Genomic DNA, 72089 nt, shown 5'->3' on the forward strand with positions numbered 1-72089 from the left:
TAAACCCGGTAGTCCACCGAGTGTCATGAAGGACCTCGGTAAATCAACATCACAACCAAGATCACATGATTAAGCAAATACACATCACATACGCAGAGTTGCAGCATAAATAATATTACAAATAGGTTCACAAATAATAGTACAAGTTTCGGTTTCAAAACCAATTAGTGAAAACTACATAGCTTTCAAATGATTACATTAATATAAGTTCCAAATACATTGATAGCATAAGTGACATCCTCTGATAAAAGCATATAGATGAGAAATAAATATAGAGTCACCGAGCCCACCAGCGGTTAGTGAAAGCTCTAGTTTGGTTTTGGTTAATTGATGAAACCCTAAGTGCTAACCTAGTTTATCAAGATGATTATGAGATAGGTAGCACTACTCCAAGTGATGAAGCAATGGCAAAGATCATGACAATGGTGATGGCATGGTGATGGTCAAATGTTTAAACTTGGAAAAGAAGAAAGAGAAAAACAAAAGGCTTAAGGCAAAGGTATAAAATGTAGGAGCCATTTTGTTTTAGTGATCAAGACACTTAGTGAGTGTGATCACATTTAAGATAGATAGCCGTACTATTAAGAGGAGTAAAACTCGTATCGAAATGCGGTTATCAAAGTGCCACTAGATGCTCTAATTCATTGCACATGCATTTAGGATCTAGTGGAGTGCTAACACCCTTGAAAACATTTGTGAAAATATGCTAACACATGTGCACAAGGTGATACCCTTGGTGGTTAGCACATTTGAGCAAGGGTCAAGAAGACAGAGGAGATGTCAGCGTCGATCAAGTGACTGGACGCTGGATCTGAATGCACCAGATGCTGACTGCCTGCGTCCGGTCACGTTGACTTGGCGGTATAGTAGCTAGGGTATACCACCGGACGCTAGGGTGTGTTCGGTTGATGTGGACCGGACGTGTCCGGTCGAGGAAAAATGATTTTGGACCCTTACTGTACTCGACCGGACGCTGAGGCTCCAGCGTCCGGTCAATTTAGCCGGAGAGTCCAGTTAGCACTTAGCCGCTGTGATCTAACGGTTCAGTTTTAACTCAGAATGACGCGTGGCATAAATCAGTGGACCGGACGCTGAGTCCAGGGTCCGGTCAGTATGACCGGAGCATCCGGTCAGAGCGCGTTTTGCCCAGTGAAGGGGTATAACGGCTCTATTCCATGGGGGCTTCTATTTAAGCCCCATGGCCGGTTGTAGCTCCAACTCTTGCACATTTTCATTGACATAGCAACCTTGTGAGCTTAGCCAAAGCACTCCCACTCATCTCCATCATTGATCCTTCATCTTTGTGAGATTGGGAGAGAATCCAAGTGCATTGCTTGAGTGATTGCATCTAGAGGCACTTGGTATTCGTGTTGCGCTGCGGATTTTTCTTGTTACTCTTGGTGGTTGCCACCACCTAGACGGCTCAGGGCAGTGGTGGAGGATCAGCACGAGTTGGTGATTGTTCGTGGCCGCCTTCGGTGATTGTGAGGGGAGTTGTACCTTCCCCGGTGGATTGCCGAAAGGTAACTCTAGTAAATTGCTTGTGTCATTGAGTTACCTCACTTGTGGGTCGGTTCTTGCGATGTCCTATCGTGTGGACGAGGTTTGTGAAACACCTCTTAGCTGCCGAACCACAAAGTGTTGGTCGACACAACGGGGACTAGCGTGTTGGCAAGCACGTGAACCTCAGGAGAAAAATCGGTTGTCTCTTGTCATTTTCATTCTCCCGGTGATTGGCTTAATCTTCATCTTGTGATTGGTTCATCCCCTACATGGCGGTATAATCACCCTACTCACCTATTTACATTCTTGCAAACTAGTTGATACAAGCTCTTTAGTGTAATTAGAATTGAGAGCTTGCTTTATTATTTACATTCATCTAGTTGAGCTCTTTAGAGTAGCGAGTTTAAGAGCTCTTAGTGAGTAGCTACATAGCAAGTTTGGGTGCCTAAGTAATCATTGCAACTAGAATTGTTGGATAGGTGGCTTGCAACCCTTGTAGAGCTAGAGCAAGTTTGCATTACGCTATTTGTCATACTAATCAAATTGCTCTAGTTGATTTGTAGTTTTTTAAATAGGCTATTCACCCCCCCTCTAGCCATATTAGGACCTTTCAAGTGGTATCGGAGCCATGGTCACCATTTGATTGAAGGCTTAACAACCTTGGTGTCAAATTATGGCTCAAGTTGTGTTCAACCATGTGGGGGGCAAACCACCATTCTTTGATGGCACATGCTATGATTATTGGAAGAGAAAGATGAGGATGTATCTTGGTTCAATCAATGATCAAGTATGAGAAGTGACCGAGAATGACTATGCTATCATTGATCTCGATGATCCAACCAACCAAGATAAGATCAACAAGCAATGCAATACAATGGCTCTCAACACCATATACAATGCCATTGATTCCAAGGTGTTTGAGCAAATCAAGGATTGTGAAAGAGCAAATGAGGTGTGGAAGAGATTGGAGGAAACATATGAGGGCACACCGGCGGTGAAGAGTGCCAAGTTGTACATCCTCAAGGACAAGTTGACAAGTTTTAAGATGAAGGATGATGAGAGCATTCCAGAGATGTTCCATTGGCTACAAGTAATTGTCAATGACTTGAAGGCTTTAGGAGAAAAGATCAAGGATGGTGATGTCTCCCATCGATTCTTGATGTGCTTACCTCCAAGATTTGAGATGTTGAGATTGCTCATCATAAGAGGAGGATTGAAGGATATTACCCCTAACCAAGTACTAGGTGATGTCATGACACAAGAGACATACCGTGTGGAAAGGGAGAGGGATGACAAGGATGACAAAAAGGAAGAAGACAAGAAGAAGAAAAGCATAGCATTCAAAGCTAGCTCATCATCATCAAAGAACAAGGGCAAGTCTAAGAAAGAATCAAGTGATGATGATGATCTTAGTGATATTGATGATGAAGCTAAGGCTCTCTTTGTGCGCAAAATGGGAAAATTCATGAAGAAGAAGGGCTATGGTGCAAGAAAGAGAAGAGATCATACCAAGAAGAAAGAGTATGTGAGAAGATTCTACAATTGCAAAAGCCCTGATCATGTAGTAGCAAATTGTCCATATAATAGTGACAATGATGAGGATGAGAAGAAGAAGCACAAGGAGGATAAGAAAGAAAAGAAGGAGAAGAAGGAGAAGAGAATGACCTTCCAAAAGAAGAAGAAGGGTGGAGGCTATTTGGTCACATGGGATAGTGATGGCTCTTCGGATAGTGATAGTTCTAGTGATGATGATAGGAAATCTATCAAGAGAGCACTAGCAAGCATCGCCATCAACAACAAGCCCTCCATCTTCGACACTTCATCGACGTGCCTCATGGCAAAACCTACCAAGGTAAAATATGATGTGAGTGATGATGATGAATGTGAAAGTGATGCTTGTAGGAGTGATGATGATGATGAGGAGTACTCCAAGGAGGAGCTCATGGACATGTGTGAGCAAGTGCATACTTGCTTTGAGATGAAGAGAAAGGAGTGCAGGAATTGAACAAGAAAGTCAAATTTCTTGAGCAATCCCTTGATGAGCTCAATGCCACTCATGAGAGGCTAATGGAAGCCCATGAGAAGCTTGGCAAAGCTCACTCTAAGCTTGAAAATGCTCACTCCTCTCTCATTGAGCAAGTCAAAGTGGAGAAAGCCAAGAAGGAGCAAGTGATCATAACATGTGATGTGGGACTAACATGTGATCTTATTGATGAATCTTTTCATGAACCCATTATTGTTGCTCCTACTAACACTTCTTGTAGCATAATCATTACTACTCCACCTATGAATGATACATCACTAATGGTGGAAAATGAGAACCTCAAGAAGGAGGTAGATGAGCTCACTCGTGCCTTAGGCAATGCCTATGGTGGAGAAGCCCACTTGCTAAAATGCTTGGGTAGCCAAAGATTTTCTCTCAACAAAGAATGATTAGGCTATACCCCCAAGAAAGGCAAGGTAGCCTTTGTCACTCCCAAAGCTAGCTTTGTGAAGGGCAATGGTCGGTTTTGCAATAGATGCAAGCAAGTTGGGCATATAGAGCAAAATTGCAAGACTAACAAGAACAAGCTACTTAATGTATCCTCAATCAAATTTGATTCTTGTTACATGCTTTATAAGGGTGCCAATGGTGTGAAGGCTAAGTTCATTGGTACACCAATTGTAGGCCCAAAGAAGAAGGCCATTTGGGTACCAAAGACCTTGGTGACTAACCTACAAGGACCCAAGCAAGTTTGGGTACCTAAAAAGAATTGATCTTCTTTTATAGGTAAATTATAAAGCTGGAGGAAGGCATTGGGTGCTTGATAGTGGGTGCACACAACACATGACCGGTGATCCAAGAATGTTCAATTCAATCAATGAAAGCAAGAGCAATGGGATTGATAGTATCACATTTGGTGACAATGGCAAAGGTAAGGTCAAAGGGCTTGGTAAGATTGCAATATCCAATGATTTGAGCATTTTCAATATGCTACTATTAGAGAGCTTGAACTTCAACTTATTGTCGGTAGCTCAATTGTGTGATCTTGGTTTCAAGTGTATATCTTGGTTTCAAGGATTTAGATATGAGAATCTATACTTAGTTGATTTCAATGCTAGAGAAGCTCAATTGTCAATATGTTTGATCACTAAGTCTAGCATGGGTTGGTTATGGCATAGAAGGCTTGGTCATGTTAGAATAAAACAATTGAACAAGTTGATTAAGCATGACTTAGTTAGAGGCTTGAAAGATGTCACATTTGAGAAAGACAAACTATGTAGTGCATGTCAAGCCGGAAAGCAAGTTGGTAATACACATCCTAAGAAGAGCATGATGAGCACATCTAAGGCATTTGAGTTGATGCACATGGACTTGTTCGGACCAACCACATACACTAGCATTGGTGGAAACAAATATGGATTTGTGATTGTGGATGATTTCACTAGATATACATGGGTATTTTTTCTTGGTGACAAGAGTGATGTGTTTGCAACATTCAAATCTTTTGTCAAGGGTATTCACAATGAGTTTGAAACAACAATCAAGAAAGTTAGAAGTGACAATGGAAGTGAGTTCAAGAACACTAGAATTGATGAGTTATGTGATGAATTTAGAATTAGACATCAATTCTCGGCCAAGTACACTCCTCAATCAAATAGGCTAGTTGAAAGAAAGAATAGAACCTTGATTGATATGGCAAGATCAATGTTGAGTGAGTACAATGTGAGTCATTCATTTTGGGCCAAAGCAATCAACATGGCTTGCTATTATAGCAACCGACTTTATTGTCATCCCATGATGGAGAAGACACCTTATGAGCTATTGAATGGAAGAAAGCCCAACACAGCATACTTTCGGGTTTTTGGATGTAAATGCTATATATTGAATAAAGGCACTAGATTGAGCAAGTTTGAAAAGAAATATGATGAAGGTTTCTTGCTTGGTTACTCCACTACTAGCAAAGCTTATAGAGTTTGGAATTTGGCTAGTGGTACTCTTGAGGAGGTTCATGATGTGGAGTTTGATGAAACAAATGGTTCCTAAGAGGAAGATGAGAATCTAAATGATGTAAGAGGCACTCAATTAGTCAATGCAATGAAGAACATGGACATTGGTGAGTTAAGGCCTAAAGAGGTGATTGATATTGAAGATGACAAGAATGAAGTGCTCTCTAACTCAAATGTGCAAGCTAGTGGTTCTCATGATCAAATCCAAACAAGCACTAGTAATGGCAATGTACAAGATCAACAAATGGCTAGTTCATCATCTCAACCAAGTGATCAACCAAATACTAGCAATCAAGTGCAAGTGCTTTAACCAACTAATGTTGTAAGAGATTATCCATTGGACACTATCATTGGTGATATTTCAAGAGGTGTGCAAACAAGATCAAGATTGGCCTCATTTTGTGAGCATTTCTCATTTGTGTCATCCATTGAGCCCAAGAAGATAGATGAAGCTTTAAGGGATGTTGATTGGATCAATGCTATGCATGAAGAGCTAAACAACTTCACAAGAAACCATGTATGGGATTTAGTTGAGAGGCCTAAGGATCATAATGTGATTGGAACTAAGTGGGTCTTTCGGAACTAGCAAGATCAAGATGGGATAGTAATAAGGAACAAAGCAAGATTAGTGGCTCAAGGTTACACTCAAGTTGAAGGTCTTGACTTTGGAGAAACATATGCCCCGGTTGTAAGATTGGAAGCAATTAGGATCTTGCTAGCTTATGCTTATGCCAACAACATCAAGTTGTACCAAATGGATGTGAAAAGTGCATTTCTAAATGAGTACATCAATGAGCTTATGTATGTTGAGCAACCTTCTGGTTTTGAAGATGAGAAGAAACCCAACCATGTCTACAAGTTGAGAAAGGCTTTGTATGGATTGAACCAAGCACCTAGAGCATGGTATGAGAGATTGAGGGATTTCCTACTCTCTAAGGGATTCAAGATGGGAAAGGTTGACACCACTCTCTTCACCAAGAAGCTTGGAAATGACGTGTTTGTAATGCAAATCTATGTTGATGATATCACCTTTGGATCAATAAATCAAGAATTTTGTGAGGAGTTTGGCAAGATGATGGCAAGTGAGTTTGAGATGTCTATGATTGGAGAGCTTAGTTACTTCCTTGGTCTTCAAATCAAGCAAATGAAGAATGGCATATTTGTGAGTCAAGGCAAGTATATCAAGGACATGCTCAAGAAGTTTGAAATGGATGAGAGTAAAGCTATTAGTACACCAATGGGGACAAGTGGAAGCTTAGATAGTGATGCTAGTGACAACATGGTGGATCAAAAGACGTATCGGTCCATGATTGGAAGTCTACTCTATGTGACCGCATCAAGACCGGATGTGATGTTTAGTATATGCATGTGTGCTAGATTTCAAGCCTCACCAAGAGAAAGTCATTTGAAGGCAACTAAGAGAATATTGAGGTACTTGAAGCATACACAACATGTTGGATTATGGTATCCCAAAGGAGCAAGATTTGAGTTGATTGGATATTCGGATTCCGATTATGTGGGATGCAAAGTTGAGAGAAAGAGCACATCGGGCACATGTCAACTATTGGGAAGATCACTTGTATCTTGGTCATCAAAGAAGCAAAATAGTGTAGCACTATCAACCGCCGAAGCGGAGTACATTTTGGCCAGTAGTTGTTGTGCTCAATTACTTTGGATGAAGGCTACCTTGAGTGACTTTGGAATTAGATTCAAGCAAGTGCCATTGCTATGTGACAATGAAAGTGCCGTAAAGCTCACCAACAACCCGGTTCAACACTCAAGAACAAAACATATTGATGTCCGACATCATTTCATAAGAGATCACCAACAAAAAGGGAACATTTGCATAGAGAGTGTGGGCACCGAAGATCAACTTGCCAAAATTTTCACCAAGCCACTTGATGAGAAGAGGTTTTGCAAGCTAAGGAATGAATTGAACATACTTGACTTCTTCAATATGTGTTGATGCACCCCCACTATATGACATGCCTCTCCTTTGAGCAAAGCAAGGTAAAGTTGATTGACATGTCATCCATCCTTTGCTAAGGACTTGTTTAGTGCATCTAGTCATTCCTATCATATCCTAGGCTCATTCATAAAAATCAAATGAATTTGATGATTGTATGGTACCACTATTGCTTGTATGTTTGAAATAATCTAGTGGTAGCATATGACATGTTTGTGGGCTTGTAAACCTAGTGTTTGATTTAGAAAATGAGCTATAAGTGTTTAACTCTACATGGTACAAGATAACCCTTATTTGGAGGTGTGAAGAAGCTTGTCCTTGGATCAAACCGAGTTAAATATCTTTTGCAAGTAATCTAGATTGAACCAAATTAGGAAAATGATCCTCATTTCACATGGTTTCACCCCAACATATCTATAATTTGAGGCTACCTTTTGTGCAAATTGTTGACATTAATAATCCTACCCTATCTATACTTTAAGCCTTTGTGGTCATTGATGACAAAGGGGGAGAAATAGTGTACAAAGATAGTGAAACAAAGGGGGAGAGATAATATATGACAAAGGAAGGGGATCAATTAAAATTTTGAGCATACAAATAGGGGGAGCAAGCTCATGAACTCATATGGTAAATTTGAATGTGCATTACATATGTTTGCTTGCATGGCATAAGTTTTAATTTCAAATATCCATGCTTGTGTGGTGTATGCTAGTTGTAGGTTTGAATGTTGAAATGAAAAACTAGCATGCATAGGCTATAGTAACTCGACCTATGTTCATTCTATGAAAACTAGACCCTTATTTGTAATATTGATCTCATGGGGTATTCTAGTTTTTGTGTATGTCTAGTTACTAATGGTGCTAAGGATGGTGTATTGGTGCACTCCGATTGGTATCACGCTTCAAAGGTCCATCTCTTATACCTTAGCATCATTTGGTAGAAATTGTCTCCTATATTTCCTATCTAATCATATGTGCAAAGCTTCAATCCAAACTCTTAGCACATATGTAGGGGGAGCAATTGCTATCATATAGAGTTCATGAAACTTGTCCATATCCTTTACACATGATAAATATGCTTGGGCAAGCAACATGGATTCAAATGAACTTTAATTCATATCTTTGTATAAGGGTTGTCATCAATTACCAAAAAGGGGGAGATTGAAAGCTCTAGTTTGGTTTTGGTTAATTGATGAAACCCTAAGTTCTAACCTAATTTATCAAGATAATTATGAGATAGGTAGCACTACTCCAAGTGATGAAGCAATGGCGAAGATCATGACAATGGTGATGGCATGGTGATGGTCAAATGCTTAAACTTGGAAAAGAAGAAAGAGAAAAACAAAAGGCTCAAGGCAAAGGTCTAAAATGTAGGAGCCATTTTGTTTTAGTGATCAAGACACTTAGTGAGTGTGATCACATTTAAGATAGATAGCCGTACTATTAAGAGGAGTAAAACTCGTATCGAAATGCGGTTATCAAAGTGCCACTAGATGCTCTAATTCATTGCACATGCATTTAGGATCTAGTGGAGTGCTAACACCCTTGAAAACATTTGTGAAAATATGCTAACACGTGTGCACAAGGTGATACACTTGGTGGTTAGCACATTTGAGCAAGGGTGAAGAAGACAGAGGAGATGCCAACATCGATCAAGTGACCAGACGCTGGATCTGAATGCACCGGACGCTGACTGCCTGCGTCCGGTCGCGCTGACTTGGCGGTACAGTAGCTAGGGTATACCACCAGACGCTGGGGTGTGTCCGGTCGATGTGGACCGGACGTGTCCGGTCAAGGAAAAACAGTTTTGAACCCTTACTGTACTCGACCGGACGCTGAGGCTCCAGCGTCCGGTCAGTTTAGCCAGAGCGTTCGGTCAACACTTAGCCATTGTGATCTGATAGTTTAGTTTTAACTCATAATGACACATGGCATAAATCAGTGGACCGGATGCTGAGTCTAGGGTCCGGTCAGTATGACCGGAGCGTTCGGTCAGAGCATGTTTTGCCCAGTGAAGGGGTATAACGGCTCTATTCCATGGGGCTTCTATTTAAGTCCCATGGCCGGTTGTAGCTCCAACTCTTGCACATTTTCATTGACATAGCAACCTTGTGAGCTTAGCCAAAGCACTCCCACTCATCTCCATCATTGATCCTTCATCTTTATGAGATTGGGAGAGAATCCAAGTGCATTGCTTGAGTGATTGCATCTAGAGGCACTTGGTATTCGTGTTGCACTGTGGATTTCACTTGTTACTCTTGGTGGTTGCACCACCTAGACGGCTCAGTGCAGCGGTGGAGGATCGACATGAGTTGGTGATTATTCATGGCCGCCTTCGGTGATTGTGAGGGGAGTTGTACCTTCTCCGGTGGATTGCCGAAAGGTAACTCTAGTAAATTGCTCGTGTCATTGAGTTACGTCACTTGTGGGTCAGTTCTTGTGGTGTCCTATCATGTGGATGAGGTTTGTGAAACACCTCTTAGCCACCAAATCACCAAGTGTTGGTCGACACAACAGGGACTAGTGTGTTGGCAAGCACGTGAACCTCGGGAGAAAAATTGATTATCTCTTATCATTTGCATTCTCCCGGTGATTGGCTTAATCTTCATCTTGTGATTGGTTCATCCCCTACATGGCGGTATAATCACCCTACTCACCTATTTACATTCTTGCAAACTAGTTGATACAAGCTCTTTAGTGTAATTAGAATTGAGAGCTTGCTTTATTATTTACATTCATCTAGTTGAGCTCTTTAGAGTAGCGAGTTTGAGAGCTCTTAGTGAGTAGTTACATAGCAAGTTTGGGTGCCTAAGTAATCATTGTAAGTAGAATTGTTGGATAGGTGGCTTGCAACCCTTGTAGAGCTAGAGCAAGTTTGCATTACGCTATTTGTCATACTAATCAAATTGCTCTAGTTGATTTGTAGTTTTTTAAATAGGCTATTCACCCCCTCTAGCCATATTAGGACCTTTCAGTTAGCCACCATCTTTAGTAGGCCAAAACTTCACCTGCAACATGGTGGGATAAACCCTGAGTACTCGAATGTACTCAGCTAGACTTACCCATCATAAACCAGAAATAAAGTGACACCAAGGATTATGCAAGGCTTTATAAGTGGAGCTAGCTTGACAATATTTTGCATAAAACATGACTAATTCAGTTGTACAATTATACTTTGGTCATCAAGTTAATTATAGCTATTCATCTCTAGATTAGTAACTAACCTGTGCCAAACATGTGGTATATCATTTAGTAGCATGCAATAGTAACCATAGCTGGTGTAGTACTTCCATGTTCATCCAAACCATCATATTCCATAATACAATTACTACGATGTTGGAGCTAGCCAAGTTTCTCACTGTCCGGGAGAGACGGTGATTTGAATCGATTTCAACGAGCTGGGAATTTATTTCTAACACAAACCTAGACATAGCTACGCCAAGGTAGTCTTAGGTCACCTTTGGTACAACTCAGGTCCATATTTCATGGGTTCGCCCAGCGCTGCTCAATCAGGGACAATCAGCTGCTAGGACGTTCAGGCTTGGCCTACCCTTGGGCTCATGTCTGGCTCCCCACACATCCTTACTACCATCTAAAGTGCGCACTTTTACAGAATAAGGCTCAGCCTGAGTTGAGCTACTCAGCTTTGCGGTCTGAATGAGTTATCCGACAAGCTAAGTGATATATTGCCGGACAAGGGAATTATATGCATCAAGTGGTTCCAATCAACTCTTATAAACTAATGCATCAAACATAAATGACTCAAGTGATATTTGTAAAAACATAGGAGGTTTAGAATGCTCTGGGGCTTGCCTGTGATCCAACACTAGGTCAGTGTTTGTTAGATGACACTCACTTGGCGATCATCTCCTATTTAGGCATGTACTCTAGGGGTCCTTCCATCTTCCGGATAGTTCCACTATACACCGTCTTTAGGTTCGGTTCCAATATCACATCCTTCACGTGGTTTATCTAGCGTACCTAGATGAGATGCAAGTGCATGAATATGAAGAATGGTAATGTGAGATGCATCACATAATAGCATTTGAGGCAAAATATAAGATCATGCAAGACATAGGCACCTAGAGTTATTTAACTAAACATCACACAACCTATTATAGAGGGATGGCAAGCATATTAGGCATGGCATGCAAGTGAACTTAAGTTCAGATATTGCACCCATGCATCGATCAAGAACTAACCAACATGTTTAGCCAAAAACAAGAGCAAGCTAAAGCAATCACCAAGCACATGTATAAAAATCTAGACAGTAGCGCAGTAGTCACATGTTTTATCCATAACTAGAGATCCAGACATCCAAAGAAGGTGATCCTAGAATTTATAGAAATATAATGAAATTTCCTACAACATTGTTATTATCACCAAAAGCTTATTACAAGTTTAACCAGGTCAAACATGCCAATGTTTTAGATCTGCACAGAACTAGGATAGAAAAGTAGTAGTTTCAAAAAGGCATAATTGGTGTTACAGACATCAAACAAGCATGGGCCTTAACTTTCTAGAAAGCTTATCAAATTATATAAAACATGTTTATTATCATCACAAGGTGATTCCATAGTTAACAAGGTCAATCAAGCACAATTGAGCACCTCTGTCCAGACTTGGATAGATTCTACCATGCAAATTCACAAGCTTATAACTGGAGCTCTACAACACCAAAAGGGGTGATCTAGGATAATTTGGAAAGATTAAGGAAAGCACTATAACTCTTATATTATCACTAAGACATGATTTCATACTTAACTAGGTCAAACAATGAAATCCTTCAAATCTACACAGAACATTGACCAAACATGAGAGATCATTTGTCAAATTCATAACTCCTAAACTATCAGGCCTATGGTGATGCAATTTGAACACAAGAAATATTAGGAAATTATCTACAACTTTGGTATTCACTAGAACCATAGACAACATCATTTACACCATGAAAATAATTGCAAAAGCAAAACTGCACATGTAGCCCAAACAGCAGTGGTACAGAAAACTGATAGGAACTTCAGAGAAGCATAACTGGAGTTCTAGACCTCCCACAAACATGAATCATAACTCTTGTAAAATCTTATGAATTTACCTACAACCTTCTTATTCTCATCTTAAGATGATTTTATAGTTAACAAGGTCAATTAATCCAATAAATGCATCTCTGTCCAAACATGGACAGAAGCTGACATGCCACTTTAAACAACTATAACTAGAGTTCTACATGTCCAATAAATGTGGTTCTAAACTTTTTAGAAAGCTTAGCAAATTATAATCAACTTTGTTATAAACACCTAAAGCTAATTCTTCTATTAAAAAGGCCCCACGGTACCAACAAGGCAACCCTGTCTGGGTTTGGGTAGAAACAGCCACAAAAATTTAAGCAACTATAACTAAAAATCTACTTAACCAAAAATTATGATATTTAACTTTTTCAAAATCTTAAAAAAAGTACTACAACTCATTTATTGTCATCAAGTCATGATTCATAACTTAACTGAGCCAATTAATACAAACATGCAGGCCTATTTAGAATAGGAGCAAAGCAACACAGGGCATTTGTTATTTTTATAGCTCTTAAACTATCAAGCCTCAACTCCTAAAATTTTCACAACAGCATAAAATAGCATCAGTAGCCTACCATAAAAATTTCACACTTATTTGAGCACAACAACTGCAGTTATGAAAAAGACAAGACATAACTAGTATTAAAAACCTAAGTGCATAAATTGATTTTTACAGCAAAAACTTTAAACTAAAACAAGCCATATAATAGATCCATTACATATATAATTTCACAAGTATTCCAAACAATCCTCATTTGCTATTTTATGTTTTTTCTACAATTCTTTATGATTTTTCAAAGTTCAGTTGATTATATGCATATAATGAAGAGGAAAAGGAAAAATGCTTTTGCATCGGGGTCACTACAGAAAACACAAATTAAGCGCCAGCGAACTGGTCCTTCTTGGCACTATTCAAATGAGTCATAGGTCCTTCACTTAACCCCTTGGAAACTTCCTATTCTCGCGCGTGGTCCCCCTTCTCCTTCCTCTCGACCACAGCGCTGGGGGGTGCCCTGGCTCGTGGCTCTGACCGGCTAAGGCAGCGCCGGTGGAGAGATGTTGCAGACTCTAGCTATCCTAGACCTCGGCACGCCTCTAGGTGACCGCAACATGGCCTAGGGTGGCCTGTGGCCTGCTAGCCGCACGAGCAGGCGGAACGCCGGTAATTGCTCCGGCGGCGAGGAGTAGCAGCGGCCATCGACGCTGGTCTTGGAGGGCCAGAGGCGCGACGTGAGCTAAGGAAGGAGGTGCCACGGTCAGTGGGGAGCGGTGGAGCATAGAGGTGAGGGGGCACGATGGTGCTGCAAGCTCGGCGTCAGCGTCCATGGCGGCTCCGCTCTGGCTCACACAGCACCGAGAGTGAAAGAGAGCGTAGAGGGAGGGTAGAGGGAGTGAGGGTGAGTGCGCTAGGGCTCGGTGCCCACTCTAGGAGGACACAGAGGCGTGGGGTGGGGTGGGGCAATGGAGGTGGGCGCACTACGGTGCATGGCTGCCACGATGCCATTTTCGCGAACACCTGGTAGGCAATGGAGTGCTAGAGTTGGGATGTCGTTTTCGGCATATTCCATGTAAATTCGGACCTTGGTGCCTGTAGCAAAGTTGCTCTCCTCTGGATGCTCTACAAACTTGATTAAGGGGTCACAACCATTAGGTCTTTGAAATAGTAGTTAATTAGCATCCAATTAGCAAGTGCCAACGTGCTGACGCTGATTAATCAAATCCAAAAATCGATGGTCAAGACATGGTCAAACGAGTGCCCTCCTTTTGCATGCTCTTCACCACAATGTATACTCCAACTTTTATTTTGGGACCCAATCACATTGCTTAACAAAATCACGCAAACGTGAGATGCCAATGTCGACGACGATGAATTCCAGACTTAGTAAAATTTTAAGTATTGAAACAGCTACAGATTCAAAGTTTGAGCCTCGGTTTGACTTGCTTACAAGCTGATCTAGCTCTTGGTCCAAAAATAAAGTTTGTTCTACTCCACTCAAACTTCAACTTTGATTTAAGGTGCAACTCCATGCAAGCACTATAAGCAATTGGTCAACATAGGTCAAAATAGCATCACGGTAAAACTTAAATTAGAGCTTTAGACTGATTGAGGCATTTTCTTGACCTTTGCTCAACATGAACCCTTCATGACTTTGGTTGTAGAGTCCATTTAGAGTCATTTGGGCAAGGTAGCAAGGTTTGGTTGATGACCTATAATTCCATTCACTTAATAAAGCAATCCAAGAAAGATTATAACTTATCATTTCATGTGACTTCTTGATTCCAAACTTCATGAAACTTTTCCACTGGTCTAGATGGATGCATGTTGATGTAATGTACATGGAATGATCATGTTTAACCTTGCTCTTGCATAATCTTAACATGGGTCCCCATGTAATAAGGGTGTGTTGTCCAAGTTTAAGTTGGAGCTCACTCTTGTAGATTTGATCTTTCACCTTCATCACCACTTAACATGTCATGTGTGAGCTCAAACCCATTGCTTAACTGGTGACAAACACTTGGGGTGTTACAGCCCTCCCCCCTTATGGGAATCTCACCCTGAGATTCGGTGTGAGACTTTTAAGGGAAGAGAAGCATGTCCTCCATTTTCCAGCATCAGTGCTAGCCTTAGGCTACTTAACTTTGAAGTATCAGAGAGGCTAATTTGGTCAAGACACTTTCTAATACTTGCTTTTCGTAGTAAGTTTTGTCTGAAGAATTTCCTTCATTGGCTTCCATGAAGCATTGTTACTTTGGGAGGAATCCAAGATAGCATAGCACTTCGTTCTCGAGATACAGAGAGTACTATGGAGTATAAACTAATTACCCATAATATCTATTTCCCTAGTGAATATAGCAGGGACCATGGAAACTTTTTATTAGACTACAAGCTTCTGAAAACTACTCATTACAATGGTTCCATGTTTATTCACAAAGTTCAAAAAGTAGTTCTCTACCAAAGTAGCTTGTGTCCAACCTTCCATAAGGGATGAGATCATAGACGGGGTAAACATCCTTCGAGGCTATAAGAACCTAAGTAACCAATAGACAAAATTAGCCTGGTTGGACTACTTTTGACATTGAGGCTTCCTTTCTAATGTCAATCAACAACTCATAATCAAAGTCTGAAATATGTTGTTTGACATTTTTCATTTTGTTTTTGACTCGCAAAGGCACAAATTGACTTATAGAACACCTTGACTGCTCAAGCATTGTTGATATGAGAGGGCAAAAGCAAGGCACAAAGGGGTGCTGGGAGTCTTCTCTAGGGCATCTAAAGTATTAATAATCATCACATTGCCAACATGACCTAAGCTACAAACACAACCTTCTAATATGAGGGATGATAGTAGTCAGCAGAGAAATCACAGATTCTGTACCTCTCGGTAATCCATTCATATCCTGCAAACTATTGCTCCATTGTGCACAAATTTTGGTAGGCATTTTGATCCAAGAGTCCTTTAACTACTGACCAGAATTTAGCTCAAACGGACACCGTTTGACTATCCAAATAAATCATCTACCAAAACTGCTTTGTTCTAAAATTTTGGGCCGAACTATCAAAACATCTCTCAAATTCGATGCTTGACTCAACCAATCCTCAAACCAACTTTAGACACTGAAGTACCTTAAGCGAGGAATGAGATTACCAAGTTTGGTGTGAATTCAACCATGTTTGAGCCACTAATCACTGGCTTAAGATAACTAGTGGAGTGGCATAAAACCTTGATAGATTTTCCGCTCTTCTTTTCCTTTGCTTCACGTGTTGTGGAGTGTGTTCTACACTCTCTAATTCTCTTTATAACCATGGTAGCTTTCTCGCTGAGGATGGAGGCTAGGGTTTTCCCCATATGCTTCCTAGGGAACAACTTCAACCATTGATGTAGGCACCAGCTCAACGATACACAAACATTGAACTGGTGGGATGTTCTTGCAGGGCACAATGCATACTTCACATGGAGTGATAGTCCTACAAAGATAAGGGAACATCTCTGATTATCCTTCTGTGCTTCATCCAATAGAATCTAGAATAATCCTTTGATAGCACCATATACATAATGATGCTGACCGAAACTAGGGACGTGCTTTCTCTAGCTCTTTACTTAGCTGATACAACATCCTGCACTATCTATGTGATTGTCCAAGATGGAATTGACTTGACGACACAGGGCCTAGAGAAGAAAGCAGTACTACTATCTCTGACCAGCTTTGTTGTTTCTTTGCTTAACCTTGTTCTATGAGATCTGGTCTTTGTAGTTACCAAAGAGTCGTTACCTAGCTAGAGATTAACCTTCCTACTGGTAACTAATCGGTTATCTCTCAACACCAAAAAGGTTCCAAATCTCCACTCTTGATAATAAGAATTGTGGTCGAAGCATAAACGGATGGTCACCATTGAAGTCAGCAAAAAGGGGTCACGCCAAAGAAGGTCGGTTGATCATCTTGCACATAAAGGTCAAGACTTGGATAGAAAGCTCATAAGCACTAGGTGACCTATTACAGCCACTATTCGCCTAAACGGTCGTTTAGCCTGTTTACACACCGTGTAAACGCTACACAGTGGTGCGCTGTTTTCGTTTAATCACCCATTTACCCTGTTTAATTGGCCGTTTAGCCCGTTTAATGGGACGTTTTGCCCAAATAATGGCTAAACGGTAGGTGACCGACTGTTTACCATTTAGCGTTTAGGAAAATATTGATTACAGCACATAATATCCTGGTCCATTTATCATCTGACTGATAACTTGTTGAACCTTAAGTGTGGTGCACCTTTTTGATCCAACGGGGATGACATAAGTTGCTCACTAGATGACCGATGTCATTACAAGGACAGTCAAGTAGAGTCACTTATCTACCATCTCTTGCAGTCTGTTTACATTCATGTCAGTGGCCTGTTCTTCAAAGGTCATCCTTTGGATGACTTCAGAAGAAAGTCCTATTACATCTAGTTTGACATACAGAACTTCTGACGAGATAAGGAGAGATAACCGAGGAAGAGCTCATGTGAAAATAACACATCGGTGCAGTTCTTGCAATGGATCTTAACTAGGAACCTCGATACCAGCGCGTGTTGAGCAACATAGCCTTGTGTGTGCACCCACAGGGGCTCTCAGTTTCATCGTAGCACCATAGATCGCTAATCATGGCACCATTACTAAACACACAACCCACAATAATTCTCATGTGGCACAAATTTGGTTATATAGGAGCAGGCACCATGCGAAGGAGGAATAGCAAGCAAAGGTAGTTATAAGGTTAGGAGTCAATAAGGAGGTGATCCAAAGATCAAAACCTAGCTCAAGAGAATATAGCTTAATCGCCGAAGACAACTGAGCAGGGGACTCCTGCCTAATTTCCATATATGCCTTGTGTCCACCAAGGGGATTACCAGATAAAGATTAACATGAGATTTGGTCGTACCGAGCAACAACATGAAGATCAAGATTGATAAACATCCAGAGACTTGGAAGGGTTGGAGATAAAACAAATGAGATTCGAGGGACAGAGCCAATGCACTAACTAGGGATTCAGTTGATAAAGCAATGACATGATCTGCGAGGAAAAGGTTCCAAAGCTAGGATAGATAGCGATTAGCGTTGCACCAGATCGTCTGTAGGAAAAGGAGCGATGAAGTCTGACAAGGATTTTTGAGCAAGGTGCTCCCACACAGGAGTGGGGCAACCACAAAACATGCAAGCATTCAAGGGAACTAAGCTTGGGCCTAAGGCCAAGCAAAGGCATGCAACGTTCAAGGGCTAACAACCACGTGTATAGGCTCAGGCCCCTAAGAGAGAACTTAATTGAAGACGACAACCATGAGATTATCAAAACTTAGATGATGTTCTAGGATAGCGCTCTTCAACATTCATATGCTTACCGAAAGCAAAAGGGGTGACAGCAACGACATTACCTAGATAATGAGCATCCACACATATATCATGGTCTTAAGCAAGCATTTCGAAACACTCAATCTAATTAGCGTAAGCGACTATCACTAAGCACAAAGCTCACACATAACAAGCAATCACCTACAGCAACACCACTACCCATATCATGCAAAACATGGTGGTAAGGTACTATTATCTTTTTTTCATTTTTACCGAGTAGGTGGATATCTCTACAAAATAAGTTTTACTTACATTTAGCAATTTAGTTTTCAAAGGGGTGAACTTTTTGCTAACTATTAACTTGTCATCTATTTCCTTTGGAAGCAAACATACAAGGCGAAGCTAATCACACACTATCTTCAAGCACAGTTATTCAAGCGGCATGGAACAAGGCATTTTGTCTAGCTTCACACAGGGAAGATAGTAACATCACATTGGTCACAAGTTACTTAGTATTAGAACAAAGTGAGTGAAGCATATTTATGCACAAGCACAATCATGATGCATGCTCGTCCTATTCGTCCTCATGAAATTGCCAGCCTAAGGTGGCAATCACGTTCTATGTCGGTGGCATAACACGTACTCTCTTAATATATAGCTAATCGTCAGCTACATTCAATCTACGCATTCGTGGTTAGCGTACCTGTAGATGAATTTTATTTCAGCCCATCCCTACAAGAGATAAATAAGCACACAATGAAAGCAGTAAACTAAGATACTCTCCATATATACATCCTCAGATATACATACTTTGGTATCCATAGCTACCCAACAGATATACCCACAATTAAGTACCTTCATATATACATGTGTGTAACATATCAATATTTCAGTAACCATAGCTAACTCTCCCCTAGACCGATAGTTGGACGGTCATGCTCTCACAACTCACACTTACCTAGGCGTAGAGGTATATTGATCCATACATTACCACTCAAGCAAATGGCATCCATACAATAGCACGTCGTATGGACGATGAAAGCTAAAGTTTTAGTTAAAATAGGCTTTTTAAAACCAAAACTTTGTTTTTTAAAAAATAATGTACATGACAGTATTATGCTTAATCTTGCTCTGATACTAGCTGTGATAGAACCACCCAATTTATACAAGATCGAGTATGGCTGTCCCCGCTAACACGTTGACACACGTATACTTTCACTTATATAAATCCGGTAGTCCGCCGAGTGTCACGGAGGACCTCGGTAAATCAACATCACAACCAAGATCGTGTGATTAAGCAAATAGATATCACATACGCAGAGTTGTAGCAGAAATAATATTTACAAATGGGTTCACAAATAACAGTACAAGTTTGGGTTTCAAAACCAATTAGTGAAAACAACATAGCTTTCAAATGATTACATTAATATAAGTTCCAAATACATTGCTAGCATAAGTGACATCCTCTGATAAAAGCATATAGATGAGAAATAAATATAGAGTCATCGAGCCCACCGACGTGCCACCATCTTCAGCAGGCCGAAACTTTACCTGCAACATGGTGGGATAAACCCTGAGTACTCGAATGTACTCAGCTAGACTTACCTATCATAAACCAGAAATAAAGTGACACCAAGAATTATGCAAGGCTTTATAAGTGGAGCTAGCTTGATAATATTTTGCATAAAACGCGACTAATTCAGTTGTACAATTATACTTTGGTCATCAAGTTAATTATAGCTATTCATCTCTAGATTAGCAACTAACCTATGTCAAACATATGGTATATCATTTAGTAGCATAGCAATAGTAAGCATAGCCAGTGTAGTAATTCCATGTTCATCCAAACCATCACATTCCATAATACAATTACTACGATGTTGGAGCTAGCCAAGTTTCTCACTGTCCAGGAGAGACGACGATTCGAATCGATTTCAACCAGCTGGGAATTTATTCCTAACACAAATCTAGACATACCTATGCCAAGGTAGTCTTAGGTCACCTTTGGTACAACTCAAGTCCACATTTCGTGGGTTCGCCCAGCGCCGCACAATCAAGGACAACCAACGGCCAGGACGTTCAGGCCTGGCCTGCCCTTAGGCTCATGTCTGGCTCCCCGCACATCCTTACTACCATCTAGAGTGCACACTTTTATAGAATGGGGCTCGGCTTGAGTTAAGCTACTTGGCTTCGTGGTCGAAACGAGTTATCCGGCCAGCTAAGTGATAGGCATGCGTTCAATCTTGTCAGAAGTGCCAATAATGGTACAGTCCTTAACCGGCGTAGACGAAATCACATGAGTCAACCTACACATAGACTATGCTCGGTCTCCATTTACATTACCCCATGGTTCTTTTCCACGATAGCAAATATAGCCAACCGTGCTTCGGTATCCATTTATATCTCGCAGGTGATAGGAAATCACCCGACTTCTACCGGTTTAAGCATGGCTAAGCATGTATTCGATCCTGGACCTACACAGGGTTAAGGGTATATTGCTGGACAAGGAAATTATATGCATCAAGTGGTTCCAATCAACTCTTATAACCTAATGCATCAAACATAAAGGACTCAAGTGATATTTATAAAAACATAGGAGGCTTAGAATGCTCCGGGGCTTGCCTATGTTCCAACACTAGGTTAGTGTTTGTTAGATGACACTCGCTTGGCGATCATCTCCCATTTAAGCATGTACTCTAGGGGTCCTTCCATTTTCGGGATAGGTCCACCATACACTATCTTTGGGTTCGGTTCCAACATCACATCCTTCACGTGGTTTATCTAGTGTACCTAGATGAGATGCAAGATGCAAGTGCATGAATATGAAGAATGGTAATGTGAGATGCATCACATAATAGCATTCGAGGCAAACATAAGATCATGCAAGACATAGACACCTAGAGTTATTTAACTAAACATCACACAACCTATTATAGAGGGATAGCAAGCATATTAGGCATGGCACGCAAGTGAACTTAAGTTCAGATATTGCACCCATGCATCAATCAAGAACTAACCAACCTGTTTAGCCAAAACAAGAGCAAGCTAAAGCAATCACCTAACACATGTATAGAAATCTAGACAGCAGCACAACAGTCACTTGTTTTATCCATAACTAGAGATCCAGACATCCAAAGAAGGTGATCCTAGACTTTATGGAAAGATAATGAAATTGCCTACAACATTGGTATTATCACCAAAAGCTTATTCCAAGTATAACCAGGTCAAACATGCCAATGTTTTAGATCTACACAGAACTAAGATAGAAAAGTGGTAGTAGTTTCAAAAAGGCATAACTGGAGTTACAGACATCAAACAAGCATGAACCTTAACTCTCTAGAAATCTTATAAAATTATATAAAACATGTTTATTATCATCACAAGGTGATTCCACAATTAATAAAGTCAATCAAGCACAATTGAGCACCTCTATCCAGACTTGGATAGATTCTGCCATACAATTTCACAAGCTTATAACTGGAGCTCTACAACACCAAAAGGGGTGATCTAGGATAATTTGGAAAGATTAAGGAAAGAACTATAACTCTTATATTATCACTAACACATGATTTCATACTTAACTAGGTCAAACAATGAAATCCTTCAAATCTGCACAGAACATAGACCAAACATGAGAGGTCATTTGTCAAATTCATAACTACTAAACTATTAGGCCTATGGTCATGCAATTTGAACACAAGCAAGATTATGAAATTAGCTACAACTTTGGTATTCATTGGAACCACAAAAAACTGACTTGCCATTTTAAACAGCTATAACTAGAGTTCTACATGTCCAATAAATGTGGTTCTAGACTTTTTAGAAATCTTAGCAAATTATAAACAACTTTGTTATAAACATCTAAAGCTAATTCTACTATTAAAAAGGCCCCACAGTACTAACAAGGCAACCCTGTCTGGGTTTGGGCAGAAACAGCCACAAAAATTTAAGCAACTATAACTAAAAATCTACTTAACAAAAAATTATGATATTTAGCTTTTCGAAAAGCTTAAGAAAAGTACTACAACTCATTTATTGTCATCAAGTCATGATTCATAACTTAACTAAGCCAATTAATACAAACATGCAGGCCTATTCAGAATAAGAGCAAAGCAACATAGGGCATTTCTTATTTTTATAGCTCTTAAACTATCAAGCCTCAACTCCTAAAATTTTTACCACATCATAAAATAGCATCAGTAGCCTACCATAAAAAATTCACACTTATTTGAGCACAACAACTGCAGTTAAGAAAAAGACAAGACATAATTAGTATTAAAAACCTAACTGCATAAATTGATTTTTATAGCAAAAACTTTATACAAAAACATGACATATTATAGATCTATTACATATATAATTTCACAAGGATTCCAAAAAGTCCCCATTTGCTATTTTACGATTTTTCTACAATTCTTTACGATTTTTCAAAGTTCACCTAATTATATGCATATAATGAAAAAGAAAAGGAAAACTGATTTTGCATCGGGGTCACTGCAGAAAACACAAATTAAGTGTCAGTGAACTGGTCCTTCTTGGCACTATTCAAATAAGTCACGGGTCCTTCACTTAACCCTCGAGAAAACTTCAAATTCTCACGCATGGTCCCCCTTCTCCTTCCTCTCAACAGCAGCGCAGGGGGAGTGGTCAAGCTCGCGGCTCCAGACGACTGAGGCGGTGCCGACGGCGAGATGTTGCGGGCACCTGCTCTCCCGGACCCCGGCGCACCTCCAGGTGACCATGGCATGGCCTGTGGCTTGCTAGCCGCGTGAGCAGGCGGAACGGCGGGGAGCAGCAGCGACCATCGGCGCTGGTCTTGGAGGGCCAGAGGCGCAGCGTGAGCTAAGGAAGGAGGTGCCACAATCAGCGGGGAGTGGTGGAGCGCAGAGGCGAGAGGGCATGATGGTGCTGCAAGCTCGGCGTCGGTGTCTATGGCAGCTCCGCTCTAGCACGCGCGGCACCGAGAGTGAGAGAGAGCATAGAGGGAGGGCAGAGGGAGTGAGGGCGAGTGCACTGGGGCTCGGTGCCCACTCTAGGAGGACACAGAGGCACGGGGCGGGGCATGGCAATGGAGGTGGGCACACTGCGGTGCATGGCTGCCACGACGTCATTTTCGTGAACACCTGGCAGGCAATGGAGTGCCAGAGTTGGGATGCCGTTTTCGGCATATTCCATGTAGATTCGAACCTTGGCGCCTGTAGCAAAGTTGCTCTCCTCTAGATGCTCTACAAACTTGATTAAGGGGTCACAACCATTAGGTCTTTGAAATAGCAGTTAATTAGCATCCAATTAGCAAGTGCCAACATGTTGACGCTGATTAATCAAATCCAAAAATCTATGGTCAAGACATGGTCAAACGAGTGCCCTCCTTTTGCACGCTCTTCACCACAATGTATACTCCAACTTTTATATTGGGACCCGATCACATTGCTTAACAAAATCACGCGAACGTGAGATGCTAAGGTCGATGACGATGAATTCCAGACTTAGTAAAATTTTAAGTACTGAAAACAGCTACAGTTCAAAGTTTGCGCCTCGGTTTGACTTGCTTACAAGCTGATCTAGCTCTTGGTCCAAAAACAAAGTTTATTCTACTCCACTCAAACTTCAACTTTGATTTAAGGTGCAACTCCATGCAAGCACTGTAAGCGATTGGTCAATATAGGTCAAAATGGCATCACGGTAAAACTTAAATTAGAGTTTTAGACCGATTGAGGCATTTTCTTGACCTTTGCTCAACACGAACCCTTCATGATTTTGGTTGTAGAGTTCATTTAGAGTCATTTGGGCAAGGTAGAAAGATTTGGTTGATGACCTATAATTCCATTCACTTAATAAAGCAATCCAAGAAAGATTATAACTTATCATTTCATGTGACTTCTTGATTCCAAACTTTATGAAACTTTTCCACTGGTCTAGATGGATGCATGTTGATGTAATGTACATGGAATGAGCAGGTTTAACCTTACCCTTGCATAATATTAACAAGGGTCCCCATGTAATAAGGGTGTGTTGTCCAAGTTTAAGTTGGAGCTCACTCTTGTAGATTTGATCTTTCACCTTCATCACCACTTAACATGTCATGTTTGAGCTCAAACACATTGCTTAACTGGTGACAAACACCGGGGGTGTTATAGTTCACCTGGTCAATCAACTAAGAACCATCGTAGGTAAGGAAGGATATAGAGCTAAAAATGCTCCTACGGCACATTCAGGCCCAGGAGTTCAAAGGCCAGCCCACCGACGGGTTCACAGCTGCTCTGGGGCACCCTAAGAGCAAGGGGTGGAATGGGTTGGACCTAATAGTGGCTAGTACCTGAGCACATGAGCGTCGTGGGCATCCCAACCCACGTTTGAGTCTTGGTTGGTTCCCAGTCCATGGTCTTTCCTCGAAGAAAGGCAACGAGCCCTTGAAACCAGTCGAATGGACCCGAGAACTATATGGATTGGCCACTTAGAATCTAGAGTTGGTCACTAGCTGACCCATGATGGACCCCTATGAACAGGGAGCCAGGGCCCCACTGTGAGGTCGAGATGGCAGACTAGAGGGGGGTGAATAGTCCTTTCTAAAAATAATCATATCGGCTAACCGAAACAAGTACGGAATTAAAACTATTGGTCTAGCCAAGACTACACCACTCTATTTATGTTCTCTAGCACCTTCCAAAGATACTAATTAAGCAACAAAGGTGCCGAGCTAGCTAGAGCTCACCTAACCAATTCTAGAAGCAAGGTCACACAAACCTATGCCACTAGTACTTCAAGCAACAAGGGAGCTCCTACATAAGCTAGTAAGCAAAAGCACAAAGCCACCTAAGCTCATTAGCAATGCTCAATAACAAGGCAACCAATGCCAAATTAGAGAGTGCAATTACTTAGCTACAAAAACTAAGTAATGTGACTAACAAGGTTACACAAACCAAATTAGCCGTGCAAGGGAGCTACTTCTATGCTACACAAGCAAGAAGGTAACTAGTAAGCTACACAAGCTAACTAATTACAAGAGCAACTACACAAGCACAATGTATATGAAATATAAATACAAGCTTGTGAAAGGGGATTGCAAACCAACAGGAAGAACAAGGTTGACACGGTGATTTTTCTCCTGAGGTTCACGTGCTTGCCAACACGCTAGTCCCCATTGTGTCGACCGCTCACTTGGTGGTTCGGCGGCTAATTGGCATCACTCGCCAAGCCCACACGTCGGGCACCGCAAGAACCTACCCTGAAAGTGAGGGTAGCTCAATGACACGCTCAACTAGAGTTGCTCTTTGCGGCTCCCGCGGGGCGAGCACAATGCCCCTCACAAAGCTCTTCTCCGGATCACCGCACAAGCTTCTTGCGGGCTTCGACGGAGACCACCACCAAGCCATCTAGGAGGTGGCAACCTCCAAGAGTAACAAGCACCACCGGCTTGCAACTCGATCACCTAGTGTCACTCGATGCAACCTCACGATGCAATCGCCCTAGAATCGCTCTCTCACACAATCGGATGATCACTATCAAGCATATGTGAGATGGAGGGCCCCCAAGCACTCACAAGTATGGACACAAAGTCCCCTAAGGTGCTCCACTCTAGCCATGGCTAAGGCCACCTTCTATTTATAGCCCTATGGGCTAAACTCGCCGTTACCCCTTCACTGGGCAAAACTCGGGATGACCGAACGCTCTGGTCATATCGACCGAACATGGGACGTCAGCGTTCGGTCAATGGATGCTCGCCATGTGTCGCCTCCATTCAACCTCAGTCACTTGATCTCAACGGTCAAGTGATGACCAGACACGTTTGGTCCATCACGATCAGACGCAGCGTCAGCGTTCGGTCCTTCTCCAACTTTTCTATGTCGCCTATGTCACCATATGTCAGCCTGACCAAACGCACCCTGCCAATGTCCGATCACTTCCAGCGCCAGCGTTCGGTCAAAGACCGATGCTACATGGTCTCGGCCACCACTGACCGGACGCAGGACCCCAGCGTCCAGTCACCATGTGACCAGCGTCCGATCCACTCTGTGAGACCCTATCTTTTCTATATAGGGCTCCAGTGGCACCGTCGGACTGTCTGCACTCTATGGGTGGACACTCCGCCGGTGAAGTTTCGAACCCTTCTTGCCTCCATTTTATCACCAAGTTGATCCACATCAACTCCAACTTCACCTCCTTTGTAAATGTGCCAACACAACCAAGTGTACACCACCATGTGTATGTGTGTTAGCATTTTCACAATCATTTTCCAAAGGATTGGCCACTCAACTTGCCACGCCACTCAATCCTAGCGATGATGCAAAGTTAGATCACTCGAGTGGCACTAGATGACCGATATGCAAATAAGTTTGCCCCTCTTAATAGTATGGTCATCTATCCTAAACCTGGTCATAAACTTCTCTACACACCTATGACCGGTGAAATGAAATGCCCTAGGTTATACCTTTGCCTTGCGCATTCCATTTCATCTCCTCCAATGTCGATGCAACACATGCACCAACATGATCGATAATGATATGATCCACTTCATATCATCACGTGATCATATTGGTTCATCGATCTTGACTTCACTTGCTTTTCACCATTGCCTTCGTCCATCGGCGCCAAGTCTTGCTCAAGCTTCACCGCCACGTGGTCTATCGCTCCAAAGCCTCCAACTTGCCCTTCACACTTGCAACCAGTCCATCAAGCCAAGTCTTGTCTTGATCTTCTCCACCTTGATCACATGACTCAATGTCATGTCTCATGTGCAATAAGCTCCTTCATCATCACATGTGTGAGCTTTGCAACATCTCCAAGCCATTTTCACCTTTATGGCATATGTTGCTCACACACATGTACATGTAGACTAATCACCTGTGTATCTCACATAAACACAATTAGTCCACGTAGGTTGTCACTCAATTATCAAAACCACACAAGGACCTTTCACCCACTTGGACTAGCCAATTAACAACTCATCAAACACCATGTTTCGTCCATCGAGGAAAAACATGGCATGGCTCAACCCCTCCGTTTTATGAAAAAACGCTTGAGGGACGATGATCACAAAGATGAGCCGACCCTTGACTGGACCCCTGCTACGTATAGGGCTCAAGGAAAGTTGGACTCACAAGGAGACCGAATGCACGGTCATACTATGATGATGGACCAATCGGATCCTAGAGGACCGGAATCAAGAAAAATCTTTCTGACCTCCCAAATCCTACGGTTACATGCCCCCAAGAAGACCGACCACGACAAAAGGGAACCACTATCCTACCAGGACACACAGCAGGCTACGAAAAGAAGGCCAAGGCCCTCAGAGTCTTGCTATCGAGAAAAGCCTCCAGAGGAGTATTCTACTCCTTCGTAGGCTCAGGGGCTACTGTCGGGTATCAATAGTAGGGATACCCAAAGCAAGGAAGTTAGCGCCCATACTGACTTCCCTAGATGGAGCAAGATGTATTAAAAGGCCTCACCTAACCCCAAGGCAGCTGGGTCTTGCCCAAGGCTATGGGGCTCTGTCTTGCCTGACCCCTTTGGTGCAGGCTCCGTCTCATTCGACCCCAAGGACGTGACTTCTATCTCGCCTAACCCCAAGGCTATGGGGTCTCGCCTAAGGCTATGGGGGTTCTGTCTCGCCTGACCCCTTGGGTACGGGCTCTATCTCGCCCGACCCTAAGGACACTATTTTTGTCTCACCCAAGGCCGCAGGCTCCATCTCACCTGACCCATGGGTGCAGGCTCTATCTCGTTCGACCCCAAGGACATGGTTTTCATCTCTCCTAAGGCCATGGGCTCCATCTCGCCTGACCCCTTGGGTGCAGGCTCTATCTCACCCGACCCCTTGGGTGTGGGCTCCATCTCGCCTCACCCCTTGGGCACAGGCTCCGTCTCATCTAACGAGGACCCATTCCGCCACCAACCACTCTAGGTCCAAGCGTATGGACCTAGGTTAAAACTCTAACACCAGAGAGGAGACTGACATGCCTTGATGTAACCCATGGCCATGATGGACCATACCTGAGGATTCACATCAAGAACAGTGTTAGGCGTGCCAGTGTTGTTATGCCTAATCCTCGTATGGACGCTGACAGGCGCGTTAGTTCACCACAATGTCTGCTGGGATGGAATAGAACGCCATGACCGATAGATGATGCCTATGCATGGTGCTAGTGAAGAATAGGGCTGCGATGTGGAGCCATCCCTATTGACATCTATAGGATCGGTGAGACTCGCATGAAGGAGAAGAAGGACCCGACGATCCTGGAAGCCTTCTTCCCTCTCTCGTTCTTCTCCTTTTCCTCCTCTGTAACATGCGCTTTCCCTTCGCCTATAAAAGGGGAAGCAGGGCATCCTATGAAGGGGGATCCAGATCCGCATGGGACCAAACCACGAGATAAAAACATAAGAGCATGACACGAACACACGGCTGAGCAGCGATCGAGCTCTTAGCATCCGTTCACTTCTTCCACTAGAGACTTAGGATCCTTTCCTTCTCTTGCCCATTTGTAACCCCTACTGCAAACCAAGTGCCGGTAACATGAGCAGGAGCAAATTGGACATAGGGACATTCCGCCCGAACCAGTATAAACCCTTGTGTCCTCCGAGCACACCATCCAAGCCAGACGCGTAAATACAAATTTACTCATCGGTGGTCCGAAAACACCGACAACAATTCTATACATTGTTCTATGCGTTGTTTGGGTTGGGCCGTCATGATCCCGGTACAATAATCCCCTAGAAGGGAGGGTATTTTGGGTTCTGCACACTGTTCCTCTATTAATTATACGTCCCCAAAGCGAGAATAATGGTTTGTGTTGGGGCTATCAAGGTTTTGGATAAAATAATCTCCCACATGGGGTTTTATTGGTTTTTATGCATTGTTTCTCTATTAATTATACATTCACCCAAGCGGGAGGCAAGGTTTGGCTTGGGACCATACTAGATTTTGGTGCCTACAAAAACATGTTTACATGTCTTTCTTGCTGCTGTAAGGTTTCTGCGCGTACTAAAACATGTTTATATGCCTTTCTTTGCCACTGTAAGGTTTCTTCGCCTGCTAAAACATGTTTCTATGCCTTTGTTATGATGTAGGATGGTTAGAAGGATGTTTCTGTGTGGCCTCCCCATGCTCCCTCGTTGGCCCCAATACCCCCTGCTGTGGCGACATCGGATCCCCACTCCACCAACCGGTGGCACGCGGCCATCCCCTTCCCAGCATGCGGCGAACCTATCCATGATCGGTGGCGTGCGGCCACCCCCTCCACGACCAGTGGCCCGACCTACAAATTGTGGATTTGCACATGACCTCCACATCACCCCCTCTCCCTCCCACCCGGTGGCACATCCTCCCCTCCCCTATCTCCCAATGGTAGCTGCTTCCTTTGATTTTGTTTGTTGATTTTGTGTTCTTATGCTTGTGTGTATAAGTTTCTATGCATGGCTAAACTGTAACTTGGTATGTAATCTATATATTGTTGGAACAATTATCTTTGCACTTCTACGCATTGTTTCCATGTTAATTTTTTCATGATTCAAATTTCAAATTTTGGAGAAGACGAGATCGTCTCCTTGTTTATTTCCATGTTAATTTTTTCATGATTCAAATTTCAAATTTTGGAGAAGACAAGATCGTCTCCTTGTTTTACGTTTGTGGCCTCCATGCTCTATGCATTGTTCCCATGTTAATGATACACCCCCATAGTGGGAAGCATAATATTGGTGGAGGCAATCACGGTTGTCATGTGGAATGTCAATCTCACACAGAGGTTTTTACACAGTGACAAAATTAATTTTTGTTTATCCAACTACTAATTTCTATGTAACGTCAACGCAAAAAACTCTTCTGCGCATCTTAACCCTTGATTCTATGCATCCAATTAGCCATCAAGTGCCATGATTCAAATTGCAAATTTTGAAGAGGACGAGATTGTCTCTACATTTTATGCTTGTGGTCTCTATGTTCTATGCATTGTTCCCATGTTAATTATACACCCCCATAGTGTAAATCATGATGTTGGTGGAGGCAATCACGGTTGTGTCAGGTGGAATGTCCATCTCGTGGAGAGGTTTTTACGTGGTAACAAGATCAATTTTATTCATCCAACCACTAATTACTATGCAACGTCGTGGCCAAAAACTTTTGTGCGCATCTTGACCATTGTTTCGATGCATCCAATCGGCCATCATTTGCCATGAAATTTTAATTTTTTAGAAGACGAGATCGTCTCCATGTTTTACGCTTGCGGTCTCCATGTTTTATGCAGTGTTCCCATGTTAATTATATACCCCATAGTGGGAAGTATGATGTTGATGGAGGCAATCACGGTTGTGCCAGGTGGAATGTCCATCTCGCATAGAGGCTTTTATGCGGTAACAAAATTATTTTTTATTCATCAAACTATTAATTTCTATGCAACGTCAGCGCCAAAAACTTTTCTAAGCATCTTGACCATTGATTCTACGAATCCAATCAGCCATCACGTGCTATGATTCAAATTTATAAATTTTATTTTTTTTAAAAAAAATATTCACAATGGATCTTGAATCGTGCATAAAAATATCAGGAGTTCAACGGTGAAAGCCGTTTTTGAATCGGATGCTTCGTTGAGGAATTATAATGAAAAATGAAAGAGATTAGATTGGATGCGTGTATGTATGCATGTGTCAGCTCTGTCACGTTATGTTAGGTGGAACGTCTAACTCGTGAGGAGGTTTCTATGAGACATCAAATTAATTTTCATTTATCCAAGTACTTCTATGCAACGACAAAAACATTTTTGCGTAGCTTGAACTAAGTTTTTATGTATCCGATCTGCTAGGTCTACAGTGATCCTCTACCTACACGCACGTCAGCCTGTGGACCTAAATAGTTGGACTGGCTAGGAGATTGACTGGACCATTAGTTGTCTGGAGCCTAAGGATGGCAACGGGGATATACCCGTCGGGTATCGCCGGAACGTTCTCTTCCCCGCTACGGAGAATTCATCCCGTCCCCGTCCCCGTTAACTGTCTCGGGTATAGATTCTTGCCCATCTCCGTACCCGTCGGGTATCAGATACCCGACTGATATTGCATACCCGATAAACAAAAACACTTGGGGTCATAGCTTTGCAATTGAAGACGTTTCTTCTTCACCCAGGTATAAGTGTCGGAGTCTCGGAGATGCCGAGGAGAAGGAGCGAGGTTGCGAGGAGGACGACGAACTGAGGAAGCGAGGGGCACGAGCGCTCGTGAGGCAGGCGTACTTGTGCTGCTGGCAGAGCAGGTGAGGAAAAATTGAACTATGGTTCCTAAAACACACAAACTATATATATGATTGTTCAGATTTGGGTCAAAATACCTATGTTGAGCTTTTTTAGGCCTAATACTCGCATGACAGCTCAAATAGTCGGGTTCCCCAACGGGTAACGGGGACAGGTAAACAAGGAACGTTCCCGTACCCGCTATACCCATCGGGAATGGATTCTTGCCTATTTACATGCCTGCGGGTAAAGATGTGATCACATCCCATCCTCTAATAGATTAAATATTCGTCGAATATCGGGTATCGGGGCCGTTGCCATCTTTACTAGAGCCCGGACTCCTAATTTCGTAGCCATATATAGAGAGACACCCCCCAGGACGAACGAAACGGACAGGCGGTGGTGATCTAGAGAACGGACAACAACGACTGTTGAAGTGAATTGCCACCTTTACTGTCAGCTTAATTTTTGAGTTAAACTAGTCAGTGCATACGACTCGATATACATCATATACGGAGGTTTTGAGTTTAAATCCTGGCGGGCGTAATCTCTACAACTAAAAAGATCCGGAGGTCATCGTCTGATCAGCAATAATCGCTTCGCTCCACTAATCACCGCCCCGCACTAATCACGCGGCGCGGGGGGCTGCTGCAGGAGCTCGACGCCGAGAGTGCCCGGATCGAAGAGTATGTGGGGGAACAGGTTGCCTCCCACCCAAGCTAGGTTGGAAGATATCCAGGTGGATATTCGGGACATGGCTTTCTTAATTTGGTGATGAATCATTTGATTGTGTCCTTGAAAAAGGTAAATTGTTGGCCCCGTTCGCTCGGAGGAATTCTGGAGGAATTTGTGAGAGAAAAACACTGTTCCAGATGAAAAAAGAAGCGGATCAAGCCAGGTTTAAGGGCACGTGAACGGGGGCATGTTTACTCCAAAGCACATTAAACTGAAAATCATATAAATCGATCCATTTCGTGCTATTTCATTTATGGGTTTGTCTGCTGAACCTTTTCTATTTAGGACCCATGGATGCTATGATGGTAAGCACCGTCTACCAGGTGAACTACATATCAGCTTTCTGATTAGCAGATTAGTCATATGTTGAGAACTTGAGATTGATATTGCTATAATTTTCTAGTGTGCTAATGAATAATGATGCTTCTCATGGTGCTTCCAAAAGCTATAGCAGATATGGCAAGGTAGACATAAAAGTTTTCTTCACTCTTTGCTTATCAGTCAATCTAGACTGATGCATCGTTTGTCCTGAATTAGTGTATGTTGTTTATTAATGCAGGCTTCTGATGCCTTATGTGATCTACTTCTTGGCACATCCACTGGTTAAGTTGGCTTCAGAGTTATGCATATGTATGTATCGACTGGGTGTGCACTGTCTGTTGTCTGTGTTTGAGAGTAGGGACGGTGCACATGTCATACAACCAGGGTTCTGGATTGATGCCATGTTTTGGAAGTTACTTATTATGTAATAAATGACTAGGTAGTAGCTGTGGCATGTGCTGTCTGTTCTTGGCGGCAGCAGGAGGGTGCCTACCCAAAAATTGACTCACTAAGTAACCTAATATATTTCTGGAAAGGAACTCCATTCCAGTGGTAGCAAGGCCCTCTGTTATACTGACCTCAGTTTCAGATATTGAGTTAGTTTGAATGATGTATACTTATACATTGATTACATGAGAAACCTAAACTTCTGATGTCTTAAACAAGACACTTTCAATGATTTTTGAGATAGAAAAGGAGCCTTGAAGTTAACACCATTGAAATCCATGGGTGGGTCTTCGTGCAGCTGTGGATCTGCAGGTTGGCCGCAAGATGGGGAATGACCAGATTGTTTGCTGATTCCCCAATTTAGTTTGAAAAAGATGGGTGTTCAAAATTGAGATTTAGATCTGCTTTCCGCCTTTTGGTCACACTCAACATATATTGCAAAATTTGAAGTCACATCAGTATATCTATTTCCTTGCTTTTTTGTTTTCTATTTGGGATTAGTTTCTTGATTATTTATTAGGTTTTGAATGCATATACTACTATACTCTTCAAGTGTGTTTGTAAGCAGCATTGTCTCCTACCAGACTTGGCTATCTGAACAAGCCAAGTATGGCATATTTACTTGCTAAGTAAAATCACTTTTAGTCACATGCCTATTTACTCGCTATTACAAATTTTCTTTTGCCTAGAGGAAGAAAAACAACAAAATAATTGTTGGCTCATGTGACAACAAATTAGCAATACATTGAAATATTTATTTTGTGCTTTCTTCAGGATCAAGCGTCCAGTGAGACTATTTTACATGATAGTTTAACGTAACTGAATAATAAAGAGTATGACCTGTGGTTCAAATCTGCAGCCTTATACAGTATTGGGAGTTTGCTAAGTTTTTTTAGAACTATATAGATGCATCTAGTTGAAATATATATGGATGGGCTCTACTACTTTATTAGGTGCTGTATGGAAGATGAAATAACTTTGAATTGATTTATTTGTGTGTTTGCTTCATTCCAGAATGGCCCACCACAGTCTCGCAGCGGCACTATCTTTGAGGATGCGTCACCAGAGGCCGTGAGAGATTTCTTCTGGGATGATGAGCTCCGGATCTAGAACAGCTGGGATGACATGCTTCTTCAGCACGAGACCCTGGAGGGAGTGCACCAAGACTGGAACAATGGTTGTCTGGTGGAGTGGTGGGTCAGGAAGGTGAGTATTTTGCATCATATCTCTGGTGGTGATTGTTGAGTTGAAACCATGGCAGGTTGCTTATAATTGATGGGTGTTCTCACGTGCAGTTTCCATTCTTCTGCAGTGACTGGGAGTACGTCATAGGGCGCAGGATATGGGTATCTGGAGAGACCTTTTACTGTGTAACCAAGGTATGGGACAAAATAGCTTATATCAACGAATTTCTGCTGCCTGTGATTGCGTTGGCGCCCATGTTTAGCTATCCTTTACTCAGTAATGACTTTGAGCTGGAACTGCACAGAGAATAATCATTTAGTGTAATGATGGCTTTTACAGTTGAATACGAACATAATGCTTTACAGGGTCACCTATATGCTGTGAGGGCTTTGTATCAAGCTACAGAGTCATTTGCAGTAGGACGAACAAATAAAACTGTTGTGAGCCTTGGTATCTAGGTTATTCTATGTTCCCAAATCATTCTGCACCAGTACATATTGCTGGATAAGGTACTAGAGTCAATTAATTTCAGGCATGAACAGTACATATATTGTTTTATCTGTTCTTTCGATGTACGATACTGGCATGTACAATGTATAACTCCACTGTACAAATGGGCATTGCCATCGCAGCCTGGACATTAGGTATTTGTGCAAAGTATTGAGGGACAAATAGATTTCCAGACACCTATCTTACATTGATTGCCACTGTTGCCAATATATTATTGATTGTTCTTGCAGGGTAAATGGAAGATGTGTCTACTGGGTAGACCTAAAATAAATGCAGGGAGTCAACTACCGATGTACTGTTAGAGAGAATAGTGTCATTGGAGATGACAGATTATTTAGCTGTAGTGTGCATCATTGGTTTTCGGTTCATAGGTTATCTGTACCCTTGTCCATTTAATGTTTGTGTTTGTAGGAACTATCATTATTCTTTTCTAACATCCTGAGCTAGGACAAGTAAATATTGACAACAGCTTCATCATAATTGTTTTTTTCGTAATATGATTTTCATTTGGGTTGCCTTTCCAAAAAGGATTTTGAGAATTATGGAGACTCCAAGGGTATCTTGATGGTTCTGTATCCGAAGAGGGATAATGAAAGATGTATTGAAAATGGTTTATATATTTATAGACACACACGTGGCCCGTTGCAATGTACGGGCACTTAGCTAGTTAAATAAAATAAGTGCAGCCCACTCCTATCTCCACCTTTATTTGAGGCCCGAGTTTTTTCTAACGGCTTAAATGGATGAGTTGGTGTCGCGAAACTGCTTGTTTTCTTCTTAGCATTCTCTCTAGATTTGTAGTATAATATAATGGCGTGTTATTATGTTGTCCCATTCCTTAAGATCTATGTTGTCCCATTCCTTAAGATCTGAGCTTGGAATTGGTTGTTGGCAACTTACGAGCTTTGTCAATTCATGATTATGCAGACTTCCATTATGTGTTCAGACATGCCGACATCCATTTTGGCCGCTTACGTTTTTACTTTTTAGTAACACTAGCCAATGCCGGTGTGTTGCTACGGGTGATAAAACGAATTAATCCAATTTGCTCCCATGAGAAGGGTTTTCAAAACAATGTTGGCACCACTAATGAAGTTAAAGCGACACATGATCTATTCATTTGCATCACAGTTATAAATGGAAATGAAACATTAATCAAACTATATAGGAGTTAGCACATTGCAGTCCAAGGCATGTATATCAACAAAATGCAGCCTTGTCGAATTCCGTCAAAACGACCATCAATCATACTCTATGATAGTTCGTGGCACCACTTTGCGGCAGCAACAACAACACTAATCAGTGTTCCATGAAACGCACCCGTCTCGAGCTCTTGAGCCCCGGCCATGGTAGTCCCTGCTGGAGTAATGACCTGATCTTTCAGTTGCCCTGGATGTTTTCCTGTGTGTCTCACCATGGTTGTATCACCAAGAACCTAAATAACATATACATAATAGACAAAAATGTCATGAGAAAGTGCAGATAGCAGTGGAGTAAACTGAATACGTACATATGATGCATATAAAGAATACGTACGTATGACTGCGCGCCTAGGCCGCTGCATGCGCTCAGTCAGTTCGACATGGCCAGGACTCCACATGAGCTCCTCCTCTCCCCTCATTGCACGAAGACGACTGGAGGTTGAAGGTGACGTGGGAGGTTGAAGGAGGAGCGGACATGTGGGGGCCCACGCGTGAGCCAGTGGAGGGTGAGAAATAACAGGGGCAAAACTGTCTTTTTCCATGCCCAATAGTGGTTCCTAGGGGCACTGCCCGTGCCGGTATGCCTGCGTAGCATGCCAGATCAGCAAAAATGACAAAATCTTAGTGTTTCACTGTTTGCGATGGCAAATCTGTAGATGCACGCACAAAACTGGCGATCGAAGAGGTGCCATCTATAAAGATGGCAAAAAGTTAAAAATCACCATAGGAGGAGGACGATGTCGACACAGGGGCAGAGTGTGAAGAGAGATTCAGAAAGGGAAGTTGGAGAAGCCATTGAGTTTTCTAACCAATGCTGGGAGCGACGCGGCAGGACGTCGGGGCACTACAACCGGAACGGCGGGCGCTAGGCGGCGGCAGTGGATGATGGCCTGATGTGGGCTGAACGGAGAGGACAGAGGAGGCGATGGATGTGGGGATCGGCCGACCGGGGAGGGAAGTGCCAGGCCGCCAGGCGAGGCTGGCGACGTGCGCCTGGCCCACATGTCGGCGCAAGAAACTACTATCGCGGAGTGGCTTCATCACACGCAGTGAACGTGTCCGGTTTGCTCTTGTTAAGACTATCTCCAACAACACAACCCAAACACAAAATAGGTAGTTCACAGTGTTTTTAGGTACCAAAAACACATTCCAACGGATGACCCAAACTGACGACGCATTTTGCGTCCAAGTCGATCCGAAACGCAAATAAACGTCTCGACGGAGAGACGACGCAAATCTCATCCGTCGTCCGCAGGTCGCTATCCACACAAATAGTTGTCGCTCTCATCCGTCGTCATCGGCCAAACAAAGAAAAAAAAGAACACACCATTCCCCATCCTCTTCGTCGCTCGCTCCGTCCCGACGCGGCGGCGGAATCGGCGGCGGCGCCTCCCGTGGTCCGTCCGCTCTCCGCCCCCTTGTCCTCTCGCGCTTGCTTCGCTTTCTTCTTCGTCTCCCGCCCGCTCTGCTGCTGCGTCTCTCCCATGCTGCCGCCTTCTGTGCGTGCCTCGCCGGCGTCGTTGGTCGGCCGGCCGCCGTGGCGGACCTGCGGCGTCGCGCGCCGGCCGTTGGTGCGCTGCTAACTGCTCTGCGCGTCCGGCCGTCGATGTACCTTCTCTGCTCCCTCTTCCCTCCTGTTCTGCTTAAGCCCGCGGCGTTTCTTGCCTCCGTCCACTCCCTATGTCGCCCTTTCCTCAGCGCCTCGCCGGAGATCGCAGCTCGGTGGCCGGCCGCGGGGAAGACGAAGACGGAGGAGCAAGCGGCACCGGACGGACGGAGGAAACTACGAGTCTTGTTTTGGGTTCGTTGTTGGAGAACGAAGGTTTTGGGTCTGTGACTTTTTTTTCCTATAGGTGACTCAAATCCTGAATAGGTCTCATGTTTGCGCTCTCATCGTTGGAGACAATCTAGGAGTAGAGATAATTGGGGTCCCAATTAGTGCTCAGTTTTGTTCATTTTTACTTTAATCCTCCTTAAAATGAAGTAGAACTATTAGTTGTTACTCCAAATGAATTTGTTGATTCATTCATAACTGATTGTGTGTTTCTCAGCAGGGTTCAAAATTTCGGCCTAATTTCACGAAATTCGGTAATTTCGGTGGTGGCCGAAAGAAAAATCCGAAATTTTGTAATACACTCATAGTCTAATACACATGCTACATAACTATAGACTCATATTTTCTATTGTTTATATTGCATATTCTTCTATTCAATAAATGTGTAGTCATAAATCATACTAATATTTGTTTAGATCTAATTTCTTTTAGAAAAAAAACATACTTCATGTGCTAGTCTCTAAAAAAAAATTGTCGAAATTTCAGCCGATTTCGGTGGTGGCCGAATTTTTTGCGATACTGAAATTAAAAACCCTGTTTCTCAGCACTTTAGGAACGAAACTTCGTTAATACGGACTCAAGAGTAACTTCATGGAGATTCAAAGCTCACAAGTCACAAACAAATATTTTTCTTGTTACATCTATATACAGGAGTCTAGGTATGGGAAGGTTTAATCACACTCTGAAAAAGGGGGAAAGTGTAACGGTGAAAATGATAGCACTGACTTCACAAAAAGAGTCTGTGGACCATCTAAAAAAATCACATATTTACACCGAAGTTGCTGACTTGGTGTTAAAACATCACATATTTATACAGCATGACAAGTTCAGCTATGCTGAGCAGAAACTGCCCATTTCTTAACCAGAGGTACCCCAGGGATTTTAATAAAGTTATATTTTACCTTAAATGGAACAGGTCTGTCATACATAGATATCTCCACCAATATAAATATAAGCAGGAAAATTTACTGGGGCTAAATTACTCTTTTTACATTTACAGATGATCTAACGGTATCCATGGAAATCTTGCTGCCTTCATCAGCAAGATGGAAGTTCACAACTTCAGTGGATACCATTGTTGGCTTGTTGCTTCACAAATCAAGAGGATTTGGCTTTTCTTTCAGTAGTCTGATGAATACTAAGCCATGGAGCAGTATTTTCCTCTCACAACATTTCAGCAAAAGCATCAGCATAAGCCAAATTTCAGCATAAGCGAATAGGGTATTATACTAAGCCTCTGGGTTTCTCCATCTAAAGGGTTCAGCTTGTGTGGAACCGCCGTTTCCTCTATTGTCAGTCTCAGGTTGACCTGATCCGCCTGCCGGTGTCTCTGGTAATCTTGCTTGTCCTGGTGCTCTACTGCCTCGGCGATCCTAAAACCAATGACAATAGATACATAAGTTAATGCGAATACAAGAAGACAAACTGACGAAGTGATCAGGAGATGCCAATGGTACTTGAGGAGTTACAATGGTTTCAAATGAAATATTTCAGAGGTATTTGTCAAGATGTGCCTAATTCAGAGTGGTTGATACGAATAAACTTTTGCTGGAAAGTGGGAACAGTAACAGAGTACACTTAGCATCGAAACATGAGACTGGTGCAGATAAAGAGCATAGTGATTGACTCAGATTCTCACATGGTATTATTATATGATCAAAACACTTTTATCACATACAACAGAAGTGGCCACAGGGATAGTTGACACTATATGTTGGTGCTTCACAACTGATACCGGCAGAGAAGCAACATCAATTCAAAAATACACACTAGAAATTTTTCTGAAACGTAATTGAAGAATATATAATAGACTTCACTAGTTCACTGACTTACATCTCTGTATGGGAAATCATCGACTTCAAGCATGTGAATGACATGCCCAATCCTTGGTCTCTTAAGAGCATCAGGGTCTACACATCTCAGCGCCACTAGCAAAGCCTTCTTCAATGCTCTTGAAGAAGGTTTCTTGGGTATTTTTGGATCCACAACCCCATCTGAATTTCGGGTGCTTACCATCGTCTTAAGCCAATCAACTAAATTAACCTGAAAAACATGATCTGAAGGTTTATAATACACTAAAACAAGCTCATAAAATAGAATTGGCTGTAAGGAGGTACAGGCATGGCTAACCTCTCCTGGTGGCCTATTATAATCCACTGGTACCCTACCGGATATTATCTCCATAATAAGAATTCCAAAACTATATATGTCGCTTGTTTCATTCAACATTCCAGTCCCTGCGTACTCTGGAGCAACATACCTGTGATGAGTGAGAAGGGAATTAGCATCCATCAGGCACAGCCACCTGATGTTAAAAACCTAGAAGTGCACTGCACAGAGTCTAACCCGAAAGTTCCCATAACTCTTGTAGTGACATAACTCCTTTCTGAACCTAGAAGCTTTGCAAGTCCGAAATCCGAGAGCTTAGCATTCCAATGCTTGTCCAGAAGGATGTTGCTTGACTTGACATCACGGTGAACCACTTTTGGTTCAAGCCCCTCATGCAAATACATTAACCTACATGAGGGTAGAAATTTAGGTAATTAAGTAGAGTACCAGTAAAACTCAGTAGACCAACAAGAATAAGCTGACGACACACATACCCTTTTGCTGTTCCCAGTATGATTTTCATCCTGTCATCCCAGGTGAGAGGGCTTACGGGCCCAACATCCCCGTGCAGCCATTGTTCTAAGTTCCCGTTATCAACATACTCATATACAAGCATCCTAACAAGAACCACAGAAACAACATCTATCTTAGTATTATATCAACCAATAAGCTAAACAATTGGTCTGCACACACCTGGCATACCTCTGATTACCCTCGGCACAGTATCCTAGAAGGCGCACAAGGTTCTTGTGTCGCACACGCCCGATCGCTTCAACCTCAACCTTGAATTCCTTCTCTGCCTGCCCCCTAACAAGTCAAAGGGTACAAAATTTATAAATTTTACCAGCACACTGAAGAAAGTCGATCATGTCAGATTTCCACAGAATTCACTCAGCTTGTTAAACTATGCCTCTCAAAAACTAACTCAAGCTACTATTATAAAACACAAGGGAATTGTCCGTGACAAGCTTCTCCATTTGATATGCAAAATGAAATCCTCCTGCTGAACGTGACATCTAAGTTCAGCATTGGCAAGCTTCGTACTTGAACAATCAGTGGCCATGTGCAATCAGCACAAGGGCAAGCATTTTAAAATTCAGCACTAACATGCCACTGAAAGTACAGAGTACTCCTAAACTAATCGGCTAAGCTGCAATGTCGGATAGTCAGATGCGAATGCCAATTGAATGCAAGTTTTGCGGTCCATGAAGTTAACATCCATTGGAAGCTGGTTCGGTACCTGTTGTTTAGCAAGTTCTTGACGGCGACCTGCGTGCCGTTCTCGAACACGCCACGGTACACGATCCCGTACCCGCCCTCGCCGATCACGTTCCCGTCGGCGAACATCCCGGTCGCCGTCTCCAGCTCCTTGAGCGTGTACCAGTGGCCCCACCCCAGATGGGACACCTCCGGCACCGCCGGTGGCGCGTGGTCCGTGGCGGCACCACCTCGCCCACCGTGGCTCTCGCCGTTGCCGCGCGGCGAAGGCCCGTCGCTCCGGTGGCTGGGGTGTTGCTGCTGCTCCGGGTACGTGACGTGATGCTCCTTGCCGGTCACGATCTGCTCGGAGACCGGTGGCGTGGGGAGCTGGAGCACCTGCGCGAGCAGCCTCTTCGCTGGGGCGGCGGCGGCGGCGTGGGAGGGGACTTCTTGGATGTCCTTGAGCGCCTTGACATTCGCGGGACTCTTGGGAGGCGCGGTGGTTGGGAGCTGCTGGGCGGGGTTGAGCGGCCGCTGGCGCCGGCGACGGCGGAAGGCGAGGAGGCAGAGGACGAGCAGTAGCACGAAGGCGGCACCGGCGCCGATGCCGACGAGCACCCACATGCGGAGCCCAAACACCAGCGTGCTCTGGGACAGCTCCGTGTCCGCCATGGGAGCTGCTGGCGGAGCGCGAGACGCCAGGGCGGCGACGCCTTGGATGGAGCTTGTTGCTTCTTCTCGCGAATTGGCGGATCTCCTCGTGTTTCTTGAGCGGAATTAGGTGGCAAAGCTCGGATTCCACGGCGCAAACAGCATTGTCTGGACTGAAACGGGGGGCAAGCACGGTGGATTTTGTGAAGAATCGGGCGGTAAAGATTGGGTTCGTTCTGCGGATGGAACAGTGTGGTATTGCAAATGCCGCAACTTTGTGCACAGTACCTGAATTTGGGTGGGTAATCGGGTGCGGAAGGAAGGGAAGGGAACGGGGCTGTTGTTGGCGACAATGTGGTTGTAAAGATTGGGACTTGGTTGGGGGAAAAGTGAGGAGTGGATGGTTTGGTGTGATGAAAACTTTGGATTCTGGTGTGACTGGAGACCAGAGATGGTGTAGCTGGTGGCTGGCGTGACGAGGATCCCAGGGGCAGCAAAACGAAGAAGACAGGCAGAGGGAGGAGTGAATCGTTGCTTGATGCGTTGGTTGCAGAACTGTCAATGATGTACCAGAGATGTGGCAGAGCGAGAGTGACGACTTCTCTCTCGGAGACGGAGAGGATCAGACGAGGAGTCGAGAGGACAGTGAGGAGGAATGGAGGGAGAGTAATGTGGAGTAATGAGGGTGCTGCTCCTCTGCATGCATGGAGGCGGAAGAGAAAGCCAGCAAGCAAAGAGGAGAATAATAATTCAAGTGTAGAAGAAGAGGCATCTGATCTTTTTTCTTTGCGATGATGAGGTGGATGGAATACAGTCAGTCAGGAGCGCGTGTACCGAGTCTACCGGAGGAGCTGGCATGAGGTAGCATGTTGCATGTTTTCTATTCTGGTTTTTTTTTTCTTTCAAATGTCAAATGTGATGTTTTGTTTTTGCCGTGCTAGAGGCCCCCCAGCTACAATGTACTGTATCGTGTAATTAGCTGTCCCTCTCAGGTTCTCAGTGGCATAGATGCTTGCAACGACAAAGGACATGTTCGTAAGGAAGAGATTTATTGCTGCTCGGTACGAATCTCACGTGTTTTTTTTTCAAAGTCTTAGGGTTGAGAAAATTCCCTATAAAGAGGTTCTATTTGGATCCTACAGACAGTAATAATTATCTCTTTTGAATTTAAACAGGAATAGATAAATAAACTAGCTAGTAATTGTTAGTTGGACCTCTAGATAACAATATCTCACTAGTTGGATCAAATTAGATAATAGTAGCTAATAGATGGAGAAATAACAACTATCTCATCAATTAGCTATGTATACAAACACCCTCCCAGCTAACAAATAGCTAGTCAATTGTTAGCCGGCTAATATTAGCTATGTGCTATTAGCTAGCTAACTATTATCGGCTAATAGATCTAAACATGACCTAAGTCACCCTTCATTGCACACAATTTCATTTTACCATGAAAAGGCACCATTTTCTTTGGGCTACGATTTTCAATGTTTGATCAGACCTGCTTGGAACGACAGTGACTGACCATGACATTATACTGAAATTAGAGAGCTTATAAGGTCATCATCGCCCCTTGCCGACAAAACAAAGCCAAAGACCACATCAGTACATCACCATGACACAAGCGCATCAGATATTCTTTTTAGAGTAAGAACCAGACGGCGAGACCTGTCCTAGAGGTCCTCTGAGATGACGCTCACCATTTATTTTCAATAAAGAAAGTTTTATTACTTTTCAAAGCTATTTCATTGAGATGATATAAACATAGTACTATCGCTCACCATGAATGTTACTCCTTGGGGCGCGGCAGTAGCGTTTATGAAAGGTCCCAAATGGCTAAAGATAGGGTAAATAACCTATAAAAAATTCTATAACAACACTGAAACCAAGTAGTTAGATAATTAAGTGGCGAAGCGAGTGTTGCGCTAGTCTACTAAAAATACAAGCCACATATCCATAATTCTAGTTAATTATGATCACTAGATGCTCAAAGACTATGTCACTACACTCTAAGAGCTAGCTATGAACTAATTATAACTAAGCTAAGCTACACAACTAGCTACAACTACCACAAGCTCTACACAAGATAAATACACAAAGTAATACAAGAGAGTGGTAGAGTAGATATACCACCGTGGCAAGTGATCAATCAACGAATGCCAAAGAATAACAAGGAGACAATGATGACACAATGATTTTTCCTCCAAGGTTCACTTGCTTGCCGACAAGCTAGTCTCCGTTATGACGATTCACTCACTTAGAGGTTCACGCTCTAATAGGCATCACACGCCTAACCTGCAACCGGGTGCCGCACAACCAACACAAGATGAGGATTCACAAGCCACGTGCAATCCACTAGAGTTGTTTTTGACGCTTCACCGGGAAAGGCACAAGAACCCCTCACAATCTCAACGATCGAAGCCAACAACAATTACCAATAGCCGCTCAACGATCCACCAATCATCGGACCGTCTAGGTGTCGGTAAACACTAAGAGTAACAAGATCTCTATTAGCCCAAATCGCCCAACTAGTGCCAGATCACTAAGCAATGCACTAGAGGCTCTCCAATCTCACTCAAATGATGAAAACAAGTGTGCAAGTGAGTGGATTGTGTTTGCTTAGCTCCCAATATGAAATCTCAGCACTTTGGGGTTCCAAGAGAGTGGCCATGGCCGGCCAAGGGGGCTATTTATAAGCCCCACCTCGAAATAGAGCCGTTACCCTTGGAGCACAATTCTGCGAGGGCACCGAACAGGGCGATGCCTGGAACCAGACATGGTGGTGCCTGGCACCAGACATGGTGGTGCCCCATTCCAACGGTCGAATTCTAACGGCTAAAAACTAGCCGTTGGTCATCGGACAGGGGTGGTGGTACCACCCCAGCCAAGTTCCTCGATTTCCCTGCTCTCTAGATAATCAGGGCGGTGCACCATCATGGGGGTGACGGTGACCAGGGCGGTGCCCCTCGGCCCTAACTCCAATATCGCCAACCTCTGGAATAAAGGGGCGTTGGCACCGGACGCACCCTGGCGGTGCACTGCCATGCACCTAGCTGTGTACACCGTCACTGATGGTGCTAGCACCAACTCTAGCTCCTCAGCCAAGGCCAAATGATCACCGCCCTAGGGCGGGCGGTGCACCAGACAGGGGGTGATGGTGCCCCCAGAGGCAGCACCTCATCCCCTTCTTCGCCTCCTTGGATTCCTTTGTAAATGTGCCAACACTCTAAGTGTTTTACCATCACATGTAAGTGTGTTAGCATTTTCACAATCATTTTTCAAAGGTCAATCACTTCTCACCGAATGTGCACTAGGCCTAAATGCAATGCATGTATTCCAACACCTAGTGGCACTAGATTATCGAGTTGTCCGATAAGAGCTCCCCTCTTAATAGTATGACCATCTATCCTAAATGTGATCACACTCTCTATAGTGTCTTGATCACCAAAATAAAATGGTCCTATCAAATATACCTTTTCCAAGTCCGAAGCTTGATCATCATCACATGTCCAATCACCATCACCTTGGACTTCAATTGCTCCACCACTTGGCTTGGACCAACCTATCTCAATTTCACACTTAGAGCATAGGGTTAGTCCAAATGGGTTTCATCAATTAACCAAAACCAAACTAGAGCTTTCAATCTCCCCCTTTTTGGTAATTAATGACAACCCTTTCACAAAGATATGAATTGAAATAAATTTGAATCCATGTTGCTTGTCCAAGCATTTTTACCATATGTAAAGGATTTGGACAAGTTTCATGAACCCGAATTGGTAGCATTAGCTCCCCCTACATATGTGCTAAGAGTTTGGATAGAAGCTTGCACATATGCATAGATAAGAAATGTGGGAGGGCAATGTCTACCAAATGATGCTAAGGTGTAAGAGATGGACATTTGAAGTGTGATACCAATCGGAGTGCACCAATAATACCATCCTTAGCACCATGGTTAGTTAGATAGCTCTTGCAAAACACAAACACTAGATACCCTACGAGATCAACATTATAAGCAAGGTTCTAGTACCACTTTAGAGAGCAAATGCAAGGCTCATCTAACTATCATCCTATGCATGCTAGTTTTTCATTTCATCAATCAAACTTACAACTAGCATATACCACACAAGCATGGAATTTAAATTTAAAACTTATGCTATGCAATCATATATATGAAATGCACATTCAAATGCATCATTCAAGTTTGTGAGCTTGCTCCCCCTACTTGTGTGCTCAAATTTTAATTGATCCCCTTCCTTTATCATTTCTCTCTCCCTAAATCAAAGTTCTCCCCTTTGCCTCATCTTTGTACTAACTTCTCCCCCTTTGTTATCAATGACCACAAAAGGTGAGCTCCAATTTTAGATAGGTTAGGGTGAAAGTGAGGATCATTTTCTCAAATTTGGTTCAATCTAGATCATTTATCAAAGAAATTTAACTCAGTTTGATTCAAGGACAAGCTTCTTCACACCTCATAGCAAGGGTTATCTTGCCCATGTTGAGTTCAACCCCTTTTAGTTCATTTTCTAGATTCAACACTAGGTTCACAAGCCCACAAACATGTCTATATGCTACCACTAGATCAAGTCAATCATATAAGCAATAGTGGTAATATACAAGCATTAAATTCATTTGATTTTCATGAATGAGCCTAAGACATGATAGGAATGACTCGATGCACTAAACAAGTCCTTAGCAAAGGATGTATGCCATGCCAAACAATTTTATCTTAGTTTGCTCGAATGAGAGGCATATCATATAAGTGGGGGTGCATCAACACATATTTGACAAATCCAATATGTTCAACTCATTTCTTAGCTTGCAAAACATCTTCTCATCAAGTGGTTTTGTGAATATGTCAGCAAGTTGATCTTCGGTGCCCACACTCTCAATTGAAATATCCCCTTTTTATTGATGGTCTCTTATGAAATGGTGGCGGACATCAATGTGCTTTGTTCTTGCATGTTGAACCGGATTGTTGGTTAGCTTGATTGCACTCTCATTATCATATAGCAATGACACTTTCTTGAATTTGATTATAAAGTCATTCAAGGTGGCCTTCATCCAAAGAATTTGTGCACAACATACCGGTGGATATGTATTCGGCTTCGGTGGTTGATAATGCAACACTATTTTGCTTCTTTGATGACTAAGATACAAGTGATCTTCCTAATAGTTGACACGTCCCTGAGGTGCTCTTCCTTTCAACCTTGTATCCCGCATAGTCGGAGTCCGAATATACAACTAACTCAAACTTTGCTCCTTTGGGATACTACAAATCAACATTTTGTGTATGCTTCAAGTATCTTAGTATTCTCTTTGTAGCCTTCAAATGACTTTCTCTTGGTGAGGCTTGAAATCTTGCACACATGCACATACTAAACATTACATCCAACCTTGATGCGATCACATAGAGTAGGCTTCCAATCATAGACCGATACAACTTTTGATCCACCATGTTGCCATTTACATCACTGTCCAAATTGCCATTTGTTTCCATTGGTGTACTAATTGCTTTGGCATCATCCATTCCAAATTTCTTGAGCATGTTTTTGATGCACTTGCCTTGACTCACAAATGTGTCATTCTTTGTTTGCTTGATTTGAAGACCAAGGAAGTAACTCAACTCTCCAATCATGAACATCTCAAACTCATTGGCCATCATCTTTCTAAACTCTCCACAAAAATCTTAATTGGTTGATCCAAATATGATGTCATCAACATAGATTTACAACACAAACAAAGTCATTTCCAATCTTCTTGATGAAAAGAGTGGTGTAAACCTTTCCCATCTTGAATCCCTTAGAGAGGAGAAAATCTCTCAACCTCCAGCTTGAATCCCTTAGAGAGGAGAAAATCTCTCAGCCTCTCATACCATGCTCTAGGTGCTTGCTTCAAATCATACAATGCCTTTCTTAGCTTATACACATGGTTAGGTTTCTTGTCATCTTTAAAACCGGACGGTTGCTCAACATAAACCAACTCATTGATGTAGCCATTAAGAAATGCACTCTTCACATCCATTTGATAGAGCTTGATGTTATAGGCACAAGCATAGGCTAGCAAGATTCTAATTGCTTCCAATCTAGCAACTGGGGCATAAGTTTCTCCAAAGTCAAGACCTTTCACTTGAGTAGAACCTTATGCTACCAATCTTGCTTTGTTCCTTACTACTATCCCATCTTGATCTTGCTTGTTTCTAAAGACACATTTGGTTCCAATCACATTGTGGTTCTTTGGTCTTTCAACTAACTCTCATACTTGATTTCTTGTGAAGTTGTTCAATTCTTTATGCATTACGTTAACCCAATCAACATCCTTCAATGTCTCTTCTATCTTTTTCGGTTCAATAGATGATACAAATGAGAAGTGCTCATAAAATGATGCTAATCTTGATCTTGTTTGTACACCTCTAGAAATATCTCTAATTATAGTGTCTAATGGATGATCTCTTACAATATTTGGTGGTTAGAGTATTGGAACTTGATTGCTCGTTTGATTGATTCACTTGAGATAATGAGCTAGCCATCTTGCACATTTGAGCTAGAGAGCACTTGCACTTGATCATCTTCTTCATCTACCACTTGTCTAGGCCTCAATTCACCAACATCCATATTCTTCTTAGCATTTCATAGTTGAATGCCAATAACATCATCAAGATTTTCATCCTCATCTTGGGAACCCTTGGTTTCATCAAATTCAACATCATAAACTTTCTTAAGAGTACCACTTGCCAAATTTCAAACTCTATATGCTTTGCTAGTGGTTGAGTATTCAAGCAAGAATCCTTCATCACATTTCTTGTCAAACTTGCTCAATCTAGTGCCTTTCTTCAATATGTAGCATTTGCAACCAAAACCCAAAAATATGCAATGTTGGGCTTGCTACAATTTAAGAGCTCATAAGGTGTCTTCTCCATCATTGGGTGACAATAGAGGAGGATGATACAATAGCAAGCTATGTTGATTGCTTCAGCCCAAAAGGATTGACTCATATTGTACTCACTAAGCATAGACCTTGTCATGTCAATAAGTGTTCTATTCTTCCTCTCAACAAGGTCATTTGATTATGGAGTGTACTTGGCTGAGAATTGATGTCTAATTCCAAAATCATCACACAAATCATCAATTCTAGTGTTCTTGAACTCACTACCATTGTTACTTCTAACTCTCTTGATGGTTGTTTCAAACTCATTGTGTATGACCTTGACAAATGATTTGAAAGTTGCAAATACATCACTCTTGTCCACTAGAAAGAATACCAAAGTGTATCTAGTATAGTCATCCACTATTACAAAGCCATATTTGTTTTCACTATTGCTAGTGTATCAAAACTAGTCTTGTGAGTTGCAAAGGCCGCCTTGCCTTTCTTGGAGCTATAGCCCAATCCCTTTTTGCTGAGAGAAAATCTTTGGCTACCCAAGCACTTTAGCAAGCGGGCCTCACCACCATAGGCATTGCCTAAGGTGCGAGTGAGCTCATTGACCTCCTTCTTTAAGGTCTCATTCTCAACCATTAGTGAGGCATCACAAGTGAAACCGTCACTAGTAGATGAGGCGGAAGTAGAAGTGCTACAGGAAGGGTTAGTGTGGCAGAACTGCCCAAATTATATGACCCACATGTGCCCATCATTATCTCACAGACTTCTGACTGTAGCACACATAAGCCACATAATCCCGGTGGTCTGTCAGGTGTCCTCGGGAAACCTGAATCATCCACTTTTTCTTTTCGAGCAGGAAACATCACAGAAGACATTGCAGTATTATAACAATTTATATAAATATATTACATCGGAATAAACAACAGAAGTCTTACTAACTATAAGTTTACAAATCATTCATTAAGTTATTACAATTCATAAGTTTGAGCCAACTAGGCAGTAGGGTAGCATGACAGGTACCACTAGGAACACACAAAAGAGATTAACCCTACCAAGGGTGCATAATAAACTTCTCTACTGCTGACTCTCCTCCTGCAATAAGGGTTAACAAACCCTGAGTACAAAGGTACCCAACAAGACTTAACCGATGAAAAGAAAAGACTCCAACGAAATGCAGGCTTTATGGGAATCAAGGTAAGTCTGTAGCAAGAATCAAGTTTGACTTTTGCAGAAAAGCTTACTAATGATTGACCCCTACTTTCAATGTTTTAGCTCAAGTTATTAGTCTCCAGTTTGCACCTGATCTAAAGCAACCACTTCTTTAATCATCAATCTCATGATCACCAGTACCATTGTTTCATTTATTAACTACGATGCAGGGTAGAGGATCGAGCCTTCTTCTCCGAAAAGCAATGATGGTTCAAATCGATTTGGCCCAGCTAGGGTTTCCTTACCACATGACATATGTAGGCCCCGTACCTATGTATATCAACCCTCACTTGGATCCTCTAGAACATGATCTAGTCTACGCTACCCGAGAATACAGTACTCCACCTCCTTACGCCATCCTAGACGGATTCACAGGATGGGTACACGCTACTCTCGCCATCTCCCACTCCTAGTGCACAGTTGACTTTTAACATAGTGGAATAGCCAAGGTGTCAGGCTTACTGGAGTATGTGGCCAGTACTATAAAGTCTCGAACACAAGCAAGCCTACAACGAACGGTCCTTAATCGACATAGGCGGGGCACTATGTCAAGACTCAAACTTGACGCAAGCAAAGAGTCCGCCCGATCTCAATTTAAATTCATGATCATCATTAAACCTCAGGGCATTCCCTGGGTAAGAACATGTGAAACAAACTTTGTTGCTTAACTTTTATCCACTAAGCATGACTAAGCATCATAAACTACTTTTACTAACAGGGTGACAAGGATGGGTATAGAAATATCAAGGCAGACATGCAGTAGTTGGTATACAACCAATTCCTATTTTACTTAAATGCACAAAGCATAAGACTTAAGTCAATAATATTTGAAAACACAAGGATAGGGGTTATGCTCTAGGGCTTGCCTACGGTGTTGGGGTTGATAGACACTTCAGAAAACCACAGATAAGATAACTAACTCCACTGAAAAGAAATCCACTTCTGGGACTTGCTCAACCACGGGATTCCACTCTTGATCACTAAACATAAGTAAATATGCTTGCTTTAGAATGATATGATACTTAACAAGGTTTATGATGATCAAACTTGATTAATTAACTTGAGTACAACTTTCCTTCATGGTAAAGTTAAGTTAATTACTCACAAAGCAATACTAGTATTATTATTAACAGGTTGATTATGAACACAACAATAAGTCATTAATTTGCTAAGGAACATGAGAGGTGTTTGTGTCCCAAGGTCTACAATCAAAGCATAAAGTTCACCCAAGTCATTTATATAAATATATCACATAACAATATATGAACACAACAATATATTACCCGCCGTGGGACATAGGGTCAACCTGACCCCTCCTGGCGGGTAAGCCGCGCTGCTCATCGACGGTGAGGTCATCGACGACTGCAACCACCACCAACCTGCTCCCCTTCCTCCCACGCACCTATCTACAGTACTAAATGAACGAACTAGGGCACATGTTGAGCATGACCGAAGCCATGGTGGCTCGGCGGTGGTTTGCATGGTGGCTTAACGGTGGACTCACCGCTCTAGCACGGTACAGGTAAGACTGAGATGACCTACATGTCTAGGAGCTCACCTTGATCAAAATGAGCTACTTGGTTAAGGCAGAGACACAGCAGAGGTGCGTCATCGTCGACGCGGGCGGCTACGGTAACATGGACCAGTGGCGAGGGCTGTGTTCCAGCGCAACCTGAAGGAGGAAGAGGGAGGTTATGGAATAGGATAGAGAAGGGAGAGAGATCAGCTAGAGGCAGCTGTCCACGGTGAGGATGCACCTCGACGGTGATGGTGAGCCGCCATGGTGGAATCGGTGCGCGCGGCCAACTTTGGTGAAAAGAGATGGACCGAGTGGGTCTAGGAGGTGCATAACGGCAAGGCAGAGCAGTGGTTATGAGCAATTGAGCAGAGGTGCTAAGGCGGCGGTGAATTGCGCCGACATAGTGGAGAAGTGCCACGACGGCGAGGAAGGAGAAAGAAGAAGGACGGCGACCGATAGGATGGTAGAAGGCAAGGGTGAGGTGGTTGCACTGTACTAGTAGCAGCTTGAGCACAACCCTACAAGCAGACAGAGACTTCTCACCGTGAACACCGTAGCAGCCTGAAACTCCTACTTCTCCTTTCCTTTTCTTCCAATTTCACATAGCAACATGAAAAACTCCATTAATAAAAATTTCTCCACTTGATGATATCTTCATCTTTGCTTTAAGGCTCAACCCCTAACTCTTACTAGTTTAAGGGATCTATGCGCTAGAACATAGGTAAGAAGAAACTGAAAAGAAAATCATTCAGTTTTGATAGATTAGGGTTTTGCAAAATAACCACTTAGCTACTTTGGTGAATTATTTGGTGATTAACCATTAAGCAAACTTTTCAACCAATTGCACCATTGTATGGTACAAACTTTGCACTATCAAATGATACTAATGTTTGAACAATTTTATTTATGAAAATCATTATAATAAATACTCAAAAATTGAATTCAATCACTAAAATCCAGGACAGGCAGATTTGTCTAAGTGATGAATTTCAATACTGAGTTCACTTTTGAGGTCCAAATTTTAATGATTTGAACTTGAATTCAAACCCCATACTTGATCCTAGTGTAAAGTACATTCTTTACACTACAAAGTTTATTGAGGTATGTTTCCAAGTATTTAGTGAATTTTAAAAATAGAAGGTCACAAAGTACCTTGGAAACATTTTTGGTTCTAGCTCATCCACCACACATATGCATTGCTTCACTAACCAAATAACATTGATTTTAGTAAATGCAAGACATGGTTAGCTAAAATGTATGCTTCTGATGCATGATGATGACATGATCAAATTTTTAGTGACGCTTAACACCAGGGGTGTTACAGCTCTTCCCTCCTTACATAAATGTCACCCTGAGATTATGAAACACCTAAAACCTAGGGTTAAGTAATGGAAAATGAAATGTGTCAAACACATATTACAAACAAGGTTTCCATAAAACAACAAGGGAGGTTACAAGATTACATCAACTTTCAAAAGAAAGGTTACAACTGTAGAGGAGTTAGCAACCTAAGTAGATGCAAGGAAACCCGAATGATTCTCCATCAGATAATCCTCTGATTCCCAAGTAGCCTCATCTTTGGAATGCTTATTCCACTAAACCTTATAAAATTGATCATTCTCTTGCGAGTGACTCAATCTTTCTGATCCAAAATTCTCATAGGATACTCTACATAAGTCAGATCAGGTTCTAATTCAACTCCTTCAAACTTGATAGCTTGCTCAGGCACTCGAAGACATTTCTTCAACTAAGTTACATGGAACACATTATGCACAACTGAGAGATGTTCAGGTAACTTCAGTCGATACGCCACTGGTCCACATTGCTGTAAGATTTGAAATGGACCAATGTAGCAAGGTGCTAGTTTCCCTCTGACTCTGAAACGGTTGACACCTTTCATTGGTGACACTTTCAGATACACGTGGTCTCCCACCTTGAATGCTAAGGGTTGACATCTCTTATCTGCATAACTTTTCTGACGAGACTGTGCCGCTTTCATATTAGACTGAATTATTCAAACCTTCTCTTCAGCTTCCTTCACCATGTCTAACCCAAAGAACCATCTTTCCCTAGGCTTTGACCAATTTAGCGGAGTTCTACACCTTCTACCATAAAGAGCTTTAAAAGGTGATGATGAGGACATCACTTCTTCAGAGGTACTCGCTGATCCTCCAACCATCATGCAAGGTCCAATGATCCGGGCTTGAAAGCGACAACTTAATTTAGAGGTGAGCTCGTTCTTAAGCGATACTTTTCATACTTTTGAGAATAGACTACTACCTAATGATGTTATCTTACTTAGGAACATTAGAGAGGGTCATGAAGGACTTAGAGGAAGTGGTGGAGGTGATGATGACCAGCAAGGACGTCCAACACAAGCCGGAGGCCCAGTCCAACAAGAATTCGAGTCTGCCTCGGTCTCTAGGACCAGTCTGCCTTAAACTGGTCACCCAGGACGCATCCGGACTCTTTTTTTGATGATCCACATATGGATGGAAAGCTAATTTGATAAGGAAGCCAATCCAAGTGGTTTCATGTCAAAATCTATTCGGAATCAATAGGAATCGTCGAAACAATTTAGCATCCAGAATCTGTCAGGGTGCTGTGACACCGTCTTTTGCTCCGTTGGACCATGTATCGAGTTTGGGCCCATTAGGGGCGCGTCCAGGGGTCTTGCACGACCCTAGAGTCTTCATAAACAGCCACCGCCCCTCTATTAGGGTTCAGGTTTTGCTTAGATTAATCTGTTAAGAACAGTTTTGCCGTTCATCGGTTTGTGAGACCCCAACTTCGTGAGTTTAATCATTCATCTGCAATTTGATTGCGTTCTTTCTTGTTCTTGCTTGTGTTTTTCATTGCACAGGCAGGGATTAGCCTTCTTGGCAAGGTCAACCTGGTCCGTGACTTGGTTGATAACCAGAGGAGCTGTGGTGCTAAAATTGCAGGGTTCAATCTTTCGATCTGAAGCCGGATCAGTGTGTCATTCTCCACCATAACGATAGTTACCATCACCTGACGGAAGATCGGGATCCCCGTCTCCATTAAGTGGTAATCAGAGCTAAGGTATACCGTCAGGTTCACTTTTATTCCCTAGTTTTGAGTGTTTCGCATTCGTCCCATAGTCCAGTGCCATACTCGTTTTTCCTGTCCTAGAACCTTCCGCGCCATAGCCTTTGCATATTTCAGTTTTAGAGTTCGTCGTGTTGAGTTTGTGTCCTGGTTGAGGTCTTGTTGCTGGTTAGGTTGTGTTAAAGTCCAATTCGTATGTTTTTTCCCATCGTTTCCATCAAATCTTGGCTGTTGTGACTAATTTTGCACACATTGTTCCCGTTTTGTCCTCTAATTCGGAACCAATTCTTAAAACTGATCTAGTTTTCGCATACGAACTCTGTTTTCGACGTTCCATATATGCAAATCGATCAGAAAATTTTTTTGGATCCGTCCATCCCCTATCTTGTTAGGGTCAAAGATTTTTAAATTGGTCAAAAAGTGGTTACAAGATCCTCTTTTCATGGTCACAAGGTTTTTATCGATTTTGATCCAGTTTTCTGAAAATTCCACAGGCCACGTCTTTCACTTGTTTGAGCTCATATTTTTTGTGGTTACTTCTTTTGTGCTCCTAAGTAAAGGAAAAATATCAAAAAATAAAATAAAAAGTCAAAATTTTCCAAAAAAACAATGGTAGCCCAAAAAATAGAAAAAAAGAGAAGGACAAAAGAGGAACAATATTTAGAGGAGCACATAGAGAAGACAAAAGTGAGCTATGTTAGCGTGTGTTGTCTGGTTCCTTATTTGTGTTGCTGTCTCCATCCACCGTACTTGTTTTTCTCACACCTGTCACCTTGCTATCCACCATACTTTTGTCACACACCTGGTACTTGCAACACTTTAGACCAGCAACGAGAACAAGTACTTTGGACTATAATTCAGCATTATTTTCTGTTACTGACTTGTGTGCTAGATATACATATTACTCTTTGTGTGCCTTCCAAGCTCCATAAACTCTTTAGATTAGTACAGACAAAGGGCCTTGCAATCTCGGTACCACTACCTCACAGGTATCACGAACCAGCCGCCGATTGTACCGTCCACTTTTTGTGTTGGTAAGAACTTTGTAAGAGCTTGGTAAGACGCTTCCACTTGCTATGAAAAGTGACACCACTGCAACCACGTAGTCATTTGGTAGGGATAACTTTCACCTATTTGTTCCTATTTTTGTGTTTTCAATGGCAGGAGGTGAACAGACTAGAGATAATAATCCTAAGGGTTTCAACGAGTGTGTCAGTCAAGAGCAACTACAAGCTATTGTAGAGGATGCCCAAAAAAGGATGAATGAGGCCGCCAGGAAGGCCATCACTGATGCACTCATTGAACTCAACATTGGCAATAGCATGGAGAGATTGGACAAGCGAATTTCCACGCTAACCGACAAGGTTACTGAGTTGGAAACCTTTGTGGCAGGCAACAACGACATCTCCGACAGCAACACCGATGGTCAAGACACGGTGTATGATGCCAACGGGAACATAGGTCGAGCAGCTTTCTGACAAGAGAGATTACGACAATGTCTTCACCGCAACACGACAGGTATGGGTGGTGTCCACCACCACCATCAAGGTAATAATCACCATGTGCCCGATGATCCTTATGCTCGGGTCATTATGATGCTGAGGGATATCTTGATTGGGAGATGATGGTAGAACAAAAGTTTAGTGCCCACCTTGTACCTGAGCAGCATAGAGTTAGACAAGCTACTAGTGAGTTTAAGGATTTTGCCATTATTTGGTGGAATAGGCTAGCTGCACAGGATGCTTTACCTGGTACGTGGGACGAACTTAAGGTAGCTATGCGTGATCATTTTGTTCCTCCTTCTTATCATAGAGACTTGCGTAAGAAATTGATGCGCTTAGAATAAGGAGATAAATCTATACAGGATTACTATGGTGAGCTCCAAAAGGGATTGATGCGCTGTAGTGTTGTGGAGGGAAACGAAGATGCCATTTGTCGTTTTTATTCGAGTTTGAGGCATGAGATTCAGGACATTGTTGATTATAAAGAATTTAACATTGTCAACCAGTTGTTTCAGTTTGTTATGCTTACAGAAAAGGAGTTGCAGGGGCATGAACAGTAGGGCAAGAGCAAGGTCAGCACCAGCACATACACGCCACGCTCGGCACCATCTTCGGGGCTGACCAAGCCAACCACTTTTCGGACACCTCCACCAGCGAGCAAGCGACCAACAGCCTTTGGAGTTTTCGCTACACCTAAGGCACCTCCCGCATGACCTTCAGATTCAGGTAAAAATTCTTTGCAAGTGCCTACCAAGAGTTCCTCATCCGTTGCATCGATGGGACGCACTTTAGGTATTTAGTGTCACCGCTGCCATAGCATTGGCCATGTGCAGAAGGACTGCCCAAGTTAGCGGGCATATATTGCTACAGAAGATGGTTACATCAGCACCTCTGACATTAAGGATGAAGAAGACCAAGATGCAGATGAGGAGGACGGAGAAGTCCTTGGTGACGAGGCCACGGCGTCCTATAGGAGCATCATTGTACAGCGGGTGCTCAGCTCATAAGTCTAGCAACCTGAGAAGCTACAACGCCATAACTTGTTCTAGATTTTCTTCGTCATTAGCGACCGTTGAGCACGTGTCATTATTGATGGAGGTAGCTACAACAATTTGGTGAGTTCTGATTTGGTCAAGAAGCTTGGCTTGACCACACGCCCACACCCACATCCATACCATATTCAGTGGCTAAATGATTCTGGTAAAGCAAAGGTAACACAAACTTGCAGAGTTTCATTTTCCATTGGTTCTTATGCTGGTTCTATTGATTGTGATGTGGTACCTATACAAGCTTATTCACTCTTATTGGGTCGTCCTTGGGAACATGATAATGATGTTACATACCATGGTAGAAGTAATAAATACACTTTTGTGCATAAAGGAAAGAAAATTACTTTGGTACCTTTGACCCCTGCTTAAATTATACAAGCTGATAGAGAACGCGCTGCTAGTTTCAATGATGTTCAATCTAAAAATTAGCAAGTTGCTAATTCTATTTTCCCACCTAAAAAGGATAAGTCTACATCTATTTCTAAGGCTGAGGGGATTAAATTGAAGGGTGATGTTATGCTTGCAACAAAATATGACTTTGTTGAAATTTTTGATGATGATATTTGCTATGCTTTGGTATGCAAACGAGCTATGTTTTCGCTTGATGATATTGTTAGCTCGGTACCTCCTGCTGTCACTAACCTTTTGCAGGAGTATGAGGACATTTTCTAGCTGAGATACCCCAAGGACTGCCACCTATGAGAGGGATAGAGCATCAAATCGATTTGATTTTGGGAGCAACCTTGCCCAACCGAGCTGCCTATCGAACCAATACTGAGGAGACTAAGGAAATTCAGCAGTAAGTCCAAGATCTTTTGGACCGCGGGTATGTACGTGAAAGCCTTAGTCCTTGTGTCGTTCCTATACTTTTGGTTCCTAAGAAAGATGGAACTTGGCGTATGTGTGTTGATTGTAGAGCCATCAATAATATTACCATTCGGTATCGTCATCCTATTCCTAGGCTAGACGACATGTTAGATGAGTTGTGTGGTTCTATAATTTTCACTAAGATTGACTTGCGAAGTGGCTACCACCAAATTAGAATGAAACTTAGAGATGAATGGAAAACTGTGTTTAAAACCAAATTTGGGTTGTATGAGTGGTTAGTGCACCTAGCACTTTCATGCGCTTAATGAATGAGGTTTTAAGAGCTTTTATTGGACATTTTGTGGTAGTTTACTTTGATGATATATTAATTTACAGCAAGTCTTTTGATGAACATATGGATCACTTACGTGCTATTTTTAATGCTTTACGTGATGCATGTTTATTTTGCACGGATCGAGTTTCTTTTTTGGCTATGTTGTAACTCCACAGGGAATTGAGGTGGACGAGATAAAAATTAAAGCCATAAAGAGCTGGCCAGTTCCCCAAACCATCACATAGGTGAGGAGTTTTCTTGGTCTTGTAGGATTCTACTGCCGCTTCGTCAAAGATTTCAGCACTATTGCTGCCCTATTGCATGAGTTGATGAAGAAAGGAGTGGTGTTTCATTGGGGAGAGGCACAAGAGGAGTCCTTTGACACTTTGAAGGACAAGCTTACAAACGCACCATTGCTGTAACTTCCAAATTTTGGTAAGACTTTTGAGCTAGAATGTGATGCTAGTGGAGTTGGCATTGGTGGTATTTTGATGCAAGATGGTAAACCAGTTGCTTACTTTAGCGAAAAATTACATGGTCCTATTCTTAATTATTCCACGTATGATAAAGAATTGTATGCACTTGTTCGTTCTTTGGAGACGTGGCATCATTATTTGTGGCCTAAAGAATTTGTTATTCATTCTGATCATGATTCGCTTAAGTATCTTCACTCTCAAAATAATCTGAATCGTAGGCATGCTAAATTGGTTGAATTTATTGAATCTTTTCCTTATATTATCAAACACAAGAAAGGGAAGGATAATGTGATTGCTGATGCTTTGTCTAGAAGATATACATTACTGTCCCAACTTGATTGCTGGATTTTTGGTCTTCAATCCATTAAAGAACAATATGCGCTTGATCCTGATTTTAAGGATGTGTTGCTTAATTGTAGAGAGGGACGCACATGGAATAAGTTTTTGATCAGCGATGGGTTTTTGTTTAGAGCTAACTGCCTATGCATTCTAGTTGGTTCTATTCATCTTTTGTTGTTGCAGGAGGCACATGGAGGTGGATTGATGGGACATTTTGGTGCCAAGAAGACGGAGGAGGTGCTGTCCACACACTTCTTTTGGCCAAGGATGAGGCGAGATGTAGAGCGGTATGTGGCTCGGTGTGCCACATGTCAAAAAGCTAAGTCACGGTTGAACCCACATGGTTTGTATATGCCTCTTCCTGTTCCTTCTACTCCTTGGGTAGATATATCTATGGATTTTGTGTTGGGATTGCCAAGGACTAAGAGGGGGAGGGATAGTATTTTTGTGGTGGTTGATCGTTTTTCTAAGATGGCATATTTTATTCCTTATCATAAGAGCGACGATGTTGTTCATATTGCTGATCTTTTCTTTCAAGAAATTGTTCGCTTGCATGGTATGCCTTCTACTATTGTTTCAGATCATGATGCAAAATTCTTGAGTCATTTTTGGCGCACGTTGTGGAATAAATTGGGGATCAAGCTGCTATTTTCTACAACATATCATCCCCAAACTGATGGGTAAACTGAGGTTGTGAATCGAACATTGTCCACCATGTTGAGAGCCATTTTGAAGCGCAATTTGAAGATGTGGGAAGAGTGTTTGCCGTATGTGGAGTTTGCATATAACAGGGCAGAACATTCCACCACCAAGGTAAGTCCTTTTCAGGTAGTGTATGGTTTTAACCCCCATGCTCCTATTGATCTTTTGCCTTTACCTACCACTGAGAGAATACATAGTGATGCTAGAGAGCGTGCTGATTTTATTCGTAAGTTGCATGAAACAACTAAAGCAAATATTGAAAGCATGAATGAAAAGTATAGAATTGCCGGTAGTAAAGGTAGAAAAGAGATTAAACTTGAACCGGGTGATTTGGTTTGGTTACATTTAAGAAAAGATAGATTTCCTAAGCTACATAAGTCTAAATTAATGCCAAGAGCAGCTGGTCCTTATAAGATCATTGAGAAAATAAATGATAATGCCTACAAACTTGAATTGTCACCCGAGTTCGGGGTTAGTCCCACCTTTAACATTGCAGATTTGAAACCTTATTTGGGAGAAGAAGATGAGCTTGAGTCAAGGCTGACTCCAATTCAAGAGGGGGAGGATGATGAGGACATCACTTCTTCAGAGGTATCCGCTGATCCTCCAACCGTCATGCAAGGTCCAATGACCCGAGCTCGAAAGCGACAACTCAATTTAGAGGTGAGCTCGTTCTTAAGCGATACTTTTCATACTTTTGAGAATAGACTACTACCTAATGATGTTATCTTGCTTAGGAACATTAGAGAGGGTCATGAAGGACTTAGAGGAAGTGGTGGAGGTGATGATGACCAGCAAGGACGTCCAACACAAGCCGGAGGCCCAGTCCAACAAGAATTCGAGTCTACCTCGGCCTCCAGGATCAGTTTGCCTTAAACTAGTCACCCAGGACGCATCCGGACTCCATTTTTTATGATCCACATATGGATGGAAAGCTAATTTGATAAGGAAGCCAATCCAAGTAGTTTCATGTCAAAAGCTATTCAGAATCAACATGAATCGTCAAAACAAATCAGCGTCTAGAATCTACCAGGGTGCTGTGACACCGTCTTTTGGTCCGTTGGACCATGTATCGAGTTTGGGCCCATTAGGGGCACGTCCAGGGGTCTTGCACGACCCTAGAGTCTTCATAAATAGCCGCTGCCCCTCCATTAGGGTTCGGGTTTTGCTTAGATTAATCTGTCAAGAATAGTTTCACTGTTCATCGGTTTGTGAGACCCCAACTTCGTGAGTTTAATCATTCATTTGCAATTTGGTTGCATTCTTTCTTGTTCTTGCTTGTGTTCTTCATTGCGTAGGCAGGGATTAGCCTTCTTGGTGAGGTCAACTTGGTCTGTGACTCGGTTGATAACCAGAGGAGCTGTGGTGCTAAGATTGCAGGGTTCGATCTTTCGATCTGAAGCCGGATCAGTGTGTCATTCTCCGCCACAATGATAGTTACCATCACCTGATGGAAGATCGGGATCCTCATCTCCATTAGGTGCCATCTTAATACTTTTCTTATAATTGTTGTTGTAAGAGAACTCTGCTAAAGGTAAACACTTATCCCACTTATCTGAATAAGTGAGAACATAGGTTCTTAGCATCTCTTCTAGAATCTGGTTGACCCTTTCAGTCTAACCTCCCATCTAAGAATGATAAGCCGAACTATGGATAAGCTTAGTACCCATTGCTTTATGTAGCTCTTTCCAGAATTTGGAGACAAACTGTGTACCCCTATTGGAAATAATAGTTTTTGGTACCCCATGAAGGCTCAAGATACATGCAACATATAACTTGGCATAAATGATCATTGGATCCCTTGTTTTTACTAGAAGAAAGTGAGCTATCTTAGTGAGGCGATCAACAATAACCCAAATAGAATCACAACCTTTGGATGTCTTAGGCAGACCAATAATAAAGTCCATACTGATGTGATCCCACTTCCATGATGGAACAGGCAAAGGGTGCAGTGGTCCTACAGATTTCAGATGAACAACCTTTACACGTTGATAGGTATCACACTTGGCAACATACCAAGCAATCTCTATTTTCATTTTGGTCCACCAGAACCTCTGTTTTAGATCCTAATACATCTTATTACTTTCTGGATGAATCGAGAATTTGGACAAGTGAGCTTCATCGAGGATTTGTTGATGTAACTCAGGAACTTTTGGTACTACCAGAGGATTCTTGAACCAAAGAACTCCTTCATCATCAATCTAAAAACATGGGACCTTTCCGATTACAACTCTTTCTCTGATATGAGCTATTCCTTTGTTCCCTTTCTGAGCAACAACAGTCTGACTCTAAATAGAGGATTCAATTGTAATATTAGCTAAAGTACCCTGTGAAACAATCTCTAGATTCCAATTTTCCATTTCTTGACACAAGGTACTATCAAATGGCCTTGCTGTAAGACAATTGTAGTGTGACTTACGACTGAGTGCATCTGCAACAACATTTTCTTTGCCCAGATGGTAATGAACTTCTAGATCACAATCTTTGATCAATTTTAACCATCTTCTCTATCACATATTCAACTTAGACTGAGTAAAAATGTACTTCAAACTTTTGTGATCAGTATAGATATGACAACTGCTACCTAGCAAATAGTGACGCTAGATCTTGAGTGCATGAACAACAGCAGCTAACTCCAAATCATGAGTAGGATAATGTTCTTCATGACACTTGAACTGCCTAGAAGCATAAGCAATAACTCGGCCTTCTTGCATCAATACACATCCAATACCAATACCAGAGGCATCATAATATACATCAAATGGCTTTTCAATGTCTGGCTGAGCTAGGACAGGAGTGGTGGTTAGAAGCTTCTTCAAAGTTTCAAAAGCTTCATTACATTTAGGCAACCATACAAACTTGGTTTGGTTCTTTAGCAACTCAGTGATTGGCTTGGATATCTTAGAGAAGTCAGGAATGAAATGACGGTAATATCTCACCATTCCAAGAAAACTACAAACTTGGTGAACAGAGATCGATGGTTTCCAATTAAGAATATCTCTCACTTTGCCAGGGTCTACAACAACACCCTTAGCAGAGAGAACATGCCTAAGGAATGGCACTTCATTGAGCCAGAACTCACATTTGCTAAACTTGGCATATAACTGGTGTTCTCTCAGATGGCTTAGAACAATGTGTAAATGTTCCGCATGTTTCTCTTTGTTTTTGGAATATATGAGGATATCATCAATGAAAACAACAACAAATTTGTTGAGCTTTGGCATAAAAATAGAGTTCATTAGGTACATAAAATGAGCTAGAGCATTGGTTAGGCCAAAGGACTTGACTAGATATTCATATAGACCATATCTGGTAATGAAAGCAGTCTTAGGAATATCTTCCAAATGAATCTTTATTTGATGGTACCTAGATCTGAGATCAATCTTAGAGAATACTTTAGCTCCCGCCAGTTGATCAAAGAGTAGATCAATGCGAGGAAGAGGGTACTTATTTTTGATAGTTACTTCATTCAGTGGACGATAATCAACGCACAATCTCAAAGTTTTGTCCTTCTTTTTCACAAATATTGCAGGACATCCCCATGGTGATGAACTTGGTCTAACATAACCCTTGTCAAGTAACTCTTGCAACTGAATCTTAAGTTCTGCCAACTCTTTTGGAGGCATCCGATATGCTCTTCTGGATACTAGAGCAGTACCAGGTTTTAGCTCAATCACAAACTTGACATCTCTATCTAGAGGTAAGCCAGGCAAATCATCTGGGAATACATCTGGAAACTCCCTTACTACAAGAATATCTACCACTTCCTTAACAGTGTTCCATACACTCTTTCAACTGCCCTCTTAGGAGTAGGTATATGGATAAGCAACTTAGAACTACTATCAGGTAAGTTCAACTGTATGGTCCTTTGAAGAGTATCAATGACAGTTCCACGTTGATACAACCAATTCATGTCAAGGATCACATCTATATCCTAACCCTTAAGAACAAGTAGATCTATTAGAAAGGTATGACCAACAAGATTTATAGGGACATGCTCTACTACTTCCTTATTATACATATGTCCCCTAGGAGACTGTATGCAGAAACTTCCTTCCATTGACTCAATCGGCAACTGACACTTCATGACAAAATCTCTATTAATGAACGTATGCGAGGCACTAGAATTAAACAATATCACTATAGGTTGTTCAGTGATGGAAAACCGACCCATCATTACAGGTTCTCCTTCTAGAATCACTTTAGTCTGAGTATAATGAACCCAACCTAGTTTTAAAACAGCTCTGTTCTTTCGAACACCCTACGGATGATTTTGTTGTTGACACACCGGAGGTTTTAGAGACTTAGCTTGCCTAGGTAGACAATAATCCCGATCATAGTGCCCAGTTTGGCCACACTTAAAACATGGGTTGGGATTATTTGGTGGGTTATTAGGGTGAACACCAGGGCTATTCGGCTGGTGGAGATAATAGTGAGAATGATGGACCGGCTGATAGATAATCCTCTAACATTGAGTGTTGCCTTTAGAGGATTCCACGGACATATTCTTTCTCTTCTTTGCCTCCTTATACTGATGGTACTTGTCGTCAGAAGTAATGGCAATACCGACAATCTCATTATAACTAGCAGTGGTGCAGGCGGCCAGCATAGCTTGAAGTTTGGTGTTGAGACCACGTACAAACCAAAGCTTCTTATCGGCATTAGTATGGACATATTCTGGGGCATACTGCGATAAGTGGTTAAATTTGCTCAAGTACTCCATCACACTCTGATCTTCTTGCTGCAACTTGAGGAACTGTTCTATCTTCATCTCCATGACACCATCAGGAATATGGTGTGCCTGGAAAGCAGTGCGAAACTCAGCACCTAGAACCTAATGTCCGTCTAGCTATGCTGCAAGGAAACTCGCCCACCAAGCGCCTGTAGGGCCCTAGAGTTGTTGTGCTACAAATAAAGTCTTCTAAACATCACTATAGCGGATAAGACCGAACTTCTGCTCTATAGTGCGGATCCAATCCTCTACCTCTAGAGGTTCTACAGCTTTATGAAACACGGGAGGGTGAATTTTTAGAAAGTCACAATAAGTGTTCTCGGCTTCGAGATCCGGATGACCCTAAGAAACAGGAACTCCATACTACGCCCAAGTTTGGAGAATGCACGCATTGTTGGTTCTGACATTCATTAGAGCAGTAACTGCATCATCTAACATTGGTGTTTGTGGTGGATTAGCCATGTTGGCATGACCACATGAGGTACTAGGTACAACTGTTTTTTTGGAATGAGTCCTCATACTATAAGGTAAGAATGATCATCAGCCACCAGATTTCCATAGACAGGTAGAACAACATAGGAGAGGAAAAGAAAGATAGCATGAATAGGATTGGCAACATACTTAACCCAAACTACTAGCTAGGGGGAAAGTAAACAAAAGATTAATTGATGACATGATGCATGAACAGTCCAACGCTAAACTAAACAAACCTATCTACTTACTTAACTTTATTTTAATAAACATATTACACAAGCGAGTGACAACACACTCAATTTTACAACATTGGGCGATATTAAACATGCTATCCCACTTTTACACAACTTCTAGGTGTCTCTACCACCCTTATGATCATACAGAAAACTTGCAAAATATCAAGAGGAAACAATAGGAAGATTCTAACAGAACACCTATAGGATTAGAGCCTATTGAATTGAATAGACATGGTACTCTGGTGCAGTGGAGAAGTTGACATGCCACATCAACACCTAAAGTATGACTGGAAAACCTTCCATGCCTTCAGTTCTTGTCAGGACAAGCAGCTTTTTGAGAGACAAATATAGCAAGAAAGGGATGAGCTAGAGGCAATCTTTTTGACCAAAATAGACTTCAAACTAATTTGTATTGTTTATTTTGAAGTTTTGTAAAGTAATACTACAATAACTTCTATAATGACATACTCTGATACCAGCTATGGCAGAACTGCCCAAATTATATGGCTCACATGTGTCTGTCATTGTCTCACAAACTTCTAACTATAGCACACATAAGCCATCAAGTCTCAATAGTTTGTCGAGTGTCCTCGGGAAAACCCAAATCATACACTTTTTCTTTCTAGCAGGATACATAACAGAAGACATTGCAGTATTACAACAGTTTATACTAATATATTACATCAGAATAAATAGCGGAAGTCTTACTAACCATAAGTTTACAAATCATTCATTAAGTTATTACAATTCATAAGTTTTAGTTAACTAGGCAGTAGGGTAGCATGACAGGTACCACTAGGAACTGACAAGAGAGATTCACCCTACCAAGGGTGCACAACAAACTTCTCTACTGCTGAATCTCCTCTTGCAATAAGGGTTAACAAACCCTGAGTACAAAGGTATTCAATAAGACTTAGCCGACGAAAAGAAAAGTCTCCAAGGAAATACAGGCTTTATGGGAATCAAGGTAAGTCTATAGTAAGAATCAAGTTTGACTTTTGCAGAAAAGCTTACTAATGATTGATCCTTGCTTTCAATGTTTTAGCTCAAGTTAAGACATTATCAGTCTACAGTTTGCACCAGATCTAAAGCAACCCTTCTTTAATCATCACATCTCATGATCATCAGTACCATTGTTTCATTTATTAACTACGATGCAGGGCAGAGGATCGAGTCTTCTTCTCCGAGAAGCAACGGTGATTCGAATCGATTTGGCCCTTCTAGGGTTTCCTTACCATAGGACATACATAGGTCCTGGACCTACGTATATCAGCCCTCACTCGGATCCTTCAGAACATGAACCAGGTCTGTGCTACCCGAGAATACAGTACTCCACCTCCCTACACTATCTCGGATGAATTCACAGGATAGGTACACGCTACTCTCGTCATCTCCCACTTCTAGTGCGCAGTTGTCTTTTTACATAGTGGAATAGCCAAGGTGTCAGGCTTACTGGAGTATGTGGCCAGTACTACAAAGTCACGAACATAAGCAAGCCTACAACGAATGGTCCTTAATCAACATAGCCGGGGCACTACGTCAAGACTCAAACCTGACACAAGCAAAGAGTCCGCCCGGTCTCAATTCAAATTCTTGATCATCATTAAACTTTAGGGCATTCCCTGGGTAAGAACATGTGAAACAAACTTTGTTGCTTAACTTTTATCCACTAAGCATGACTAAGCATCATAAACTACTTTTACTAATAGGGTGACAAGGATGGGTATAGAAATATCAAGGCAGACATGCAGTAGTTGGTATACAACCAATTCCTATTTTACTTAAATGCACAAAGCATAAGACTTAAGTGAATAATATTTGAAAACACAAGGATAGGGGTTATACTCCGGGGCTAGCCTATGGTGTTGCGGTTGACAGGCACTTCAGAAAACCACATATAAGATAACCAATTCCACTAAAGGAAATCCACTTCTGGGACTTGCTCAACCACAGGATTCCACTCTCAATCACTAAACATAAGTAAATATGCATGCTTTAGAATGATGCGATACTTAGAAAGATTTATGATGATCAAACTAGATTAATTAACTTGAGTACAACTTTCCTTCACGGTAAAGTTAAGTTAATTACTCATAAAGCAATACTAGTACTATTATTAACAGGTTGATTATGAACACAACAATAAGTCATTAATTTGCCAAGGAACATTAAAGGTGTTTGTGTCCCAAGGTCTACAATCAAAGCATAAAGTTCACCCAAGTCATTTAATCAATTTATATAAATCATTTTTGTATTTATCTAATTAATAAAAGGTATTTTAAACACCTAAAAAGATGGGTAATTTATATTTATCCAAACAATACCAATTTTTTTTGAAGGCAGGTTTTAGCATGTAAAGCATAGACAAAAATTTTTGGGATTTAAAAGATAATTATTTTAGCCTATAAAATCATGGAAGGCACATTTATTAATTAAAAGAGGTAATTTTTACGCATACCAAAAGTACTGAAATTCCTCAACTAATATTTTTCCTAGCTAGAGTACATGATAACAAAAACACACAAAGTTTTTCATAATTTTATCAAGCTCCAGGTATTAGTTATGAATTAAACAAAATCAGCACCAATTAATCATTTTCTGAAAAAGAATAAATCGAACCGACGCCAAAACCTTTTCGCACCCACCCCAACTCTACCCTGAGTCACTGACGCATGGGAACTAGGGTCTACCTGACCCTCCTAGCCTTGACCATGGGTCAGCCGGTGGGTAAGCCACGCCGCTCGCCGACGGCGAGGTCACCGACGACGCGACAACCACCAACCTGCTCCCCTTTCTCCTACGCACCTATCTACGATACTAAATGAACAAACTAGGGCACGTGCTGAGCACGGCCACAGCCATGGTGGCTCGGTGGTGGTCTGCATGGTGGCGCAGCAGGTGGACTCGCTGCTCCGGCATGGTAGAGGTAAGACTGAGACGACCTACACGTCCAGGAGCTCACCACGATCAAAACTAGCTACTCGATTGAGGCAGAGACATGGCAGAGGTGAGTCGTCATCGTGGATGGCTATGATAGCATGGACCGGCGGTGAGGGCGATGTTCCGGCACAACCTGAAGGAGGAAGAATCAATGGTAAAGCTTACGAGCTTCGCTGGACCAAGGAGGTTATGGAATAGGATAGATAAGGGAGAGAGATCAGCTAGAGGTAGATGTCCACGGTGAGGGTGCACCTCAGCGGCGATGGTGAGCCGCTGTGGCAGAATCGGTGCGCGTGGGCAACTCCGGTGAGAAGAGATGGCCTAAGCGGGTCCAAGAGGTGCATAACGGCGAGGCGGAGTAGTGGTTACGAGCAATTGAGCAGATGTGCTAAGGCAGGCGGTGAATTGCGCCGACGTAGTGAAGTGCGGCGGCGGTGAGAAAGGAGAAAGAAGAAGGACGATGGCCGGTAGGATGGTATAAGGCGAGGGCGAGGCGGTTGCGCTGCACCAGCAGCAGCTTGAGCACAACCCTACAAGCAGACAGAGACTTCTCACCACGAACACCGTAGCAGCCTGAAACTCCTACTTCTCCTTTCCTTTTCTTCCTATTTCACATAGCAACATGAAAAACTCATTTAATAAAAATTTCTCCACTTGATGATATCTTCATCTTTGCTTTAAGGCTCAACTCCTAACTCTTATTGGTTTAAGAGATCTATGTGCTAGAACATAGGTAAGAAGAAACTGAAAAGAAAATCATTCAGTTTTGACAGATTAGGGTTTTGCAAAATAACCACTTAGCTACTTTGGTGAATTATTTGGTGATTAACCATCAAGCAAACTTTTCAACCAATTGCACCATTGTATAGTACAAACTTTGCATTATCAAATGATACTAATGTTTGAACAATTTTATTTATGAAAATCATTTTAATAAATACTCAAAAATTGAATTCAATCACTGAAATCCTAGGACTTAGGCAGATTTGTCTAAATGATGAATTTCAATACTGAGTTCACTTTTGAGGTCCAAATTTTAATGATTTGATCTTGAATTCATACCCTATACTTGATCCTAGTGAAAAGTACATTCTTTACACTACAAAGTTTATTAAGGTATGTTTCCAAGTATTTTAGTGAATTTTAAAAATAGAAGGTCACAAAGTACCTTGGAAACATTTTTGTTTTAGTTCATCCACCACACATATGCATTGCTTCACTAACCAAATAACATTGATTTTAGTAAATACAAGACATGGTTAGCTAAAATATATGCTTCTGTTGCATGATGATGCCATGATAAAGTTTTTAGTGATGCTTAACACCAGGGGTGTTACTGTTAGTGGGAGCAACAACAATAGGCTTATAGAAAAATTCATCAATAATGTCACAAGTTAAGCCTACGTCACATGTTACAACATGCTCCTTCTCATTTTGCTCAAGAAGAGTGGAATGAGCTTTTTCAAGCTTCTTGTGAGCTTTGCCAAGCATCTCATGGGCTTCCTCTAACTTCTCATGAGATGCATTGAGCTCATCAAAGGCTAGCTTAAGGGCTTTTAGTTTCTTATGCAAGTCTTTGCATTCCCTTCTCTTAATGTCAAAATACATCCGAGCATCTTCTAACATGTCAAAGAGCTCATCCTTAGATGGTTCATCCTCATCATCGCTCTCACTATCACTTCCATTACACTCATCATCGGATTATACCTTAGTGGCCTTAGCCATGAAGCATGTCGATGGAGTGTCAAAGAGCGAAGGCTTCTCATTGATAGCAATACTTGCAAGATCCTTCTTCTTGCTTGATTTCTTGTCATCATCACTATCATTATCGTCACTTGAGGAAGCATCACTATGCCAAGTGAACACATATGAACCTCCCTTCTTCTTCTTCTTGAATGTCATCTTGCTCTCCTTCTTCTCTTTCATGTCCTTCTTCTTGCTCTTCTTGTCATCATCATCATTGTCACTACTGTAGGGACATTGAGCAACAAGATGATCCTTTCTACCACACTTGAAGCACCTCCTTTGGTCATCCTTGTTCTTGGATGATGACTTCTTCCTTCTAGCATAATAGCCCTTCTTCATCATGAATTTGCCAAACTTCTTCACAAAGAGAGCCATCTTCTCATCACCATCTTCATCAAAGCTTGAGCACTCATCTTCACTTGATGTTTCTTGTTTTGCCTTGCCCTTGGAGGATGATGTGGCTTTGAATGTCACACTCTTCTTCTTCTCATCCTTCTTGTCATATTTCTTCTCCTTGTTCTTCTCTTCTTTCTCATCTTCATCTATATATAAGTGTCATCGGTCATCACATCTCACAACACTTGGTTTGGTGTCAAGGTGTCCAAACCGCTTCTCACTAGAATGGTGACCAATGTTCAAAATCTTGATGGTAAGCATCTCAAGAACTTATGGGAGAAGTCCTTGTCCTTCACCTCTTCACCAAGTGCTTTAAGATCATTGACAATCACTTGTAGCCTATGGAACATATCCGGCACACTATCATCATCCTTCATCTCGAAGCTAGCAAACTTCTCCTTGAGTATGTATGCCTTTGCACCCTTCACCGCTTGAGTGCTCTCAAATGAATCCTCCAACTTCTTCCATGCCTCATGAGTCATCTCAATGTTCTTGATTTGCTCAAATGTTCTCTCATCCATGGCATCATGAATGGCACTAAGAGCAATGTCATTATTTTAGAGCAATACTTCTTTAGCCACAGTGGGATTCTCTAGATTTGCAACCTCAATCTTAGTCTCCACCACCTTCCACACTTTTCTATTGATCGACTTGATATAGGTGGTTATCTTTGCCATCCAATATGGATAATTTGTGCCATCAAAATGCGTGGCTTCTTGGTGTTGTTGATTTAAGCTATTTTGACATCGAAGGTTGTTAAGCCTCAAATCATGGTGACCATGGCTCTGATACCACTTGAAAGGTCCTAAATGGCTAGAGGGGGGTGAATAGCCTATAAAAAATTCTACAACAACACTTAAGCCAAGTGGTTAGATAATTAAGTGGCGAAGCGAGTGTTGCGCTAGCCTACTAAAAATACAAGCCACCTATCCACAATTCTAGTTAATTATGATCACTAGGCACTCAAAGGCTATGTCACTACACTCTACACTAGTTGAGACAATGATGACATAATGATTTTTCCTCTGAGGTTCACTTGCTTGCCGGCAAGCTAGTCCCCGTTGTGGCGATTAACTTACTTGGAGGTTCACGTACTAATAGGCATCATATGCCTAACCTGCAATCGGGTGTCGCACAACCAACACAAGATGAGGATCTACAAGCCACACGCAATCCACTACAGTTGCCTTTGGTGCTCCACCGAGGAAGGCACAAGAACCCATCACAATGTCAATGATCGAAGCCAGCAACAATCACCAATAGCCGCTCAATGATCTACCAATCACCAGGTTGTCTAGGTGTTGGCAAACACCAAGAGTAACAAGATCTCTATCAGCCCAAATCGCCCAACTAGTGCCAAAAAATGCTAGATCACTAAGCAATGCACTAGAGGATCTCCTAATCTCACTCAAATGATGAAAACAAGTGTGCAAGTGAGTGGATTGTGTTTGCTTAGCTCCCAATATGAAATCTTAGCACTTTGGAGTTCCAAGAGAGTGGCCATGGCTAGCCAAGGGGGCTATTTATAAGCCCACCTCAAAATAGAGCCGTTACCCCTTGGAGCACAATTCTACGAGGGCACCTGATAGGGGCGGTGCCTGGCACTAGACATGGCGGTGCAACCCTTCCAACAGTCAAATTCCAACAGCTAAAAACTAGACATTGGTCACCGATAGGGGTGGCGGTGGCACCGAACAGGGTGCGGTGGTGCCACCCTGGCCCAAACCCCACAGTTTCCCTACTCTCTGATAATTAGGGCGATGCACCGTCATGGGGTGACGGTGACCAAGACAGTGCCCCTAGCCCTAACTCCAATATCGCCAGCCTTTGGGAATAAAGGAGTGGTGGCACCCGGGACGCACCCCGGTGGGTGCACCATCGGGCCACCTAAGCGGTGTACACTGTCACTGACGGTGCCGA

At 42.2% G+C, this 72089-nt stretch overlaps 1 protein-coding gene across 1 annotated transcript; it reads right to left on the reverse strand.

Annotated features, from left to right (window-relative positions):
- Positions 1 to 38524: 38524 nt before the first annotated feature.
- On the reverse strand, positions 38525 to 42547 carry LOC136473919 (probable serine/threonine-protein kinase At1g01540). The gene is made up of 7 exons (XM_066471544.1): positions 41150 to 42547; positions 40612 to 40716; positions 40404 to 40526; positions 40147 to 40317; positions 39931 to 40060; positions 39634 to 39843; positions 38525 to 39173 (listed from the first exon to the last, which is right to left on the reverse strand). The coding sequence occupies exons 1-7, from the start codon at positions 41779 to 41781 to the stop codon at positions 39030 to 39032; spliced, it is 1515 nt and encodes a 504-aa protein (XP_066327641.1). The 5' UTR covers positions 41782 to 42547; the 3' UTR covers positions 38525 to 39029.
- Positions 42548 to 72089: the final 29542 nt, after the last annotated feature.

Source organism: Miscanthus floridulus, chromosome 8, assembly GCF_019320115.1.
Source record: "Miscanthus floridulus cultivar M001 chromosome 8, ASM1932011v1, whole genome shotgun sequence".
NCBI classification, from domain to species: domain Eukaryota; kingdom Viridiplantae; phylum Streptophyta; class Magnoliopsida; order Poales; family Poaceae; genus Miscanthus; species Miscanthus floridulus.

What these genes read in the sequence shown, in the direction of transcription:
- LOC136473919 (XM_066471544.1), bottom strand. Translation starts at nt 41,781, where the DNA reads ATGGCGGACACGGAGCTGTCCCAGAGCACGCTGGTGTTTGGGCTCCGC. An exon ending in ATACTGGGAACAGCAAAAGG is followed by an intron (nt 40,318 to 40,403) that starts GTATGTGTGTCG and finishes ACCCTCATGTAG; the next exon opens with GTTAATGTATTTGCATGAGG. An exon ending in AGAGTTATGGGAACTTTCGG is followed by an intron (nt 40,061 to 40,146) that starts GTTAGACTCTGT and finishes CACTCATCACAG; the next exon opens with GTATGTTGCTCCAGAGTACG.